This window comes from Oncorhynchus mykiss, chromosome 9, assembly GCF_057628025.1.
Source record: "Oncorhynchus mykiss isolate SJ-2025 chromosome 9, ASM5762802v1, whole genome shotgun sequence".
Classification (NCBI taxonomy): Eukaryota; Metazoa; Chordata; class Actinopteri; order Salmoniformes; family Salmonidae; genus Oncorhynchus; species Oncorhynchus mykiss.
In genome coordinates, this window is record NC_143030.1 from 68,087,348 (window position 1) to 68,159,436 (window position 72,089).

Consider the following 72,089-nt stretch of genomic DNA (forward strand, 5'->3'; position numbering starts at 1 on the left):
CATGGGGCACTATGAAGACCAAGGAGCTCTCCAAACAGGTCAGGGACAAAGTCGTGGAAAAGTACAGATCAAGGTTGGGTTATAAAAAAAGATTTTAAACTTTGAACATCCCACAGACCACCATTAAATCCATTATTAAAAAATGGAAAGAATATGGCAACACAACAAACCTGCCAATAGAGGGCTGCCCACCAAAACTCAAGGACCAGGCAAAGAGGGCATTAATCAGAGGCACCAAAGAGACCAAATATAGCTTTGGAGCTTTGCAGCTCCTTCAGGGTTGAGATAGGAGTTTCTGTCCATAGGATCACTTTAAGCTGTACACTCCACAGAGCTGGGCTTTACGGAAAAATGTCCAGAAAAAAAAGCAAATATGTTTGGTGTTTGCCAAAAGGCATGTGGGAGACTCCCCAAACATATGGAAGAATGTACTCTGGTCGGATAAGATTCAAATTGAACTTTTTGCCCATCAAGGAAAACATTATGTCTGGCGCAAACACAACACCTCTAATCACCCCGAGAACACCATCCCCACAGTGAAGCATGGTGGTGGCAGCATCATGCTGTGGGGATGGTTTTCATCGGCAGGGACTGGGAAACTGGTCAGAATTTAAAGAACGATGGATGGTGCTAAATACAGGGAAATTCTAGAGGGAAACCTGTTTTAGTCTTCCAGAGATTTGAGACTGGGACAGAGGTTCACCTTCCAGTGGGACAATGACCCTAAGCATACTGCTAAAGCAATACTCTAGTGGTTTAAGGGGAAAGATTTAAATGTCTTGGAATGGCCTAGTCAAAGCCCAGACCTCAATCCAATTGAGAATTTGTGGTATGACTTAAATATTGCGGTTCATCAGCGGAACCCATCCAACTTGAAGGAGCTGGAGCTGTTTTGCCTTGAAGAAGAGACATACCCCAAGAGACTTGCAGCTGTAATTGCTGCAAAAGGTGGCTCTACAAAGTATTGAGTTTGGGGGAGTTATGCATGCTCAAGTTTACTGTTTTTTTGTTTTATTTCTTGCTCGTTTCACAATAAAAAATATATTGCATCTTCAAAGTGGTAGACATGTTGTGAAAATCAAATGATACAACCCCCCCCAAAATAAATGTTAATTCCAGATTGTAAGGAAACAAAATAGGAAAAATGCCAAGGGGGGTGAATACTTTCGCAAGCCACTGTAAGTGTCGTAACATAGAATAGTGTTATTGTGGCCACAAGTTTTCATATTTTATTTCCTTACTTGTATTCTGCCACGAGTAATCTAAAATGCTAATGTATCCCCAAGCCATTAGAAATTGCAGTGTTCCTCATATTTTTCTAGCTCAAAAACACTGCATTACAGATCATTATAGTATTCGCTCATCTTTATATTATTCATGGTTGTGATGTGCTTTGGTTCCATCCTGCAGGATTATCTAACCCATTGTTGATTCTGAGATACTGTTATTATTAACCAGAAAAAAATAAGTTAATGTGTAGGTGCATGATTTTAGCTGGTAGCTCCTTTGTTATGTTTAAATATTAACATTAAACTATCAAAATAAAGTCATGTATAACCACCCAGCAATTTAATGGGTATTTACCAACATTTCGGCATCACTGTGCCTTCCTCAGGGTGACCCTGATGCCGAAACGTTGGCAAATAGCCATTAAATTGCTGGGAGTTTATACATGGAGTGTGCAAATTTCTTTATTTTTATAGTTTATTCGCTGTTAGTCAACACTCCCACACCTGTTCTTTTAAATATTAACATTGTCAGACACAGAGACATTGATCTGTTCGTCACACATGCTTAATTATTAGAGCTATGTAATACATTAGAGTTATACCAAAAGTGGCAGAGTAAATTTAGTAAAATAACTAAATAATTGCTCATTGATTTCATCAATCCAAAATCATGTATATTCTCTTACAATCAGCAGGATGCCTTTCTATTTTAATCCATTTTGAATCTAACAATCAATCAAAAATGTTTTACTAAATTCCCACACCTTGTTCAGCAGAATTGTAAGAACTTTCTTTATAGGATGTCCACACTGGCTAAATACATAAACAATCGAAAAACAAAAACAGACACACAAATAAACTTGGTTCTATTTAAGATGATCAGTGCACCAAAAAAACAACATTTTTTCAGTCCTGCTAGGTATTTTTGACCAAAAATTAAACTACACCTTTAAGATACACTTTGGGATATAAACACACACACATGTTTTGGTCTTAAATCAGTTGAATCTGAATACAATAGTATTCATTTCTGTTCCATAACCAAATCGTAAATGTACAAAAAAAAATCCACAAGGAATACGTTACCCTCTTTACTTTATAAAGACTGGTTTAAGTGGCTTTACTTGTTTAGTACTTGCACTGGGATTCAGTAATATAGGGCCGTGGACTGATTTTTCTCATTATGGTAAAAGGACATGTAGCGGTTCCTGTCAGCGGCGTACTTGCTCCCCTGAACTGTGACACTCCCTGCACCAGTGACATTGGCTGCCTCTGCTCACTTATTTTCTTTAACCACATTAAACTCCACATTTTCTCCATCTCCAAGCACTACAAAGGTAAATCCTTAGGTTGTTTTCTTTACGGTCATCTGGTGTATAAAGACATCTTCGGTGTCAGTCCATAGGTCCATATATTACTGAGACCCAGTGCAAGTACACAAAAACAAAAAACAAAACAAAAAATCAAGTGGTACATTCACCGACATTCATACAAAATAAGACTGAACAAAATAAAACCATAAATAAGGCCATGCACCATTGAAAAAAAGTGTGTTGATGCTGAGAAGAGGACAAACATGTTGGTTTGGCAAGCATCCTGTCAGCACTGTGTGGATCGGAAAATATGCGAGCTGCTTGAAAACTCCATATGTAAAGAGATAGTTGCCCACTTAGCCTGATCCCAGATCTGTTTGTGGCATCTTAACAACTATAATCATTGATTAATTGTCATACTAAACAGCACAAACAGATCTAGGACCGGGCTAAGCACTCAGCTTTCATCTGCTTCCAGGTTGATGTTGTTCCCAAACTTGGCATAGAGCTGGACCTTCAGATCACCCAACAAATGTTGTATCTTTGACACCTTCCCTTCTAGGTCTTTAATCTCCTGCTGCAGTAGTTCCTGTAGCCACAAACATTGCACGTTAATATAACTATTTATACTAAGGTTTGACATAGTAATAAATCAGAATTGTTCAAATGATTTAAGTTGCATTCTTAGTAATAGGGTCAACCATAATACCTTGACATCTCGGCCTTCGGCTTCATTATGAAACATTAATTAAAATGAGTTAAATAGCCCATCCATGTTTGCCTTAGGAACAGGCATCCCGGTTTCTGAGGTTGGCCCATACCCCTAACTTCTACATGAGTCATATCATAGCAACCAATACCTTTGCAGCTTCCAACATCTCTTGGGTCTCTTCCTGGGTGTGACTGATGAAGACGTCTCCAATCTGATACGGGACGAGCAGAGTGTCATCCTCAGCCATCATCAGGTCATCACTGGCATCCTGCAGATTCTGTAGAGATTTCTAAGAGAAGAAAGCAGATTGCTGGTAAGGGCTAGGCGATATGGCCTAAAACTCATATCTTGATTAGCTCAAACTTATGGCCGATTCACAATATATATTGTGATTTAAATTATTTTATCAAAATAGTTGCTTTTTGTTGTTGTTGCAATAATCACTGATCTGGCTTTCAGGTCTGTCTATAAAAATGCCCTTATTGATACAAATTTAACCAGAACCATGCATAATGCACATTCACTACTAATGTAGCAGGCGTTATAGAAAATGAACACCGGTCTCATAAACAATCTCTCAAGCACAAGCCAACATGCTAGTGAGTAGCGAGCTAATATTTATATTTCAAGTTTAGTCAACTTGGATCTAGGTGTAATTTCACAAGCTCTGAATTCAGCTAACAACACAAAACAGTTACATTGTTATGAACACAACCTTTTGTCTGTCTCAACTGTTTGAACAGCATGCTAGCCTGTCCACTTTGTTCAGATGTTGAACTCAAGTGGCCTACTTTATTTCTCAGAATGAGAACGAGTTGACAATTCATGATATAATTGTTTTATGCTTATTGCTCATTTATACAACACACTAAACAACTAGTATAGAAATCTTTATTTGACTAAAACGCTGCTAGGGATACGTGGTACAGTAATGCACCCGCGAAAAACTGAGCATAACATTTCCAGAATGAATGTTCATTGGTAACGTTACATCGGTTTTAGTAGTGTCTGCTCTGCTCGAAATTTGAGGAGTTATAACATGAACTGGGTATGGTTCGAAATGTTAACTTCTCTATTGCAGTTAAATAATGTCTCCATATGACCGATTGTTGGACCAAAATAGCGAGTCGATAGCGAGTTGAACCCGTTTGTCAGAGAGGAGGGGCTTTCAGAAAGAGGCGAAGCGATAGGTTTCACTCTCGCCAAAATATATCCAAAATAATCCCAATGCGTTTATAAACGCTTATTTTGAACGTACACTTGACGCCTGTCTTCCCACCTTTGGGACAACGATTCCCACCCATTGTTAGGGCGGAGACATGACCATCTCGTCATTATATACAGATCTCTGGTGTAAATGGGAAAGTGCACAGAACGTGCGAACGAGACCAAAGATACAGCATGACAAGTGGACATAAACGCTCATGAAAACGAAAAATACAACAAAAATTATTCTGCGATACAGGCCTTTGGAATATCGCGCAAAAACAAACGAAATACATAATATATATTGTTCAGACCTAATTTATGGTTATAGATAGACTACTGTATATAATATACCGGTAGTGACATAATGTACTAGAATAAGAAACAAGTCTAAAGAAAATCGAATTATTCTGAATTTCATGATCATTACACTAGATTGACCAATTACCTTTTTTCCTTCTATTTCATCTTTAAATTCTGTCATTCGATTTGTGTTTCTGGCAAATGTATTAATCTTCTTCTGGTCTTCAAATGTGACATTGACATCTTCAACTGCCTGTGAATGAGAAGAAAATACAGCTTGTAGACAATTAGCCTGGCTATATTGATATCTATAGGTAAAGAACAGAACACAATTAAACTTGTTAGATAGAAAATAGGGATAAGAAAAGTGAACAACTAGCAGGATACCTTATGGGAGGGGATGTAGGTAGCAAGCTAGGCAACATATAGCTGCATAGGATAACAAACTAGCTGAGTGTTTTTATCCAAATGGTACCATCATTAAACTAAAAACCATAGCTAAATAAATCAGTGAGTATCCTAAGAAATTGTAGATAGATTGGTCGTTTGTAGATCATCTTAGCATCTTAGCTAGCTAGTAAAGTAACCGAACGTAAACTGGCAACCGGACCGTTAACGTGACTACTGCTGCTAGCAGCTTGCTCACTAGCTGTGATCCCAACGCACGAGGAGAGCACGAATATCAATATAGTTTGACAATTATGTATTTTACCTTTATTTAACTAGGCAAATCAGTTAAGAACACATTTGTATTTACTATAACGGTCTAGGAACAGTGGGTTAACTGCCTTGTTCAGAGGCAGATCTAGCAACCTTTCAGTTACTGGCTCGACGCTCTAAACACTAGGCTACCTGAATTGATTTGTTTACAATCTAAATTGTTTTAGATAATTACTTAACAAATGATATGGGTGATTCATTCAAACAAGTTTTAGCTTACAACTGTCTTCTTCACGATAGCCGCCATCTTTCTTTTGCTTCAGGAAGAAGTCGACTTCTTTACATACGATACGGTTAGTGACGATCAGTACCAAAGATCCATACCGCCACCTAGTGGATATTCTTCTTTTATGGTATATTGGTGAACGCACAATTTAATGTCATTCCGCCACCTACTGTGTGGGATGGAAACATGATTCCCAAAAAAGGAACACGATACCAAAACAACTACCAAACTACCAAAAAATAAATAAAATAAACTAAATAAAATAACTTTTATGTAAAAAATAATATGAAACAGATCTCATTCCTACACAGGCTCAAGGGGAACCTGGGAGGGCGGGTCTTCCGGAGCCTGTACCCCTTTCAAGTCTTCAGATGTAAAATCCTTAAGTCCCAAAAACCTTTCTGCCGCAGCCAAAATAATGACCAGTTTCTTAAATGTCTTTGAGACTTGTGCCATACAGTTTATAACTGTGGTAATGAATGCCACAAAATCCACCTTTTTAACACCCAAAACTATCTTTTGCCTGGCAGCAAACATTTACTGCAGGCTGTGGTGCGTCCACTACCATCTCTTCAATAGCATCGCTAGTTTTATAAAATATTTTAATCACCTCCTCATAGGAGATTCAATTGACTGCTCTAACTTTTGCCACCTCAATCTCCTTCACCCTTACAGGGCACTCCAGGAACTCAGGATAATGATCCCGACAACAATTGCAATACCGTCGTCCTTCTACACACCGTTCTTCAATAAATCAAATTGTATTGGTCACATACACATGGTTAGCAGATGTTAATGTGAGTGTAGCGTAATGCTTGTGCTTCTAGTTCCGACCGTGCAGTAATATCTAACAAGTAATCTAACAATTTCACAACAACTACCTTATACACACAAGTGTAAAGGAATGAATAAGAATATGTACATATAGATACAAGGTTCAGTAGATAGTATAGAGTACAGTATATACATATGAGATGAGTAATGTAGGGTATGTAAACATTATATAAAGTGGCATTGTTTAAAGTGACTGGTGATACATTTATTACATCCGATTTGTAATTATTAAGTGGCTAGAGATTTGAGTCAGTATGTTGGCAGCAGCCACTCGATGTTAATGATGGCTGTTTAACAGTCTGAAGGCCTTGATAAAAAAAACAGTTTTTCATTCTCTCTGTCCCAGATTTGATGCACCTGTATGGACCTCGCCTTCTGGATGATAGCGGGGTGAACAGGCAGTGGCTCGGGTGGTTGTTGTCCTTGATGATCTTTTTGGCCTTCCTGTGACATCGGGTGGTCCTGGAGGGCAGGTATACTCTGTTCTCAATATACTCTGTCTGTCTGCACACACTTGAAACATGGCCTAATCCTTTACAATTCTTACACTGCAATGGTTTGGGGACAAAATCTCTTACAGCGTATCTTACATAACCAAGATTCACATGCGTAGGTATTTGCTCTTTATCAAAAAACAACAGGACTGACAAACTTTCTTATTTTTCTCCATTCACCCAGCGGGTCAGACGCCGGGCACCAATCACACTAGGAATTCTCTTCAGGGATTCAAATATCTGTCGTCACCCCTGAAATGACCCCTTTGACTGGTGCTCTACTTCGAAGTTAAAAACACAAAACTTCTGTTGTCCGGATTCTTTTGAGGCTCACTGCAATCTTCCTCTGTTCTTCAGAAATACAATGCATCAAAATAAGACAATTGCTGGTCACTCTGACAGACCACTTTTCCCAGCGCATACTTCACAATTTTTGACACCTCAAAGGGGTCTCCCACATATGCATCCTTACTCAACAAACACATCCCAACAAGAAGTGATTCATTATCATTCCTACAATCCTCCAGTCCAATTTTAGACAATTTCCTTTTTGTTCCGTTTTTTCGATACGACTTTTGTCCATTCAGAACATTCATCTTCACCAACTTTGCTCGACGCGCTGATTGATTCAAACTTTTCATCCACTTCCGCCATCTTTCCTCAATTGACACAGTCCCACCATTCTCATGTGCCCATCCACCTAGAAGATCTTGCATGAAATTAGTCATTAAATCTTTTTTACATGCCAAATTGATCATCTAATTTCATGGCCTCATTTTAAAACCACAAAATGTATTGATAACTGTATTGTCCTGCAAATGATTTCTGAAAGCCAATTGAACCAGATCTTCCAAGGGAACTACAAAGACTTATGGCACTAAAGCTCGAATATGGAATGTTTTGCTTATAAAAAATAGTTCCAAAAAGTGGGCTTAAGCATTTCTACATTTCCACTCATATGCCAACCAGAGTCACTGCATTCCAAAAGTACAACAACTCTACACGTGATTGGAGTAACCGGAACTTCTGCTCTGTAAATAATCAGAACAAACAGAACTGCTCCCAAGTTCAAATATTGGCAGAATGCATGAGTTGTCGTAAGGCAGCTACGGGCAACGTACTCAGATTTTATTATAACAAAGATGAACATGGCAAAAACAATTTAGAAAGTTCATTTAAAATACATATATGGTAGGGTTGGTTTAGATAACAAATAGCACAAGATCAATGTTCTATACTATAAACATCTCACTGATGGTAAATGCATAGTTCAAGTGGTGCTCCAGAGATTTTGTATAATTTCAGCCAGTAGTTTTGAAAGTAGTGCTCACGAGCCAAAACCGGTCCCCAATTCATAAATAGGTTACACATTTTTAAGTGCTTGGGATCCCAGACTGCATCTTTAAAGATTCCTTCTTTCATTTGAAATATCTTGGTTAGCTCTTACATAAAGTTTTTTAATAGGGGTTGCATGAAGTCTCCTGTGTGCTGTTCAAAGCATGCCTTGCGGGATGTCAAAAATCATGTTCACAGTGCGACCACAGAGGAATCCGTTATGCAAAATGCACAAAATAAGAAAGCATCAAGGACTAATACAGCATACTCTACATGGGGTAATGTGATTTTTTCAGACCATAATTATTGTGTTAATTCACAAAGGTCATTCTTGCATGCTTTGGCTACAGTAGTGGGAGTGATTTGGCATGTCTCCAAGTGTCACGACTTCCTCCGAAGTTGGCTCCCCTGCCTGTTCGGGCGGTGCTCCTCACCGTCCTACTAGCCGCCACCGATCCCTTTTTCATTTGTCTGTTTGTTTTGTCTTATTAATTTCCCCTGTGTTTCTGTTGTTTGGTTTAATGAGCTTCCCTATATTTAGTGGGTAGACCCGCCCTTGTTTTGTGCGGGATTGTCTTTATGTTACGTGTGTGCATTTTAGGTAGAGGTGGATTTATTTTCTTAACTTGGCACCTTGTGTTTTTTGGGTTGTCAACGTTGTATGTCCGCGCCCTGTATTGTTGGGCTTATCATTTTGTGTGCCGAAGTAAAGAGCACTTTTTCCCAGTGGAACTCTCTGCGTCTGATTCCTTCATCCACCTAGTCCCGCGTGACAGAATCCCGCACCTCATATGGAATCAGCAGGAGCAGCCGCACCTCCTCTCCCATCGATGGAGGAAAGGGTCCTCCATCATACCAGTGTTCTCCACAGGATTGGTTCTGCAATGGATCAAATGATGGAGAGGATGGATCAATGGGAGAGGAGTGGCCTTCCCACCTCATCTCCAGCACCCCCTCCTCCTGCTACCACATTCGGCTCCAGGGCTCTTCGGCTGGCGCTCCCACGGGAGTAGGCCGAATGTACCCCTGTCCCAGCGATTCAGCAACATGATGGAACGGCAGTGGGGTGTCAGGGTTTCCTCCTACAACTGGAACTTTACCTGGCGACCGTTCGTCCTACTCCCTCCGGAGAGGAGAGCGTGAGCGCCCTCGTCTCCTGTCTGACTGGACGAGCCCTAGAGTGGGCCAACGCAGTGTGGAATGGTCCAGACTCGGCAAGGGATCATAACCCCGAGTTCACCCGCCGATTCCGAGCTGTATTCGACCACCCACCAGAGGGTCGTGCGGCAGGTGAACGTCTGTCCCACCTGCGTCAGGAGACGAGGAGCATGCAGGACTTTACCCTGGAGTTCAGGACCTTAGCCGCAGGAGCGGGGTGGAACGACAGGGCCTTGATAGACCATTTCCGATGCAGCCTCAGGGAGGACGTCCGCAGGGAGCTAGCGTGTCGGGACACCACCCTCACGCTGGAAGAGCTCATTGACATGGCCATCCATCTCGACAACCTGCTGGCTGCCCGCGGGCGTTCGGGAACAGGTCCTGTCGTTTCCACCTCCCAGCCCTCCTGCTCCTATCCCTATGGAGTTAGGAGGGGCGGCTTTGAGGGGGACCGAAGGAGGAGTGTCCTCCTGCACCAGTTGTGGTCGGCGAGGACACACGGCCGACCGGTGCTGGAGGAACTCGTCTGGGAGACGGGAGGGCAGACGGAGCACTACTCGATCACCCCAGGTGAGTCAGCACCAAACTCACCCAGAGCTTCCTGTCGGTCATACGTATGTGTTAACCTCTTTCCCTGGGTTTTCTCCCTCTCTACAGCATAAGGCGCTAGTCGGTTCAGGCGCAGCTGGGAATTTCAAGGATCGGGGGCTCGCGTTAAGGCTAGGGATTCCCCTTGTGTTGTTAGACCTACCATTCCCCGTGCACTCCTTAGATAGCCGACCATTAGGGTCAGAAGTGGTCTGGGAGGCCACGGAGCCGCTGGACATGGTAACGCAGGGGAGTCATAAGGAGCAGATTAGTCTGTTCTTTATCGATTCACCTGCATTTCCAGTGGTGTTGGGAATTCCCTGGCTAGCTCAGCACAATCCAGTGATTTCCTGGCGACAGGGGGCTTTTAAGGGGTGGTCAGAGGAGTGTTCAGGCAGGTGTATAGGAGTTGCTGTTGGTGCGACTACGGTGGAGAGTCCAGACCAGGTTTCCACCGTGCGCATTCCCTCTGAATATGCCGATTTGGCTATCGCCTTCAGTAAAAAGAAGGTGACCCAATTACCACCCCATCGTCGAGGGGACTGCGCGATAGACCTCCTGGAGAACGCTGCACTTCCTAGGAGTCACGTGTATCCATTGTCCCAGGAGGAGACAGTAGCTATGGAGACATATGTTGCTGAATCGCTGGGACAGGGGTACATTCAGCCCTCCATATCACCCGTCTCCTCAAGCTTCTTTTTTGTGAAGAAGAAGGATGGATGTCTGCGTCCGTGCATTGATTATCGAGGTCTAAATTCCATCACAGTGGGGTTTAGTTACCCACTACCTCTCATCACTACGGCGGTGGAATCATTTCATGGGGCGCGCTTCTTCACAAAACTGGACCTGAGGAGTGCGTATAATCTGGTGCGTATCTGGGGAGGAGATGAGTGGAAAACCGCATTTAGTACTACATCTGGCCATTATGAGTAAGGCGTCATGCCATATGGGTTGAAATATGCTCCCACCGTCTTCCAATCCTTCGTAGATGAGATTCTCCGAGACCTGCTCGCATGTGTCTCTGGTGCGTAAGGTACTTGGGCGACTGCTGGAGCATGACCTGTATTGCAAGGCGGAGAAATGTGTGTTCTTCAAACAAGCCGTTTCCTTCCTGGGTTATTGTATTTCCACCTCCGGGGTGGTGATGGAGGGTGACCGCATTACAGCCGTGCGTAATTGGCCGACTCCGACCACGGTGAAAGAGGTGCAGCGGTTTTTAGGGTTTGCCAATTACTACCGGAGGTTTATCTGGTTTTGGTCAGGTGGTTGCTCCCATTACCTCACTGCTGAAGGGAGGACCAGTGCGCTTGCGTTGGTCAGCAGAGGCGGGCAGAGCTTTCAGTCATCTGAAGGAGCTGTTCACCAATGCGCCCGTGTTGGTGCATCCGGACCCCTCTTTAGCGTTCATAGTGGAGGTGGACGCGTCCGAGGCGGGGGTCGGGCCGTGCTGTCCCAGCGCTCGGGCATGCCACCCCAGCTCCGCCCTTGTGCCTTCTTTTCGAGGAAGCTCGGTCCGGCGGAGCGGAACTATGAAGTGGGGGACCGGGAGTTGTTAGCTGTAGTCAAGGCTCTGAAGGTGTGGAGACATTGGCTTGAGGGGGCGAAACACCCTTTTCTCATCTGGACTGACCATCGTAATCTCGAGTATATCCGGGCAGCGAGGAGACTAAATCCACGTCAAGCTAGATCGGCCATGTTTTTCACCCGGTTTCGGTTCACCATCTCGTACCGGCCAGGCTCCCAAAACACCAAAGCCGACGAGCTTTCCCGCCTCTATGATACCGAGGAGCGGTCCGTTGAGCCAACTCCGATCATTCCACCTTCATGTCTCGTGGCACCGGTAGTATGGGAGGTGGACGCGGAGATAGAGAGGGCCTCACAGTTAGAGCTGGCCCCCCCTAACTGTCCAGCGAGGGCTCAGTTCGTGCCGAGGGGGGTCCGGGATAAGCTAATCCATTGGGCTCATACTCTCCCCTCCTCGGGTCATCCTGGCATCGAGAGGACAGTGCGGAGTCTTAGAGGGAGATACTGTTGGCCCACGTTGGCTAAGGACTGCTCGGTGTGCACTCAGAGCAATGATCCTCGGTACTTGCCTATAGGGAAGTTACAGCCCCTCCCCGTTCCACAACGGCCGTGGACACACTTATCGGTGGACTTTCTTACCGACCTTCCCCCGTCCCAGGGAAGTACTACGATCCTGGTCGTTGTTGATCGGTTTTCTAAGTCCTGCCATCTCATCCCGTTGCCCGGTCTCCCTACGGCCCTGCAGACCGCTAAGGTTAGCGGGAGAACAGCAGAAGAGGAGCTCTGACCAGCACCACAGTGAGGCCCCCGTGTTTGCACCGGGGGACAGGGTCTGGCTCTCGACCCTAAACCTGCCCCTCCGCCTACCCTGTCGGAAGCTTGGGCCGCAGTGTGTGGGGCCATTTAAAGTCCTGAGGAGAATAAACGAGGTGTGTTACAGGTTACAACTTCCTAGGTATTACCGTATTAACCCCTCGTTTCATGTGTCTCTCCTCAGGCCGGTGGTGGCTGGTCCCCTGCAGGAAGGTGAGGTTCCTGAGGTCCCTCCGCCCCCTCTGGACATCGAGGGGTCCCCGGCGTACACAGTACGTGGCATTCTGGACTCGAAACGCCGGGTGAGGGGCCTACAGTACCTCGTGGACTGGGAGGGGTATGGTCCGGAGGAGAGATGCTGGGTTCCAGTGGGGGACATTTTGGATCCTTCTCTCCTGAGAGACTTCCACCGCCTCCACCCGGATCGCCCGGCACGTCAACCTCCGGGTCATCCTCGAGGCCGGTGGCGGCGCGCTGCGGGAGCCGCGCGTCGGGGGGGGGGGGGGGGGGGTACTGTCACGACTTTCGCCGAAGTTGGTTCCCCTGCCTGTTCGGGCGGTGCTCGGTGGTCGTCGTCGCCGTCCTACTAGCCGCCACCGATCCCTTTTTCATTTGTCTGTTTGTTTAGTTTCACCTGTGTTTCTGTTGTTTGGCTTAATGAGCTTCCCTATATTTAGCAGGTAGACCCGCCCTTGTTTTGTGCGGGATTGTCTTTATGTTAAGTGTGTGCATTTTAGGTAGAGGTGGATTTATTTTCTTAACTTGGCACCCTGTGTTTTTTGGGTTGTCAACGTTGTATGTCCTTTCCCTGTATTGTTGGGCTTATCATTTTGTGTGCCGAAGTAAAGAGCACTTTGCCCCAGTGGAACTCTCTGCGTCTGATTCCTTCACCCACCTAGTCCCGCATGACACCAAGGAATTTAATGGAGGAAAGTCTGTCAATTGTTCATGAGACTCACTCACAGCTGAAAGAAAGTTGCTCACAGGCTATTATTTCCTTAAAAATTGTACTATCAGCGTCTGAGGACAATATTAGTTATTTTTGTTTAGTTTCAGGATCCTTCTCCTACTTAATTCACAGTCCCGGACAGACAGAAAATTATTGGTTGCCTTACTCATTAGTTAGTCATTTTTAACTATAGCCTACAGCCAGCCGTTCCTAGGCAGCTGTCACGTTCTGACCTTTATTTCCTTTGTTTTGTCATTATTTAGTATGGTCAGGGCGTGAGTTGGGGTGGGCAGTCTATTTTTGTTTTTCTATGATTTGGGTATTTCTATGTTTCGGCCTAGTATGGTTCTCAATCAGAGGCAGGTGTCATTAGTTGTGTCTGATTGAGAATCATACGTAGGTAGCCTGGGTTTCACTGTGTGTTTGTGGGTGTTTGTTTCCGTGTCTGTGTTTTTCACCACACGGTACTGTTTTAGGTTTCGTTCATTCCACGTTTATTGTTTTTGTATTCAGTTGTTCATGTGTACATTTTCGTATTAAAAGAACCATGGACACTTACAACGCCGCATATTGGTCCTCTGATCCTTTTCGCCTCTCCTCTTCGGAAGAAGAGGAGGAAATCCCTTACAACAGCTTGGCATCGATAATGAGTATAAGCTGTTCAACTTCAACTTGATTGGGCCACTAAAACACAAACTAAACTAAACTGATACTGATATTAGTTTTGTCATAAATTTGTAGTATTTCACTCAGTCTGGATCAATTGCTATTCCCTGGAGAAGCATCTCTGTTTTGATTGCCTGTTATCAACTTTCGGTTTGCTCTATGAAAGCCAAACAATTGACTTATTGTGGCAGGTCCATGGATGATGATCCACATTGATTAGATTATAGAACCCTTTGTCTTGATTAACTCTTAGATGTTAAGTCCCTTTATGGGCGACTTTGAGCGGTTCAGGACCGGTTCTGACTAATATTTTGATCTACAAAGCGCTCTATGAACGGCATAGGGTACTGTGCCTTATAGTGCCAGAAAGTCCCATTGGTCTGCTCTCTGCTACCACTCTCTCATAGAGATGACTTGAAGTGTCAGGTTTCAGACCCCACATTTGCATAGGGAGTGACGTGTCAAATTATCTGGCCTATCCAGACAAATCATTTATTTGCTCTTCCTCTGAGTGACATAGCCCAGTCTGGGAGATGGCTTATTAACGGGGACACTCTATCAAATCCAATAGTTGTGGTTTCATCTCACTGTGACATTCAGCTGGATTTAGATCTCTCAACATGAAAATATACTAAATCGTGTCATAGAATTGAAAGAAGACCACCTTCTCCTGGTCACTGATGGACGAAATCACTTTCTGCTTAAAGCAGATGTTATAACAAGTCTGCACAATTTTGAATAGCGTCTCTGCATTGCTCAGTGGACATTTAGGAGAAAATTCTCAGTCTTCAGTTATATGACATAGTGCCAATATTGTACGGTTACTTAGTAGGATCGTATTCATTTTACAGTTATAAGGTGGAATCTTATAATAAGTTGCTTATAATTACATTTTTACTATATTTAGAAAGCATTTAAGTCATTTCAGGCCTTATTACTCAACTTTTGTTGTAATAGGAAAAACATCTTAAATGATTTCATAAAATTTGTACTATGTATTTGACCTTGTGTCCTCAAAGGTGAGTACACCTAAGAAATTAATAACTTTTCTTTGACCAGAAATGTGAGTTCCTGACCTTTCTTAAACTATGCATCATTACCAGTTATTGTTTATGGCCATCTCATGAAACATAAATATGTTTCGGTATGTCTATTTAGGCGGAAATCTATTCAAAAGGTTAACAGTGATCTTTTTTTTATTTAATTTTTTATTTTATTTCACCTTTATTTAACCAGGTAGGCCAGTTGAGAACAAGTTCTCATTTGCAACAGCGACCTGGCCAAGATAAAGCATAGCAGTGTGAACAGACAACACAGAGTTACACATGGAGTAAACAATTAACAAGTCAATAACACAGTAGAAAAAAGGAGAGTCTATATACATTGTGTGCAAAAGGCATGAGGAGGTAGGCGAATAATTACAATTTTGCAGATTAACACTGGAGTGATAAATGATCAGATGGTCATGTACAGGTAGAGATATTGGTGTGCAAAAGAGCAGAAAAGTAAATAAATAAAAACAGTATGGGGATGAGGTAGGTAAAAATGGGTGGGCTATTTACCGATAGACATATTCAAGGTCGGAACCATCATCCAGGGTGGTGATGCTAGTCAGGCGTGCTAGTCAGGCGTGCATTTGGTTTTACTAGCGTTTAAGAGCAGTTGGAGGCCACGGAAGGAGTGTTGTATGGCATTGAAGCTCGTTTGGAGGTTAGATAGCACAGTGTCCAACAGGATCTACTGTTAGGATCATTATACATAATAGTATGTGATGTCATTGATCTAAATTAATCCAGCTTTCAGGCCAAATAAAAAACTCTACATGACCATAGATTTATTTGGTGATATGCTGTCAATTACATTTTAGTTCATTTTAAACTTTTGTTCATGATCATATTGGCCATGAAGTATTTTTTTCTTCTGTCATATTAAGTCATTTAATCCTGTAGTATAAATAAAACACTGTAAAATAAAGCTGTTTTTAAGATGTATAACAACTTAATATCAAAGTATGTAGTCAGCATCATGTGTCAGGTATTTGGATTACTAGTAAACCACTAAGCAAATAAGCAATGCTTCCAATGGTTCCACATATCCTACATTCACATCCTGTTTCAATCCCAACCACACCTTAGGCATCATGAGTTTACCTCTCGCTGCAGTTTCTCATGGGCTCTTTGAGAAATACAGTATTGTCATCTAAATCTGTCTGATAAAGCAAAGCTTGTCATCATGTTCTTATTTTAAAATTTTCAGAGAGAATTCAAGAGATTAGCATGAGTACATCAGAGATGCTCTGACAGTTGACAGAGTATTTTTGCTGTGGTTGTGTGTTTGGTATTCAAATAGATCCCTTTTTGATGAGTAAGCGATAGCCCCACCCCTTTAAGAGCAGGGCTAAACTCCTATGTCCATATTCTTAGTTGAGCAGGTTGCAAAGCAGCAAGTTGATCTCTAACTTGCTCCCACTAATAGCTGGAATACTACAGACAGATTGTAAACACACAACTTTCACAGCAGGGGTGTGCTATTGCTGCTTTTACTCTGCCATAGGAGTTGGCACAAGGTAAGACATAGCCTCAAATACTTTTGTCTTCGAAATGCCACTGGTTTAGTGTAGTCCATTCCTTCTCTATAGCTTTTTTTTTTTTAAGTTGTATCTATTAGCTTTGCTTCAAATAATATTCATTTATATAAGATGAGTATCCTAATTTATTGATATTTATAATCATCGCATTTGAATTCATCTAACTTCGTTGTTGTATTTGGAGACTATAGTATTGTGATACAAGAATGAAGTATCTCATTCTCAGCATTGATGTTACGACATATGTTGCACACACACACACACACACACACACACACACACACACACACACACACACACACACACACACACACACACACACACACACACACAGATAAACAGTTTCTTCTGCAGGTTTCAACTGCGATCAAGATGGGCAATGAGCATTCTAAAAACAAGGTATGTTTGATAATAGCCTTCTTTGACAGCATGCATGTTTTACTTTGAATGTTGGAATACAGGGGAAAGAAGGCTGGTTGTGGCATTTTACACCCAATGGAAGTGTTTGCTGTCTAATAATAGTAGTTTCAAGTTTCAAATTACAGGCAGTAAAATATTAGAGATATTACGTGTGCACATGCATCTAATACTAATTGATGGTCCGTACAAAATGAAGTAACGATGAAAGTGATATGATGAAAACAATGATGACAAGAGAAGCTCATGCCAACCATCTTTCTTCTCATAGGCTGAGCAGGCTCCAGAAAAGCCCCTGCATGGAGGATTGAATGGCCATGCTGTAAGCATCTCATCCAATGGCCTGGAGAATGGTGTGTCTATGAGTGATTTGATAGCCATTTATCCTGTTGTCACCTGATTGTTACCCCATGATCAATAAGGCCCAAACTGTGGGCCCAACTGATTGCAACACCTCTGTCTATGATGTCTATCATGGTAACCAAGTTATTTATGTACTACTCCAATGGGATGACATGACACTAACACTATCCCTTGTAATCAATCTTGAATTGCTGGATTAGTCTGGATCAATTTCCAAGTCTCTCATAATTCTCTGTAAATACAGCCGTCTGTCAGTGCTATTGGGCGGTGTTCAATGTTAACTATAGGCGTAGCCTTCAACATAGAGGATGAACAGATGTTTGATCAGTCCTTGTGTATATTGTCTCACTGGATCAACAGTTTTGTACAAGGATTTGCAGGCCAAGTACATATGTATTTTCTTTAAGGGCGATAATATTGATATTGGTCATCTAATCACTAGCAAGTGAGCAGCTACAGCCACTATTTCCAGACTGTGTTTGTTTCACACGACTAGCCTGTGTGTCCCCAGTAGCACATAGTTTTACATACAGCACAAGGAAAGGTTTGGCTTGCATTTAGCTTAGGGTAATGAGCCTAGCACTGCATTGATTAGTCATAGAGGTAGTATCGTTAGGAAACTCCTTTGGTAAAGTTGCATGCCATTTCCTACACCCTCCCATGTTCTACTGAATTACATGTTGGGAACTAAGATTAATCATATTTATCCTCTTAGATAAAGGTCCTGTTTTGGGGACCTTCTTATTTTTTATTTTTTTTTAAATGTAAACTTAATTTAACTATGCAAGTCAGTTAATAAGAAAAAAATAGTATTTACAATGATGGCCTAACCTGGCTGAAACCTAACCCGGACGACGCTGGGCCAATTGTGCGCCGCCCTATGGGACTCCCAATCACAACCAGTGTGGTTCTGGTACCGGTTCCGATCGACATTTTTCCCTTATAAATCGATCCATGGACATAGTAGGTCGAAATGGCTTTCATTGAGCGATTGCCCTGGCTCCCACCGAAACAGTAGTATTTCTTTCCGTGCATATGTGACGTAGGATATGACATTTGAAACCCCGTGAAGCTGGGATATGCCTCCTACCATTTCATTCGCACTTCCGACTGTCCATTAACTCCTGGCTGAACCCTACATCAAAGCACATAAATATGCTCATTTTCTCTAACATTAAACATACAGATTTTTATTTTTCCAGTTAGTTATAAGGAATGTGAATGTTTATAGTTAGTTATTTTATCATTTGATTATGCTATATTTAGAAAGCATATAAGTAATTTCAAGCATTATTCATACAGTTTTGTTGATATAAATATTTCATATTTTTCATATTTTTATCATATTTGTACTGTGTACTTGAGCAATTTATTAAAATAAATACCAGAAAGCTGGGATGTTAACCTTTCTTTCAGTATGCAGCATTACTAGTTATTGTTTATGGCCCTCATGATAAATAATTACTTTTGGGGATTACATAGATTACGTTTTCAATTATGTTTAGGTACATTTAATTGGCTAATTTCCATTACCGGACATAAAAAAGATAATAGTCAGGTATTACATGATGCCTGTGTACAAAGGATGAATCATATCAAATAACTTTCTTTGTCACACCAACTAACTGACTTATATCTTGCAGTTATCAGTGAAGCAGCTGTGGAGCAGAACAGTATGCCTCCCTCACTGCCTCCCTCTGAAGAGTCAGGTATAGTGGAGGCAGATGGCAGTGGTCTTGGGCCTGTGGTGGTGGAACAGAAGTCTGCCATCAAGGAGGTTCCAGAAGTGGAACCAGAGACACAGAATGCTAAGACTCAAAACACACCGGAACCAGAACTGGAACCAGCCACCCAAGAGAAGGAGGAGCCCAAGAACAGCACGAAAGAAAAAGTGAACATCTTTGAAAATCTGTTCAAGAAGAAAGCTAAGCCTCAACCCACCCCCAACCCGGATCCAGCCCTGGAAAAGGAGGAGCCCATAAAGGACAAGATTGTGGAGGAGATTGAAAGTTCTGCAGAAGATCAGAAAGTCCCTGTGGCTGTGACCGATGGGATCCAAGCTGTAAGTATCTAATCAGTGATCCCTTCAAATTGGGTTGGCATTAGTTCCATTTCAGTTTCACTCAGTGTACTGATAATTAATTCATGATCATCAGCTCCTAACTTGAGATTGTTACATTTCAAAATCGAAATGATTTTGGTTATTCCAAAGTAGTTAACTACGCATATAGCCACTGTAATGTGAGGTGTACTGTGAATTGGCAACATTTATTTACAGTAATATTGCATCTGTTGCGAGAAAAATTCACAGATCATTCTTCACTTTCCAGTGTATAACAAAGCCTATTACAGATCTAACAAACATCCCTGTTTATTATTATTATAAAGGAGACAAACGAAGGCGTAATTTCCTTGCAATCATCCATTGAACTGGATTGGAAAATATTGATGGCTGCACATTTGTTTCCAATGCAACTTCCATTACTGTCTGATTTTCGCCACTGAAACCACTGAAGAGCAGCCAGAAACCACTGAAGCTCACCCAGAAACCACCGACGAGCAACCTACAGACAAGAGTGTCAGCCCACCTGAAGAAGAGCCTATGGAGGATAGTGTCAGCCCACATGAAAAAGAGACAACAGAACTGGCCATTGGTGAAGAAGTCACAGAGGATAAAACTTTAGAGGAGTGCAATGCACCTGAAGAAGAGCTGGAAGACATTGCAAGTGTTAACGAAGATACAGCTGCTGTAGAGTCAGCAATGGCTGAAAAACTTGCATCTAGCCCCATAAGAACTGTACAGTCTAAAGTGAAGAGTGTCAGCCAACCTTAACAAGAGCCTGAGAGTGTAAGCCCACCTGAAATGGCTGAAGAACTAGAAGAGATGAAAGAACTTCTTGAAGATGTAGCTTCTATAGAGTCAGAGGAACCTAAATCCAGCCCACCCAAAGAAGAAAGATGCCACTATCCTTTCTTGGTGTTGCAGAATGATATTACTCTAAGTCATATTACCTTAAGGAATATTCAAATAAAATTAAATATCGTGAGATAAGAATGGGGGATTTTCTTACAAAATCAACACAACCCAAAACAAAACAAGAAATTTGAGTTTGCTGACATTTTTCAGAGCAAAAGAGACAGAAGTCTCCAACATTGCTGAATATCAATGAGTGTGGGTGGAAACAAGCATTAATAAAAGGATGATTGTTGATGGTGCCCCGAGTAGGCAGAGGCATGGTTGGAATTGTGCTTCAATCTCAATGCTGCGTCTAACAGACTCCTTGCTAAGCGTTTCAGCTTCACTGATAAAACACTCACATTTCTGAGGGCTCATTCTTTGCCGTTGTCTATAGGAGCCACTTGCTGAGGTAAAGGAGGATACAGAGACTTCAAAGGAGCGTCCCAACCCTAGTCCAGAGGCAGAGGAGGTCAAAAGCCCCAAAATTGCAGAGGAAAGCAGTCATATTCAGGAAAACCAAGAGGGAGAGAGTCAAACAGAAGAGAATCCAGTTATGAACTTCTTCAAAACACTAGTAAGTTGAATTTTTCTTTGGATTTAATTTGTATTGTTTAAAGAGTTGTTTTAACAGTAAGATCCATAAGTGAATAGATATGCACACAATATTTGATCTATTTGCCTAAAGTTTGTAAACTTATTTTGAGAAAAAATGATTTCAAGCCTTTGTAAAAGTCCAACTGTGAAACCACTACAAACACTATTGAAGAACCATCATTTATTTGGTATGGAAAAGAACGTTTGCCATGCTGTCCTAATTCCAAATATGCCTCTGAATAGCAAAACATTTAGCCTAATGCTTGATTATGGTATGGTAATCCTAACCTTCTGTTGTGAAGTAAGGGACCACAGATAATTAAATGAGAAAACAGTGTTCCATCAGTGATGTCATTGTATTTTAAGACTGTATAGTGCTGTCAGTGATCATTGTGTGTGGAAATATGTGTAGAGGCGTCTCTGAGAAAGAGTGACCACGTCTTGAAGGAATGATTACACAGGCAGCTATTGTCATTTCTCTTCATCATGCCTTCTTTTGGAATCATGCCTCCATAAAGAGTTAACATAACCCCAGCCCCATGTTAATCAAATCCTTTGAACATGCGGGAATGTGGTGGTCTTTTGTTCAGCCTATAGTGTGAGCTCACAAGGGAGGCCTGTGCCATTGGAAGTTGAGATGCATGAAAATATAGTGAGGGAAGGCCTACGCCATCCCCAGAGCACAATGGCCACCCCAGTGAGAGAGCATGTACTGTATGTGCTTTGCCAAGGACCTCTTTGTGTGCCATCAGTTAGACAACCGTAGATGTCAATGGCTACAGTGCCTTCTAAAAGTATTCATACCCCTTGTCTGATTCCACATTTTGTTATTACAGCCTGAATTCAAAATGGATTAAATAGATTTTTGTGTTTCTTCTCACCCATCTACACACAATAGCCTATATTGACAAAGTGAAAACATGTTTTTAGAAATGTTTGCAAATGTATTGCAAATGAAATACAGAAATATCTTATTTACATAAGTATTCGCAACCCTGGGTCAATACATGTTAGAATCACCTTTGCTAGTGATTAAAGCTGTTAGTCTTTCTGGGTAAGTCTCTAAGAGCTTTGCACACCTGGATTGTACAATATTTGCCCATTATTCTTTGCAAAATTCTTCAAGCTCTGTCAAATTGGTTGTTAATCATTGCTAGACAACCATTTTCAAGTCTTGACATAGATTTTCAAGCAGATTTAAGTCAAAACTGTCCACTCAGGAACATTCCCTTTCTTCTTGCTAAGCAACTCCAGTGTAGATTTGGCCTTGTGTTTTAGGTTATTGTCCTGCTGAAAGGAGAATTAATCTCCCTGTGTCTGGTGGAAAGCTGACTGAACCAGGATTTCGTCTAGGATTTTGCCTGTGCTTAGCTCCATTCCATTTTTTATCCTGAAAAACTCCCCAGTCCTTAACGATTACACGCACACCCATAACATGGTGCATCCATCATTGCTTGAAAATATGGAGTGTGGTACTCAGTAATGTGTTGTATTGGATTTTCCCTAAACTTAACACTTTGTATTCAGGACAAAAAGTGTATTTCTTTGCCACATTTTTTGCAGTATTACTTTAGTGCCTTGTAGAAAACAGGATGCGTGTTTTGGAATATTTTTCTTCTGTACAGGCTTCCTTCTTTTCACTCTGTCAGTTAGGTTAGTATTGTGGAGTAACTACAATGTTGCTGTTCCATCCTCAGTTTTTTCCAGTCACAGCCATTAAACTCTGTAACTGTTTTAAAGTTACCATTGGCCTCATGGTGAAATCCCTGAGTGGTTTCCTTCTTCTCTGGTAACCAGGTTAGGAAAGACGCCTGTATCTTTGTTGTGACTGGGTGTATGGATACACCATCCGAAGTGTAATTAATAACTTCACCATGCTCAATGTCTGTTTTTTACCCATCTCTCAATAGATGCCCTTCTTTGCTAGGCATTGGAAAACCTCCCTGGTCTTTGTGGTTGAATCTGTGTTTGAAATTCACTGCTCAACTGAGGGACCTTACAGATAATTGTATGTGTGGGGTACAAAGATGAGGTGTTAAACACTAAATCATGCTAAACACTAGTATTGCACAAAGAGTTAGTCCATGCAACTTATGTGACTTATGTGAAGTACATTTTTACTCCTTAAATAATTTAGGCTTGCCATAACAAAGGGGCTGAATACTTATTGACTCAAGACATTTCATCTTTTCATTTTTAATTAATCAAGATGTGTAAAAACATAATTTCACTTAGACATTATGGGGTATTGTGTATAAGCCAGTGACAAAGAAATCTCAATGTAATCCATTTTAAATTCAGGCTCTAACACAACAAAATGTGGAAAAAGGCCAGGGGTGTGAATACCATTTGAAGGCATTGCATATGACTAACTGAAAGACATCTGTCCTATGAAAATAGTAATTCCACTGTTCCCTGTGACTGTAACTCTCTTAAAATACTTTGATATGGCTGATATCTACTGTAGGTATCACATTTCATTTGAAATATTTTTATGAAACATCACGATACACTTAAATGCTAGATTTGTTTTATAGAAAACAAAAAGTAGCGAACAATTTTGCCTGCCATCCAAGATTGTACACAGACACTCAATAAACACTGAGTATACGAAACATTAAGAACTTCTCTTTCCATGACACAGACTGACCAGGTGAATCCAGGTGAAAGCTATGATCCCTTATTGATGTCACTTGTTAAATCCACTTCAATTAGTGTAGGTAAAGGGAAGGAGACAAGTTAAATAAGGATTTCTACGCCTTTAGACAATTGAGACATGGATTGTGTATGTGTGCTATACAGAGGGTGAATGGGCAATATTTAAGGACCTTTGAACTCGATATGGTAGGAGGTACCAGGAGCACTGGTTTGTGTCAAGAGCTGCAACGCTGCTGGGTTTTTCATGCTCAACAGTTTCCTGTGTGTATCAAGAATGGTCCACCACCCAAAGGACATCCAACCAACTTGGCGCAACTGTGGGAGAGGAGGTATTTGGTATTTGTTATCTTATTAGGATCCCCATTAGCTGTTGCAAAAGCAGCAGCTACTCTAAGGAGGGGGCAGGGGGGGGGGGGGGGGGGGGGTTCAACTCAATATTAGGAAGCTGTTCCTAATGTTTGATATACTCAGTATATATCTGTGTGTTACCTAGGTGACTCCCACACAAAAAAACAAGCAAGAAACAGCCACCCCTGCTGTTGCAAAAGACCAGGTAAGCATGTATTTTTATTTGAAACATAATGCATTAAGCAAAAACACCAAATTAAATTATTCAATACAGAAACAGTTATGCACAGAGTTTATTTAGTATACTTTATAGTCTACATGTAATGCTATGCAACCATGTGCCTTTGTTAAAGTCATCTAAAAAAATAATGAAAGCTTTTCATGACGCAGCCTTACTTTACCTTTACCTTACTGCTTACACCAACAAAGGTGAAAAAGTAACAAGTGAAAGACATCTCACTCTTACCGCTTATCACCTTCATCCCATTGGTAACATAAGGCCTCATTCAACATTGCGGCTGTTAGCATTTACACTTGAATTCTATTCTGTTCCAGTAGCAACATATTAATCTACATTGAGAGACTTTTGGATGACTGTGATTGTGACTGTTATTGAATTCCTCAGGGAAAAAAATTACGAATTCAATCATTTAAAATAAATACATTTAATCCCAATTAAGTTAATCAAGTCAATGATTCTTGAACCTAAAACAAGTAGTTAGTAGTGTCAGTAGTCGTAATTGGCATCCATCTTCTGCTGAAGACCAAACACAGCTGAGAAGACCTGTGCAGGTCAAGGGGCACCTTCCTCAGCTGTGAAGCCTGTTGCAAAAGATGCCACTGCAGGTCCTCTAAGCAAGCTATTTAGAAAGAAGATATATGATCTCTTCACGGAACCAGAATGGTGATCTCCTTTTTACCAGCACTAACTATTGTTTGTTGTTACCAAACATTCACAGAAAGAGGCCCAACCAACAACAACAACTACTGTGAGTACTAACTAAATACATAAACATAAATAAATCATGTTTTGTGAGCTATTAACTAGATGTCGGTGATCAATTATTCCTATTTTCCATTGTGTGTCTCTCTCGAATAGGCTGCACAACTAGTGGATGCTCCAGTAACAGCCAAAGGAGGAATGTCAATCTCACCATCCCCAGCCCCAGCCCCAGGCCTAGGCCCAGGCCCAGCCCTAGCCCTAGCCCCAGCCCCAGCCCCAGCCCCAGCCCCAGCCCCAGCCCCAGCCCCAGCCCCAGACTCATGTAAGATGGAGGTTAAAGCTGAACTAGCTGCCCAATCTGTGACCAACACACCAAAAGAAGAACCAAAGGGTGCTGCCAAAGAACCAGAGGCCGCCAAGCCGAAATCTGACCGCCCGTTCAGCAGACTTTTCAGCAGAAAGGTAAGCCAACTCCTGTAGAACAAGGCACTTAGAGGCATTCTTTGGCAGCAGATAATATTTTGTAAAAGAGAACATAAAACATAAATGTGTGTCAGATTGTAACAGTTTGATGTGAATTTGAGGCACTGATAGGCCTCAAGTCTAAAATCAAGGTTAAGTCAACAAGTGGAGCCAGAGCCCCTGCCAAGCCTGCTGCAGCGGTATGACAATACAACATTCAGCCATTTTGAAACTAACAGAGTTAAGCTCACTGTGACATCCTTCATTTCATTTAACTGTATTCAAATCATTGCATCTTGTGGGTACAAGATCTACTAGCTATATCATACAGACTGCTGCCCTTTCTCTTGAGCAAAGCATCAATACAGATATCAAACAAAACAGTCTCTCAGAGCAGTCCCTCAGAGCATTCCTGTAAATGTAAATCTATCCCGATACTTCCAGTGACATATTGTGACATTCCCTAGAGTTTTATTGCTTATGTTTTTCTCAATGTGGAATCAACACACTTTAGATAGTGCTGCATGTAGCTGGACTGATGGCATGACTTGTGGAGAATGGGCTGAGGTCTGCATCTATTCATTCATCATCTGTGAACATAAATAGCATAACAGCATCCCAAACAACATCAGAAATCCAACTAAATCTAATTCAGTCATTTTAACCCAAAGAAACAGCAGACCAAGTATTAATTTCATACAGAAACTGAATTACATTTTCATTCTGACTGTATGTGTTCATACAGAAACTGAATTACATTTTCATTCTGACTATGTGTTTATACAGAAACTGAATTACATTTTCATTCTGACTGTATGTGTTCATACAGAAACTGAATTACATTTTCATTCTGACTATGTGTTCATACAGAAACTGAATTACAATTTCATTTTGACTGTATGTGTTCATACAGAAACTGAATTAGATTTGCATTCTGACTGTATGTGTGCATGTGCGACTTTGTGTCTTTATTTGTGTGGTGAACTGTGCTTCTACACACCTATGGGTGCTTTGCCATGCAGACCATACAGTAGAAGGTCTAGTTATATGGCACATGTTCAGATTAACATCGTTCTGCTCTCCTGTAGACAGTGGAACCAGTGGAGCCACAGCCGGTTGTGGAAGTACAGGTAAAAGGAGAGAACTCTTGGCATACTCCATCCTCACGTGCCATCTTTGTCTCTTTCTGTTGGGTTGCATGGTGAAAATGGGTGTTCACGCTATCAGTTACAGAGGAGGCTGGTGGGAGGAGCTATAAGAGGACAGGCTTATTGTAATACCTGGAATGGAATGAATGGAATGGAGTAAAATACATTCTCCATGTGTTTGTGTTTGGTACCATTCCAGTGACTCCATTCCATCCATTACAATGAGCACATCCTCCTATAGCTCCTCTCACCAGCTTGAATTTGAGGCACTGATAGGCCTCAAGTCTAAAATCAAGGTTAAGTCAACAAGTGGAGCCAGAGCCCCTGCCAAGCCTGCTGCAGCGGTATGACAATACAACATTCAGCCATTTTGAAACTAACAGAGTTAAGCTCACTGTGACATCCTTCATTTCATTTAACTGTATTCAAATCATTGCATCTTGTGGGTACAAGATCTACTAGCTATATCATACAGACTGCTGCCCTTTCTCTTGAGCAAAGCATCAATACAGATATCAAACAAAACAGTCTCTCAGAGCAGTCCCTCAGAGCATTCCTGTAAATGTAAATCTATCCCGATACTTCCAGTGACATATTGTGACTTTTCATTGAGTTTTATTGCTTATGTTTTTCTCAATGTGGAATCAACACACTTTAGATAGTGCTGCATTTAGCTGGACTGATGGCATGACTTGTGGAGAATGGGCTGAGGTCTGCATCTATTCATTCATCATCTGTGAACATAAATAGCATAACAGCATCCCAAACAACATCAGAAATCCAACAAAATCAAATTCAGTCATTTTAACCCATTATCATTCTGACTGTATGTATTCATACAGAAACTGAATTAGATTTTCATTCTGACTGTATATGTGCGACTTTGTGTCTTTATTTGTGTGGTGAACTGTGCTTCTACACACCTATGGGTGCTTTGCCATGCAGACCATACAGTAGAAGGTCTAGTTATATGGCACATGTTCAGATTAACATCGTTCTGCTCTCCTGTAGACAGTGGAACCAATGGAGCCACAGCCGGTTGTGGAAGTACAGGTAAAAGGAGAAAACTCTTGGCATACTCCATCCTCACGTGCCATCTTTGTCTGTTTCTGTTGGGTTGCATGGTGAAAATGGGTGTTCAAGCTATCAGCTACAGAGGAGGCTGGTGGGAGGAGCTATAAGAGGACAGGCTTATTGTAATGCCTGGAATGGAATGAATGGAATGGAGTAAAATATGTTGTTTGCATGTGTTTGTGTTTGGTACCATTCCAGGGACTCCATTCCATCAATTACAATGAGCACATCCTCCTATAGCTCCTCTCACCAGCTTCCTCTGATCAGTTACAAGTTGTTTCATTCATCTCAGCAATAAAGTGGCCCTAAGGGGCAAACCACATAATATCTATTTTACAGTACCAGTTTTGGTACCTGAGTAGAGATTTTTATCACCCTCTTATCTCTTTCTTATCTGTTTTAGTGGGTTATTTTCTGGTTCTTCCAGGTGGTGGACTCTTGTGGGCTCTTACACCTTCCTTAATCCTGACAATCGTTTATAATTAAGTTTTCTCTTTTGCTTTTTCGGTAAAGAATGTAGACTTCTCAAAGACGGACACTCTGGAGGCCTCTGCCACACTAGAACCACCACCACCTGCACCGGAGGAAGAGAAGACACCTGCTGCCTCCAAAGCCTCTCCTTTCACTTCCTTTTCTCTTTTCAAGACAAAGGTAAGGCAGACATTTACTCACATCTCACTTTGGTTCTCAACGGGAACTACTCATGAAATGTAATTTTGGAAATACAAGAAAATGTGTACATGTGATAAACAATAACAGAATGGTGTGATAATTTGAGGACCTGCTAAACCAAATGGCCTCAAAAGCCCAGACAGCTTCAACAAGTGGAGTCCGACAACTCAAGAAACCTTTCAAAGGGCTAAATGACAATACTTGCCAGCCAGTGTGAAATTACCAAGAGTGATCTCACTGTGTTCAGCTTATGCTATGCTGGTACTACCATGTTGAAGTATCCTGCACAAATAATGAAATATCCTCCATAAATAATGAACATTATTTGGTACAGCAATTGATATGTTGCATACACATGATAGCGAAAACAGCTGGTAGTGATACTTTCTAATTTCTCATCATGTTATGATGTTTACCAGCCAGAGCAATGCTCCCATTTATGTAGTCATTCCATTATACAGCCACTATTTAATTGCATCAGTTGTGCTCTTGTATTGTGCTAGTCAGTGTGATAATGTGTGTGCTCAGCTTTTTTAACTGGTGAGAGCAAGGAGGCAACATCATATTGGAAGCCCAATGGCTTTAAGAGGAACATTAAATGACCCAAATTACACTTTGAAATTGATCTCTTGATTATTTGTCATAATTCAATTAGGCAGCTGTGCCGAAAAAGGAAGTCCCTGCCCCAGCTGCAGAAGCGGTAGCTGAACCAAGTGTAGCCAAGGATGAACCAAAGGCCCCAGAGGACCCTGCTGTGGACAGCAAGCCCGTGTCAGGGCCCTCCGAGGTTATGGAGAATTCCCCCGTCCTACCTAAAAGACTGGAGAAGAGGAACTCCATCCACTTGTTCTTCAAAAACCTGGTAGGCTGAATTTGCAACCACTAGATGGCCTCGGCAACTCCCTATGACTATGAACTATACTTCACTATGAAATGTCATTGAAAGATATTGCTTTGGGCAAAGTAATGTGAGGGAAGCAAATGTAGGTTCTTACATGCAGTTGGAGCTATATTGATAAGCGAAATGACCCTTCCCTTCCCTTGCAGGGCAAAGGCCAGTCAGATGCAGGAGTACAAACAGAACCAGAGAAGACCAAATAAAACGGAAACACCCTTTCAAACTTCACATGCCATATCTGGAAATTAACTTTTGATTTGTTAGATACATTATGTTTCTGATCACACTATTGAAAGGATGATGGTAAGAGCAAGTGGTTTGAGGGAGAGAGGTGGACTGTGGACTGGTTTGTTCTAGTCTAATCTGTGTGGACGATTTCAGAGAATTGTTCTTTGTGGAGGAGGTAAATATATTTTCTGGTTTAAAGGCTTGATAGGTAGAGAAAAGTGCTTTTGTAACATGTACTGAGAGCAAAATCAATTTTCTATACAGTATGTACCCTTCTTTTAACATACATGTCAAACTCATTCCACGGAGGGCTGAGTGTCTGCGGGTTTTTGTTCCTCCCTTGATTGATTTGATTAATAAGGTCACTAATTAGTAAAGAACTCCCCTCACCTGGTTGTCTAAGGTCTTAAAAACTAAACACCCGCAGACACTAAGCCCTTCATGGAATGAGTTTGACACCCCTGCTTTAACATATTAATATGTGTAAGGATCTAATGCAAATATTACGTTTAGCATATTTGTTCCCCTCTTCACATACACATTTTACTAGTCTGAGAAGAACTTGTGGAGTGCATACAATGGTTTCAGATACATTCATAGGACTTCTTGGAGAAGAGATGCATAAAGCTTAGCTTGGGATAGAGAGATAGTAATGGAATAAACTCAAAATGTAATGGAGGAGTTGGTGAAATGGTGGATATTCCTGCCAAGATGTTTTTATTTAGGCTAGACACATGCAATTTACAATGTAGGCTTTAAACTTTGCAGGAACTGTACACGGATGCAAATATATGCCAAACACTAAATTACAATTTATGATTATAATCATACACAGGGGGACCTCACAATCATTACTTTTTTTGGGAACTACACAGATCATCTGGTAGTCTATATAGCTAACTGCACAGTCATGAATCATATTTGATTAACGTTTCACTGAAGTATAAAGGTTTGTTCTAATTTGAGTGCACTGCTTTACATGTGTGTGCCTGTTTGAATGCAGATGTTATAATCTTGGGTATCTTGTCTCTTAATTTCTGCACCTATAATTTGATAAACTGGAACTGGAAGTAGAATATTTATTGTGACAGCAATTTCCGGGGGGGGGGTTCTACTGAGCTAACATGGATTTCTTTTAAAGATCATACCATGGATCCTTTAGCTATTTAATTTTTCATTTAGGTAAAATATTGAATTTGACCTTTAATGCTACAACCTATAGAAATGCATTGAATAACACACTCATAAATGGCAAAACAGAGTACAAAAATAAATAATAAGGAATATGTTTTTGAATTGTCTGTCCTACATCTAGGAGATGCAATAACGTTCAGGATTTACACATATCTAACCCATTTTTTGGGGTGTCACAAAACTACTTCTATATTTGTTTTTATTATGTTAATTAGATTGACGCACGGGTGCGTTGATCAACTCTAGGGGGTATTTAAAGCTATTTTTTTCTGTAACTGTTAAGAGAATAAATGTATACAATTATTTGTTTTCTTGTTTTCTATCTCACAATTTAGGCCAAAAGCTATCAGTATAGGGAAATATGAAAACATATTTAGAGTGAAATTAAATGTCCCTGTAATATATTGATTTAATGTTATCAAGCAGGACTATCAAGTGCTGCAATACCTGAAAAAGACATGACCCAACAAGTTTATCAACACATCTTGTATTCCCGAAGTAGGGAGCCAAGCTGTCTCAGCTATGTTAGAGGACCACACCTTGTTAAATACAAACACCAAACAGCACCCTTGCTAATTACCCAAGCAACTTGGTCAGGCATTCATGTTAGATGAGAAGAAAGGAGAGCCTTACATAGTATGAAACATCCACACAAGCAAATCATTTTACCAGCTGATCTGAGGGATTGTAAGCTTGCCTGTGAAAAAGGAGTGACTCTAATATTTTTATAGTATCCTAATATTAATTTGTGTGGGGATTCATAGCAGAGTTTGCATCATGGAGTCCTCTGTCTGTGGAGGAATGTGTTTTAGATGGCTGCGTCTGAGATCATACACCTTTAAGTGATGAGTCAATGTTCCTGAAGTAGTAACTCATACTGCTCCTTTGTTAACTGAAGCACTGTTATACTTGCATTGCCCCCTGTAATCACTGTGATCAGTTCAAATTGTGCATCAAAGTCATTTCCCAAGAAGTGTCCGGGAAAAAGACAGGAAGGAAGGGAGCGATGCTACGGGTATGGTAGTAACAGAGGGTTATTTGGTCCATTGTCTGTCCTTTTCCCCATGCGGATCATTTCAATTTAAGATGCAATATCACATTTTGTTCTGACAGTAACCATATAACACTAATGTGTCTGAGAGAAGTGAGTTAAATTGTATTATCTTCAGAAGAGCTGAAGTAAATGGTAGCACATGATGGACCAGGAGTAAAACAGCAGCTGGGTTGTTCCACCACTTCTGTCTTTTGAGAAGTGTAACTTGGTAAAAAAAACTAAAAAACATTTGATTTCACCTAATGTTTACATTTTCATAAAGAGCACATGTTCAATGCAATTAAAACACAGTCTCCCATCTCAAGAGGTTTAATAAAACAATTACTACAGTAATTGTCAAATAAAGTAACAAGGTTGACTGTAACAGGGTTGACAATGACAGGGTTGATGATTAAGTGAGAATTCTCGACCTGCTCAGTTTTCCACCACAAAACACCAGCAAATGGTCAAAAAGAGTACACCAGCTCACCTGATTCTACACTATGATTTGACTTTTAGATGTTCAATGTTTCTTTTGGAAAAACAACTTCTGAAACCAGAGTTCAGTTCACGTAACAAGGTTGACCGTAAAATGAGGGACAGACATAAATTAATCTCTAATTACATTAAATAAATAAGCATTTGTTAAAGCAACAAAATAACTAGGTCTTTACAATGATGGTCAAAACTTGGAGAAATGTAGGGGTTAAGTAGATTAAAATCTTCCTAGAAGTCATAGAGGGTGCATGGAGGGACATGTCAAAATGTGGATATTTTGGCACTTTTGCAAGCCTTTATTCATATACAAAATCTGAATGATTGAATTATCCATGTGGTCTATATTAAAGGGTACTTCAAATAATATAATATGCTTTTAAACTTCTATATTGGCCCACAATTTCTACTTAAGATATCAAAGGGGATGCAAAAGACCCTCGTTTTGTGGAGGGCCTTTTTCAAAAAATTTGCTTTGACTAATGAGTTCAAATCAGACAGACAGCTATGAAGAGTGATAGACTTTATGATAATGCATTCACTGACTGATACATCTGAACTTACTTTGACTTCACTTTTGTGGCAGTATAAACACTCTGGAATATGTCTAATGCCAGATGTTTCATAGTCATATTCATAGTGAATCACTATGCCACTACAACAGGTAGAATGTTCCTACACTCCATAATTGTTGAGGTGCTTCTGCAGAAGACAAGAAGGGTGCAGCATAGCAACATGGCTAGAAACCAGTTTGAACGTTGTGCAATAAGAAGATTTAACCATAATATCTCCTAGTTAAGAAACTGACATCCTCCCCCAGAGGCGATAATCTATGACCATGCTGGTTCAGTTGATCACAGGACAGTAAGTGTGAGTGTGTGAATGAATGCAAACCACACAGCGCCGAGTACCAAGAGGGGGTATGGGAGCCAAGGGACCAGTGGGCTGCTTGGGAGGCCTATGGGGACTGGGGAGGGCTGCTGTCAGCACTAATGTTTGTCAAGGCTATGCAGCGCTGTGCTGCTCTGCTCTCCAGCACCATGCACACAGGGAGGCATGGGGGATCACATTACAAGGACCAATGAAGACACAACATATTCCCAGGCCTTGCAATAAGTTTAATGGCAATATCCAATCACCAGATGATGTTAAACTAACTGATATACTACATTGTCAAGTCTTTATCAGCAGGCAATTGAGCATTATGTGGATGTATAGTATTCAGTATTCAGATGTATTCAGACGAACAGAGGCACTCTTTAGAGGTGTTGCACCGGAGGGTGTTTTTGTCATGTATTTTGTGAAATTCTTTTGAGTTGAGTTGCTGATCTTGTTGGTTTGAGGGGCTGGGTAGACATGGCTAACAACCTTGTTTAGATTGTTGTTGACCTTAAAGCTCATGAAGTGTAATAACTTTCCCAGTTCTTAGCAGTGTAAATCTATGGGACGCATCCTCTTATAATATCAAGTTCTTTCTGGCTTTGCAGATTAAAGTGATCAATCGAAGGTCCATATTCCAATGAATATAACATAAATACATGACATTCATAAGGAAATGTGTTTTGGGTGTATACTGCAATACAGGAAAGAATAACTGTATTTCCGAGCAGCGAATGCGTTAGAAGACGACTGTCAACACAAAATAAAAATGTCTCTATGAAGCAGATGTAGAATATAACAAATCTTGATCTTGACCAGATTAGAATATTACAACTATAAGAAATATTGTACCTTAGGTTGCAAGAATGTTTATCCTTCTTAAATGCCTACAATTGATGATGAAAACGTCTTTCAGACGGAGCAGCAGTATGGTTATAAAGTTGATCCATGAATCTGGAAGGGAACAATGCAGTCAGCTGTTGCTGACACATTCAGACAAGATCAAGTCTACTTGCATAATAGTCTGTGAGGACGACCTGACTCATGCATCCATCCCTCCATCACATACCAGAGCTGCGGGTTGAATACAAAATAATGATTTGTTTTGCTAATATGTTAAAAATTATATGCACACTTTTCTCACCTACTCTATAATACAAATTGTTTTGTTTTCTTATTTTGTAGAATAGAGGCTGATATTTGCTTTAATAATATACCAATGACCTGAAATATAACAATTAATTTAAGTTCACTTTTGGGAAAAATGTTAGTTATTCTTTTTTATTTGATTCTATTCTATTCTAAATGTCTGTTATTAATACAAACAATAGTGTATTGTACTTATTTTGTGTTGCCAATACGATATATTCTTGGCATATGTTCTTTTGTGTCTTCTTGCAACTCAAATCAGAGGCAGACGTGTGCTTTATTGCTCCATGAACTATTGACTGAACAGAGCAACTTCTTTGCTCTGTTAGGATCATCGGACAATACAAGCTGTAAGCAACAAGTTATGCACCAGGACTAGCTATGGAATTTCATGTTTAGATCGCTCATCAGTATCAGACATTATACTGCCATTCCAGATTGCTAGCTTTTCACGAAGCCTTTGTGGCCAGGGAACAATGAGAAATGAGCGGGAGGCCACCGTGTGTGTCACATGTGGTGCCTTTGATTAACATTCTAGACTTGTTTGTATGACAGGAACTCAGGATAAAGCAAGGACATAAAAAAGGCTACAAATAACCAAATGTTGTTTTATACACTTAAAGTAAAATAGGTACAGTATTGCTTCTTTATTCAACAATAAGCAATATGTTGGTGAAGAATAGAATCCCCTCCTTGGCCATATGTTCAGTTCAAGACATTTACATAGGCCAAATAAATGAAGCAATGATCACATGAAATTATGATCAAAACTTAATTTGAATATAAACATGACACTGGAAATCTATTTGGCTGTCAACACAATATTAATGTATCTATGGTGCCAGAAAGATATGACTGCTCTGTGAGTTTGTTTCTCCCATAACAGGTTTTATTTCTGACATTGATGTATTATGTAGCCTAAATTCATGTTTCTGACACAAGCCTGGTGGGTTATTGAGACATCAAAATCATGTCACTCAGAGACCAGAATACCTCCTGGGGACATTTTCTTGGTGTTTGCTATAACCTGCTCTGTAGACAACAGAGGGAGTTGGACATGTCCCAAATGGCTGTGGTGGTGCTCCACACAATTGCCTGTGTGTTCTGGGTTCTTTCTGGGTTCAACATGCAGGCTGGGTGGAGCTACTGTACATGCCAACGTTTCAGCCAGTTGCTGGAGATGTTTTGGCAAATGCCTGCAGACAGCAGTCCGTGTGGATTTGTTCACTGTTCTTCACCCTCAACAGTTGGGGATGGGTTTCATTGAGAACATTAATTTTGTAAAAGAATGGTTCAGTCTGGTGTGATGAATGCCTTCTTCATTGGACATCAAATCAAATCAACATTTTATTTGTCACATACACATGGTTAGCAGATGTTAATGCGAGTGTTGCGAAATGCTTGTGCTTCTAGTTCTGACAATGCAGTAATAATCAACAAGTAATCTAACCGAACAATTTCACAAGAACTACCTTATACACACAAGTGTAAAGGGATGAAGGATATGTACATAAAAATATATGAATGAGAGATGGTACAGAACGGCATAGGCAAGATGCAGTAGATGGTATAGAGAACAGTATATACATATGAGATGAGTAATGTAGGGTATGTAAACATATAAAAGTGGCATTGTTTAAAGTGGCTAGTGATACATGTATTACATAAAGATGGCAAGATGCAGTAGATGGTATAGAGTACAGTATATACATATGATATGAGTAATGTAGGGTATGTAAACATTATATTAAGTGGCATTGTTTAAAGTGGCTAGTGATACATTTTTACATTCATTTTTTTATTATTAAAATGGCTGGAGTTGAGTCAGTATGTTGGCAGCAGCCACTCAATGTTAGTGGTGGCTGTTCAACAGTCTGATGGCCTTGAGGTAGTAGCTGTTTTTCAGTCTCTCATATTCATCTCAATGTCTATTTTGTTGACTATCATGCCAATGAAAAACAAGGAGATCTTATAATTCTTATGTGTTTTCTTCTATATAATTCTGTGATGTAATAATTGTTTTAAGTCTAACCAGCAATGCAAGTAAAACTATCTAGAGCTCGTTGTTCATTAATCATCAAGTCTCTAAATGAACTAAAACTAACAAAGCTGTAACATGGAACCTTTATCACTTAAGAGTTGTTTACCTAAGCTAGTAGAAAGAGGAGGATTAGGGTGGGGTTAACATCCAACATCCAGAGACAGTGTGATTGTGTTTGGGTTTCCTGACTATCTTGAGCCATCACAAAATCAAAAAGGGTGAGTATTCATGAGGTAAAGTAGTACTAATACATACTTTCTGTGAAAAAGCACATTGTGAATAGAGTAGTCAATGGCATAATAATTGAAAGTGGAACCACAATGAGATCCATGCTATTGCCAGCTGTCAGAGGAGCTGGGGTGGGGGAGGGGTGAAGCAGTTGCTTTGACATGCATGTACTCTGATGAAAAGAGGAGGAAATGTGATCAATTGTACTAAGAAAGAATAAAGTATTGGTCTTAACTTTACATTGGTTATTAATAAATACATGTAGAAATCAAGTTTTGCCTAGCTCACCTTGAATAGAATGTATGTTAGTTCACTTCATAGATTTTTCATTTTCCATTCAGTAGATCCCTGTATTTCATGGTTGCATTGTAGGCTATGGTACGCTATGGATTGAATTATGATGGTTATTTCTGAACATTTTGGTGTCTTACAATAGGACAAGTATTCATACTTTTTGAGTTTCCATAGTCTACATCTGACCAAAACTAAAATATAACCTGATTTCCAAAAAACATTCAAATGTGTATCTCAAATAAGAAAAAAGGGTTGAATAGCCTAATTACTTTTGCAGTGATAATTTGATATAAATACAAAGCTATAAGGCTATCATTCAATGCTGGAAACACACAGTGACCTGTTGCTGCATAGCACATCATCCCACATGTAGCTGTGAGTTGCAGGTCCCCATCCCCCCTCTCCACACGGTGCTCTGTTCTGTTGCAATGGGAAGTGGAGTGAGAGACATGTAAAAGTCAACTCTTTGTCTGAACAACATGGCGTTGAGACTTTTGCTTAGAACAAAGTTCATATAACATTGCTATTTTATTTAGGCCTATTTGCTAACTAACTGTGACTGTCTCAAATGGGAAATGATGTAGGATACAACCAAATGTGTACCATCCCATATACAGAATAGAATCACACTGTTATCTTTCAACAAATAGCCAATAATCTTATCTAGGCCTGTCCTCTAACTTTCAGACCAACTCAATAGGTGACTAACCATCCGCATGACACAACCGCCATTACAATGAGGGCAGTCCACCTTGTTATTGTTCTTGTGTTTTGTAATAGATCTACAGACGTTCTGTTACCTTGCTTTCATAAGAGATAAATATGTGTGTGCAATAGATACATATGTGTGTGCCCCACTATTGTTTATTATGTAATTATGTTACATTGTATTATACATTTTACTTTATATAATTATTTACTTTGTCAAAAATTGCGACCACGTGACTGTTGTCCCTGTTTCGCTTTTGGGGCTGTAGTGCACGCTCTACTTCTGTCCCCGATTCGTTGAGCGCGCGCCTCACAATTCAACAGCTCCACATAGCGACTTGCAAACATTGAGTAAGAACAATATGACCGAAAATTGTAGCAAGGTGAACACATTTGTCTAGCTGCTATTATTCATGAATTGGCTAGTTTAGCGACAGGATGTAACACGCAGTTTATTTCACTTAGATATATAATTTCGATTAATTGAACGTTTACCTGGAAAGCCTGAATTGGTAGGTATTGGTGAGTTATCTGCAGTTTATATAAAACGAGCGTATTGATTGATTGCTAGCTAACTAAATTAGCTAACGTTATTCAACTATTTCGTAAAATGAACTGAAATGATGGTTAATTAGGATATGTTTCATTTCCTATCTTTCACCCATTAACTATGTCTTTGTGCATGTTAAATTAGGAATTTCCGCGCTTGGCTAGCTAGAAAGCTAATTTGCTGAATTTCGCAATGTTTGATAGGAAGTTGCTGTCCCCGTGTCTATCAGTGGTTAACTGGCTAACGTTAGTAGGATGTAGCAGAATGAGTTACAGAAGTGACTGTATTGAGTTCTAACTATATTGAAAATAATCCAATAGAAAAGCACGATTTATTTTTATGTGGGACATTAATAACTAGCTAGCTATGTACTTTAAGCCTTCACATATTAGCCTTCTAATTTGGCTTGCATTACAGATTCATAACCTTTGGATTAACTCGACGAGTGGCTCATTTGTCTTTTATCACGTTGCATGTGTTGGATAACAAATTGGAGACCTGTTTGCAAAGCTGATTAAACATCAGTCAAATAACGTGCTACTTTACTATCTTATATAAAATAGGTGGCTGACTGGGATGGGTCACAGAGAATCCTAATATTTTAAGACTATATTATTTTCTCATCATGTTTGATGACACTTCCTTAGTCGACAACTTCCACTGATTGCCAACACAGGTCATCTTGTCTTGGCTTGTTGAACAAAGAATGAACACATTCTGCTATTTCAGTATGGAAGTGGAAACCAAAATAGTTAAACAAATATTTAATGATTTCATTTAAATTACAAGCTGTTTGTAGAGACTATCAAACTGTTTATGCAATGCCATACTTTTAATTAGGATGTATTCATGTATCTAGTTTGTCCATTTATTCCACATTTTATCCAACTGCTAAAAATATAACCACAAGCCAAGGCTTTGCATTAATGGCAAACTGTCAAATGATGTGTTAAATATGTAGCCATGTGCAATAAAATTATGCATTCTTCACAGTACTATATGCTAAGAGGAAATCTCATATTCAGTTTCAATTTGAGAACTCAATTTCCTTGTTATTTGAGGTAGCTTGGTGCCTTTTAGCATTCATAGGCCTCACCTTGCCATAATGATAGGTCTGTGCTCTCTGGGATCCTTGGGATGTCCCTACCCCATTGAAGTTGAAATGTAAAATGGTTAAGGGTAGGGGTTAAGGTTAGGATTTAGGGTAGGGATGTCCCAAGGATCCCCGGATAGCACTGTTCCATGATGATACTACATTAGCCTAACCTTTTCCTTGTTATTTTGTGTTTTACAGGAATCTACCTACGAAGACCTAACTCCCCTGGATGAATCACTGACAATCTTCCACATTGATATTCAGAAACGTCATCCAGTAACTCCTTACTTATAGAATACTTAAGTATATAGATCAATTGCACAACTTTTTAGGAAATGCCAACTCACCTGTTGCCATATGTGGAAAGTCCAGATGGACTTGGACAAGACATTCTAAATATTAGTAGTGGTGCTAGCATGCCAGGGTCTGGCTCCAGCATGACTCCTCACAGTGCCACCATCACTAACAAAGCCGAGGCTCAGCCCGAGGGAAGTCTGCTGGAAGTCCTGGACTGTGTGTTTTGTGACCAGACCTTCACACACCAAGATGACCTGGGCCCACACGTCCTGACCCAGCACCCCACAACACTGTTCGAAACGACAGTTCTGCGTGTGGAGGCAGAGTTCTTGATCCCAGGTGAGAGGGCCCGGTCCAAACCCAGGTTGCCATCTGTGAAGGAGGTGGTATTTAGCTGCGTTGTGTGTGATCAGGCCACAGAGGGTGCCAGTGAGCTGGAGAGCCACATGAGGACACACAAGGACTGTTTCACATTTCACTGTAACTTTTGTGGCCGGCGGTTCAAAGAACCCTGGTTTCTCAGGAACCATATGAGGTTCCATAAGGCTAAGGCCCAGCAGAACCTGGATGGTCCAGTTATTATCAATGAAGTCATCCAAGACCAAGTCCCAGAGCCCGTAATCACCCCTTACAAAATGTGCTTTACCTGTGGCTTCTTTTTTCCCGATAAACACCATTTGGTGGAACACAGCAAAGTACATAGTAAAGAATTAGAGGCTGATGAAAACAGAGAGAAGGATAGACAGGAAGATCCCCTCAGTCAACAAGGTTTTTTACAGGTACTCAACCTTCGCCCCCTCTCTGAGGAAAGTAGTATACCAGAGAGATCTTCTAGGGGGATTGCCCAACTAGACCCTTTCAACACCTATCAGGCCTGGCAACTTGCCACCAAGGGAAAGATAGCAGTTTGTCCAAGTATGGCTAAAGATCTAGGCCTAATCCAAGACCACAGCTCTAACAACGAGGACTCTGGCTCAGATAAAGAACTGACAAACATCTGGTCAGAAGGCCAAGAAGGTGACAAGTGTGTTAAAGACAACTTGGGTAGAGAACTGAGATCCAGACAGACTGCTGGAGAGACCCCATCACCAGAACCTGATCAGAAGTCAAGTCGAAATGACAAGCCGACGCACTGTGAGGACTGTGGGAGGACATTCAGGACGTACCACCAGCTTGTTCTCCACTCCAGGGTGCACAAGAGGGAGAGGGGTGAGGAGGAGAGCCCCACCGCCTTCATTGATGGCAAGCTCTCCAGAGCAGGGTCCCCCAAAGAAGAGGGGTCTGAAGAAGGGTCAGATGACGGAGCACCGGGAGATGCCTTATTTTCAGGTAAATACAGCAACTTAATGTTTAAGAAACAAACATTTGTTTTCTAATGAGGAAAGGTGGATTTACAGTTTTTCCCAATTGTTAACACACGTTTGCTGAAACTACATCTCTGGTACTCAAAACTCTGAACACAAAACAGTTAGCCAATTTCCCCAAACCCCACAGACATCTTCCAAAATGAAACACAGAAATCAACATCATGTACTCCCTGCTCAAAATGAAACTGCATACAAATGAGAAAAAAATCATCAAATGAATCTAACTTAGTGACAACCAAGATCACACTGTGACATATTCAACACACTGTCTAGGGATGCACGATATATCGGTGAACATTTCTGAATCAGCCAATATTAGCTAAAAATGCCATCATCGGTATCGGTTCGATGTTTAGTTGTAGGTAGGTACATTACGTAATAACGCCTCGTAAATTTTGCGCGACACGTGTAACACAGCATTCCAAACCTAGCCCACACAATGTCTGCTGTATGGATCGAGCAGTCAACAAGTCGAGCAGTCATTTTAAAGAGTAAGGAAAATTCAGCGAGACAACTCAAAGGCGAAATCCATTAACTCCAAGATAATGGAATTCATTGCCCTTGACAATCAACCGTGGGTGATGTTTGCTTTCGCCAACTGGTCAAGCACCGGTGCACACTAGCATGTGTACTATTTTTCAGATGTTGCCGTACCGGAGTTACACAGTAATAGTGTCACTGCTATTAGCGTCACGATATACATACTATGGAATGCCGTTTGGGTCTTTGCTTGTCACAAAAGATAAGAGTAGCACTGTCAAAGCTGTACAAAACTCTGCAAACACCGGCTACGAATGATGTTTACAATACCGCGTTGGTAATAAAGCATTATTTGTTCGACTGCAACTTCTGGGGTAGCTAGCTTTAGCTTGGTACCTAGCTAGCACCAATATAACCAGCCTGAAAACAATGACCGGTCAAAACTGCAGTCATTTTCATTATTCTTAGCAATGATTTAGGAATCCTTGTAAGTATTAGCAAGGTTGCCACTTGTTGTTTGCCTATTGAATTTTTACTTAAATAGCTAGCCAGCTACTTAACCCTGTTGCCCAAAGCTAACGTTATAAGCAGTCAACTAGCTTCATCTGGCTAGTGAGGCACGACCAGACCGGGTTATGTGTTGTGAAGCTAGCCACAATAAGGATTAGGCACAATAGTGGAATTTACAGTTTGCCTTTAAAATAAGTGTGTCATTGACAGTGATGCAGATGAATACATATAGTACAATTATGCCACACTTCACTTTTGAAGGCTAACCGCAAATCCACTATTGTGGCTAATCCTTATTGTGGCTAGCTTCACATAGATGGGTCCGGCCACCATTAATCAAATAAGAACTTATAAATTAGGGTTATTTTAGATGACACCTAGCTATATAGTTAGCTCGCTAACTATAGCTACTAAAATGGATTATGTCGTGTTATTTGACGTGTATCTTTTTTGACACGCAAAGACACAAACAGTTTTCCATAGAAATCCTGATTTGAAAATGAAACAACTGAACAACGAAACAGCACAGCAAGTAAGTGAAAGAAATCGGTTTTGATTACGTTTTACTGGTAATGGGTACATACGTAAATGCCAACAAAAATAGTTTTTGATCAGTGTAGTGTGTGTAACCTTGATTTAACTAGGCAAGTCAGTTAAGAACAAATTCTTATTTACAATGACGCCCCGGACGACGCTGGGCCAATTGTGTGCCGCCCTATGGGACTCCCAATCACGGCCGGATGTGAGAGAGCCCGGATTCGAATCAGGGACTGTAGTGATGCCTCTTGAGCTGAGATGCAGTGCCTTAGACCTCTGCGTGTGTGTGTGTGTGTGTGTGTGTGTTAACTATTTAACTGTACTAGAATGCTTAAGGCTGCTAAAATCTTAAATATTGGTTCAGTATTGTTTTTTTGGCAAGGAAAATATCGGATATCGGTTTCGGCCAAAAATGTAATATCGGTGCATCACTACTACTATCAGAACATATTTCAGTGTAAAGACTAATAATTTGTTAGTGGGGCAAAAAAGTATTTAGTCAGCCACCAATTGTGCAAGTTCTCCCACTTAAAAAGATGAGAGGCCTGTAATTTTCATCATAGGTGCACTTCAGCTATGACAGACAAAAGGAGAACAAAAAAAATCCAGAAAATCACATTGTAGGATTTTTTTATGAATTTATTTGCAAATTATGGTGGAATAACGTCGTCGATATAAAAGGTTAACAAGAAAGGCACTCTCTCGGTCACGCGCATGAAAAAGCTCTGTGACACTGCAGGGTCCACTCATTCAGACTTCTCTCACTCCCTCATTTTTCAGAATACAAGCCTGAAATTTTTCTAAAGACTGTTGACATCTAGTGGAAGGCATAGGAACTGCAATTTGAGTCCTAAGTCAATGGATACTGTAATGGTATTGAATAGAAAACTACAAAACAAAAAATAATCCTACTTCCTGGATGGATTTTTCTCAGGTTTTCGCCTGCCAAATCAGTTCTGTTTTACTCACAGACACTATTTTAACAGTTTTGGGAACTTTAGAGTGTTTTCTATCCAAATCTACCAATTATATGCATATATCTTCTGGGCCTGAGTAGCAAGCAGTTTAGTTTGGGCATGCTTTTCATCCAAAATTCCAAATGCTGCCCCCTAGCCTAGAGAAGTTAAACACGGTTTCCATGCTTGTTCAATGAACCATAAACAATTAATGAACATGCACCTGTGGAACGGTCGTTAAGACACTAACAACTTACAGATGGTAGGCAATTAAGGTCACAGTTATGAAAACTTAAGAGGACTTTCTACTGAAAAACGCCAAAAGAAAGATGCCCAGGGTCTCCTTAGGCATGCTGCAAGGAGGCAAGAGGACTGCAGATGTGGCCAGGGCATTAAATGGCAATGTCCGTACTGTGAGACGCCTAAGACAGCGCTACAGGGAGACAGGACGGACAGCTGATCGTCCTTGCAGTGGCAGACCACGTGTAACAACACCTGCACAGGATCGGTACATCCGAACATCACTCCATCAGGGCTCAGACGGTCCGCTATAGGCTGAGAGAGGCTGGACTGAGGGCTTGTAGGCCTGTTGTAAGGCAGGTTCTCACCAGACATCACCGGCAGCAACGTCTCCTATGGGCACACACCCCCTGTCGCTGGACCAGACAGGACTGGCAAAAAGTGCTCTTTACTGACGAGTAGCGGTTTTGTCTCACATGGGTTGATGGTCAGATTCGCGTTTATCGTTGAAGGAATGAGCGTTACACCGAGACCTGTACTCTGGAGCGGCATCAATTTGGAGCTGGAGGGTGTGTCATGGTCTGGGGCGGTGTGTCATAGCATCATTGGACTGAGCTTGTTGTCATTGCAGGCAATCTCAACTCTGTGCGTTACAGGGAAGACGACATCCTCCCTCATGATTTCCTGCAAGACAGGAATGTCAGTGTTCTGCCATGGCCAGCAACGAGCCCGAATCGAAATCCCATTGAGCACGTCTGGGACCTGTTGGATCGGAGGGTGATGGCTAGGGCCATTCCCCCCAGAAATGCCCGGGAACTTGCAGGTGCCTGGTGGAATAGTGAGGTAACATCTCAAAGCAAGAACTTAATGCAGCTGGTGGCCACATTCTAGTAACAGATACTGACTGTTACTTTTGACTTTGACCCTCCTTTGTTCAGGGACACATTATTCCATTTATTTTGGTCACGTCTGTGAAACTTGTTCAGTTTGTCTGTTGTTGAGTCTTATGTTCATACAAATATTTGCACATGTTAAGTTGGCTGAAAATTAACGCTGTTGACAGTAAGAGGACGTTTCTTTTTTTGCTGAGTTTATGTACTGGAGACATTGGACCTATTCTCATTTTGGAACGTCCAGATAATAGATGCTACGGTGAAGCGGCTCAGATTGGCCTGCGCACTCTGCCCAGTCTCTCCCAAGGTCAAACCACATTTGCCTAAATTTTGTCAGATTACTCTCCTTGTTCCTGATTTTCCTACACCTCTACACCTACTTCCACCTCTACCTGTGAAGTGTAAAAGTGATCAATTGGTAATTGAGCTTAGCTTGTTGAACAGTGTTGCTTTTCACTTGCACACAATATTTTAGTTGTGAAGGTCGTGCCAAAGATAATTGTGTTGTTTTGCCAAATGGTTGTAAAATTGCAATCTCAGTGTAAGACAAAACATGTGCCAGTACTATTCCAATTTGGTGTATGCTTCTGGTAAAAGAGTTACAGGTTTGGGTTGTTGTCCCTCATGGGCAAGTTTTAGTGTGTAAAAATTGGGAAAAACCTGTAAATGGCCATTTATTTTCAACGGTTCCCTCTACTGGTCATTTACAGGTTATGCAAATCCACTTGCTTCACACAAGTTTTTGAAAGTAGACTATTTGATTTCTTCACATGACCCAATCTCCTGTTTTTGTTTTCTCTACAGATAAAAGTGAAGATGGATTTGATCAAATGAAGGTGAAACATCTTGTGTCCTCCAGGGAGTGTAGTTACTGTGGCAAGACATTCCGTTCCAGCTATTACCTCAACATTCACCTCAGGACCCATACAGGTAAACATTATATAATGCTGGGAAGCCTGATTTGTTATTTTTAGTGCTACATGGATATTGATTACTGCATTGTTGGGTTTAGAGCTTGCAAGAAAGGCATTTCACTGTACTTGTGCATGTGACATTGGAACTTGAAATAGGCTGCACAATTGGGAAATGTAAGTTGAGATTTATAGCTGTTATTTGGGTCTAAGGTTTAACATGAAGTTGGATGGGCTTACTCTGAGTGCTAGAGGTGTAACTGTACTGAACCGTTCGGTAATGAGACCTCGATTTGGTCCGCACTGTGAATCCGAATGAATACATACAAAATTAAGTAAACACTAGGCTTATAGGCTATTCCGAAGCTGCGTTGTATGCCTCTTGTGTAAATCGCTTTGTAATAAAAATTACAATCTTAATTGCTGTATTTCAGGCTGTCCTTTTGAGGCGCAACCAGGAACTAGTTCTGTTCTTTTGTAAGAAAACAGCATAGGCCTATACAATTTTTACATATTGATTTCATACACATGTTGCACTTTATTTTAGTGTTGTTGATGAGTAATCATTTAAGAAAATGCAAAGTGAAATGTTGGTATTCCTGATTGTGCTCTCATCAGGCATTACATGAACAAAGATGGAATCAGGAATAAACAGAAATGAACTACAGTAACTGTTGGGGGTTTAATTTTCCCGTTAACTGTACCGTGACCCCAAAACCGCAATACGCACCAAACCGTTACACCCCTGTTTTCTGTATATAGTACTTTCAGCATTTAATTCATCTGAAGACTGTATTTGCTGTTAGGATCATATTATGCTTATGCAATTATTTTGTCTTTCAGGTGAAAAACCATACAAATGTATATACTGTGACTATGCTGCAGCCCAGAAAACCTCACTGAGATATCACTTAGATAGACGTCACAAGGACAAACCTTACACTGACATCCCCAATAAGCCTGTGATATCTGTGCCATCTCCCAGTGAGAGAGAATTTGCCAGAAACGGAGACGACAAACGGGTCCCCAACCGATCCAAACTGTGGCCAACTCCCAATGTCAGGCCTACAACCAAACCTTGTGCCATTATAAAACCAGAGGATAGATTTAATAGCATCGGTGTCAAGATTGCCAGCCCACTTGCTCAAGTGAATGCTGAGTATGGGAAATTGATTTCTACGGCTGCTCACTCTTCTTCTGCACACATAAAATGCCCCGTACCTGTTAACCTGAAGATGGAAGGACAGGAGACAAAACACCCCGTACCTGTTAACCTGAAGATGGAAGGACAGGAGACAAAACACCCCGTACCTGTTAACCTGAAGATGGAAGGAAAGGAAATAAATGATGAGGGCTTCAGCGCACCCTTAAATTTGTCCTTAAAAGTTTCACTTTCCATCTCCGCCACCCTAATACCAAGGAATGTGTTGATTTCCAATGCCTGTTCGTCCTGTGCCTTCAGCACTATGTATCCAGAGGTCCTGCTCATACACAAGAAGCTGCTTCACAAGGAGAAGTCTGACATAACTAAGAAGAACAGAAGTCTAAAACTGAAGCGTTATACTGGCTGCCCCCCTGCCCTTGAGGGCAAAGATGTCACCCTGCTGCCTCTTGTAGATTGGAGACACCCTCGCCGGACCAAATCCCCAACCCCTCAGTCTCCTGGAAAACGTACAGGAAAGACTCACCCCTCCAACCCTCATGGGCCTAAACAGTCTCTCATCAATGAACCCCGGAAGGCGATGGGAGCCCTGGGCCTGGACAATCAGCGGTACAGGATGATGATGATGCCGCCTACCACCAGCCAGGGCCAATCCAGGTTTACAGAGCCAGCAGAACAATCCAACACCAATGGTAGAAAATATAGCAAACCTGTAATGGAGAGACAGAGGCAGAGCCCATCGGACAGCAGAGTGGCAAGCGGCTTAAGAAGCGGTCCTGTGAGGAGCGGTAGTGTTGTAATCTGGCCCTCAGATGCTGCCAGGCTATGCCTCTCCAGCCGGTTTGGTAGTCTTCCCCCAATGGACTTTGGTGGTGAACCTTCCAGTAAGAGGCAGAGATTCTCTGTGCTCCCCGGAAGGGAAACAGACACTGTTGATACTGGCTTTAGGATGGAGGACAGGTACAACAGACTGCTTCCCTCAGGAAGAGATGTAGCCTCTCCCTCTCACAGGCTGCAAGCCTATGCCCCAGTCAAAGCATCCAACCCTCCAGCCTCTGCAAGCAGCAGCAGCATGGAGACTGACTGGAATATGATCAACATCCTCCGTTCCTACACCCCCAGTGACCTGGCCTCCCTCTACCATCCCACTGTGGCTAACCCCAGTCATGGAGTGCAGACAAACCCAAGAGGTATGAGCTAAAAGCTTTATCTTATGTATTTTCTACACGTTTGAAATGAATTCATCCCATTTTCATGATGTTAGTGTAGTTGTAAATGTCGTGGGGTTCCATATTAGAGTTGGACAGCTATATCATATTGCCATTATTACGCTTTGTATCAAACTTACTTTAGGGTTACTCCTAATATTGTCCTTCTCTTCCTAGGGAGTAGGCCATTACTCTACCCAGCTAGTATGCTACAGAGGAGAGCCTATTCCAGACCCATCAGTAATGAATGTAGTGGACCCACTGACGAAAGGGCTTAACTGTTCTAATGGTAGGCTATTGTTCTGGTTGACTTCACCAGCCATGTTGTAAGTAACTTTGTCTTAAGTTTTGTGTTGAGATAAATAGAATACATTTGATAGCCTTCCGTAGGTTTCAAATACACTGAGAAGTTCATGCTACAATCGTCTTTTGAGAGTTTACCTGGAGGAAAGGCCTGACCCATAAATGACCTACCCCCACTGATCTATACACATCCATCTAATATAACAGTTGAGGTAGTTGACAAATGACTGTTTGAATATCATATTGTTATTGTTGCACTAGATAAAACATGTATAAATGAGAAGTGTTAAGAGGAAGTTACCTTTTGTTTATTAATACGCTGGTCTGTCTAATATGACATACAGTCAGCAATCAAAGGACCATGTTTTTGTCAAAGCACTGATGTTGGGTAGGGTTTTATCTGACCTACAGCTTGAGTTCTTAGTTTACAAAACAAAAGCTGTATGTTGACGTATCTTGCCTCAAACTCAATTTATAGACTGTTGACGCTCATAGTAGGCAGTTATTTTTGTGATGATATGAAGCTGCAGTAGCTATCATGTCTACTATTGAGCCAGTGCATATTTGAGTTGGGAGCAACATGTCTGTGCTTATAAGTAGTAGTTATTCACTGGATAAACATGATCAGAGCCTGAAGCCAGGGATTCCTGCTACTGGGTATTATGTGAAATGTACATAGAAAAGGCTGCTTGTTCTGTTCTGCCTATGGATTCCTCACAACCGACTATGCTGTAACAGTGGTAAAACATGGACCGAATATCTGAGGGATTCCAGTTTTTGTGCGCACAAATACTGTTCAGATGTTTATTTTTTTAGATCGACTGTTTTTCCAAACGGTATTCAGGACTCTGTTCATGTTATGCAGGATCTTAAGATAGTCTTTTGCCTTAGGTTGGATTGTGTTAACTTGTCTGCCTGCTTTGAAGCTGTGGTCTACTACTTGTTGATTCTGTATATAAGTCAGGGAGAGCAGAGTGAAAGCCTTACTGCAGGAATAGCTCAACTGAAAAAACAATTGTCTCAGGTTTCAGAACTCAATTTGGGCTCTATGATTCTACTTCATTTATGCATTAACTGTTACAAATTAATGCACATGGTGTAGGAAGCGTTCTGAATTTTTCAAGCAATTTGGGCACACCAGACCTCTGTTATTTCATATTTTGCTATTATAATTTTTAAGGTGTTATTTATTTCTGTAAATTTTTTGTTTTCTCTGTGTGTGTGTGTGTGTGTGTGTGTGTGTGTGTGTAATGTAAAAATATATCGCTCAAGAGTTGTATGACTATCACCATGAGTCAATGACATTTGGGGCATAGACGAGTAGTGTTATAATATTTGTTTGTGCTGTTTGAAAATGTCTACAGGTATCTTTCCAAGTCTTACTATAGGCCTACCACCTTCCTGTTTATGTAACCTTGAAACAACTTTTAGGACTTTTTTTTTTTCGTCACTGGAAATGGACTGTTTCAGACTTCTCCTTTCCTGCTTTCATAAGCAAATGGTTATTAAGTTATCATTTAAATCTAAGTTTGGTTTATGTATTAGCCTAGGTAATTATTGTGACGGATACTGGACTTAACCTGGTTAGTTGAATTTACTCCGATTTGTCTGCCTATGCTGCTCTACAGTACTTTATACAGTGATTTCACCCAGTGTGGTTTACGTTTGCCTAATAAATGATAGCCATGTCAATACATGCATTCATTTTTTTCTTCAGTGTTCACTTTTCTATGTTGTGATCTCATTGTTTGGTCTTTTGACTTAGATCAAGTGTAATTGTTGTCTTGAGTAGAGGGATCGAATAAACATTCACACTCAGACCTTCAGTCTGCAGAAATGAAAAATGTTGGTTAAATGTCACTGCAATTGATGTACAAATGATTTGACATTTTTGAAAATGTGTATAATTTTTGTAATTGTTTACATGAGCATAGTGTTTTAATTTGTCATACATTTTATACATTGTGTACAGTGTTGAGAAATTGCCATATCTTCTGTTACATCTTAGTCCATGTACAGGTAACTGCCAAAACAATGGAAACACTTGAGTAAACGAGGGAAACAAAGTATATTGAAAGTGAGTGCTTCCACATAGGTGTTACTTCTGAGTTAAGTATGCAATTAACATACTATGATTAATGTAATTATTTTTGCTACCATGCCTATGCCTTCATAGGATGACAATGCTCCCATCCACAGGGGAAGAGTGGTCACTAAATGGTTTGATGAGCATAACTATCTCATCTGGACAAGAGGAATATCTATGTAAGAATGCTGTGCATTGACTACAGCTCAGCATTCAACACCATAGGACACTCCAAGCTCATCAAGCTGGAGACCCTGGGTCTCAACCCCACCCTGTGCAATTGGGTCCTGGACTTCCTGACGGGCCGCCCCCAGGTAGTGAAGGTAGAAAACAACCTCTTCTCTGACCCTCAACACTGGGGCCCCACAAGGGTGCATGCTCAGCCCCCTCCTGTACTCCCTGTTCACCCACGACTGCGTGGCTATGCACGCCTCCAACTTAATCAAGTTTGCAGACGACACTACAGTGGGCTTGATTACCAACAACGACGAGACAACCTACAGGGAGAAGGTGAGGGCACTCGTGAGTGTGGTGTCAGGAAAACAACCTCCCACTCAACATTAACAAAACTAAGGAGATGATTGTGGACTTCAGGAAACAGCAGAGGGAGCACCCCCCTATCCACAACGAATGGACAGCAGTGGAGAAGGTGGAAAGTTTTAAGTTCCTCGGCGTACACATCACAGACAAACGGAAATTGTCCACTCACACATAGTGTGGTAAAGAAGGCACAACAGCGCCTCTTCAACCTCAGGAGGCAGAAGAAATTTGGTTTGTCACCCAAAACCTGACAAACTTTTACAGATGCACAATTGAGAGCATCCTCTCGTGCTTAATCACAACCTGGTACGGCAATTACACCGCCATCAACTGCAAGGCTCTCCAGAGGGTGGTGCGGTCTGCACAATGCCTCATCAGGGGCAAACTACCTGCCCTCCATGACACCTACATCACTCGATGTCACAGGAAGGCCATCAGACTGCTAAACAGTAATCACTAACTCAGAGTCTGCTGCCTACACAGAGACCCAACACTGGCCACTTTTAATAAATGGATCACTAGTCACTTTAAACAATGCCACTTTAAATAATGCCACTTTAATGTTTATCTTGCATTACTAATATATGTATGTACTGTATTTTATACCATCTTTTGCACCTTGCCTATGCCGCTTGGCCATCGCTCATCCATATATTTAAATGTACATATTCTCATTCACCCCTTTAGATTTGTGTGTATTAGGTAGTTGTGGCGGAATTGTTAGATTACTTGTTAGATATTACTGCACTGTCAGGACTAGAATCACAAACATTTTACTGCACTCGCATTAACATCTGCTACCCATGTGTATATGACCAATAAAATTGGATTTGATTGTATGTTGGTGTTTCCTTTATTTTGGCAGTTACCTGTACTTTGGTTCGTTCATTGTCTGGATAATGTCTTAACTGCAAGTAAACGCCAGAGGGCAGTGTATACAAACTCGAGTGCAGCAACACAGAGGTGTTTCTGTGCTGTGTGGATGCTGTACATACTCATCTTTATACAATCAATGATTCTGATAGACTGGTGCAGGAATGCTTACCTGCACATCTTTGATTTGTGTCTGTTATCAGGGATGTGTTGATGCAGGGTGACATATTTTGGGTAATAAAGGGGTTGAAGTATTTTGGCCATCCAGTAAATGTAAACAGTGTATACAATTGTGTAGATTGGTGGTGTATTCCTATGTTAAGATGGTTGTACATTGTATACCGTCAATGGGTTGTGTACTTTAGATTGAGAAACCATACAATAGCACACCATTGACTGTCCCTGGCCTAGCATCAGAATCATGAGAAAAGGAAGAGAGACTGACAAAGCGTATCAAAATTGTGCATTCTGTCAACACTAAATTACAAGGGACAGTCTCCACCACATTGAATACTTTAAACAGTTTTTTCCCCTTATTTTTGAGTACACCACATCTGTTTGCTGTTTGTTCCCCAGAGCCAGTGCTCTGTAATCTATTGCATTAGTTCACATTAGTGCATAATATCGCCCATGGGCCTTGGTAATCATGAACGCAAAATGAGCATTTCACTAAGCATCACCCTCAGATCCTTCACACTGTGGAGAACCAAGTGCAGAGAGAGGACGGAAAAAGACTTCATCTGATGACACACTTCCTGTTCCAAACACTCCAACTCCACACTGATACTCTTGTAAATATGTTTCACTTTTCAAAACTCGCTTAAGGGTTTCATGTTTAAAAAAAGTCACAGTAACAAGCAAATATATAGGACCACTTAGAAAAATACAATCTGTTTGCAGCCATTATATTGTTTCCGCATAGTTCAAGGGAGTTCAAGAATCATGTTAATGTTGTTGATTTAAAATATATTTATATATTTTTTTACATAGACGGTTACACAGTTAACATTCAACAAAACTACCACATCACCTTGTTTGAGCTTGTTTATGTAGCCAGAAAGCAGGTGACCCTCCTGAACTTTTGACATATCATCAGATCATTGTCATTCAATTTATGACATTGCTACATCATTCTGATCTCTAAAAGCCATTGCCTGTTCTATGATGGATTTTAGATATACTCCTTTTCCTAACAAGGTCTGATAACTGTGAGACTGGAGACTACTGTGTGCCAGGGCTGGCTCCCCTGAGATTGTTAGACCCATATCCACTGGGGCTGTCATATTCACAAGAGCCCTTTCTTTTGCTGATACAGGGATCTGGTGCAGAGCTTCCTATGTAACCTACCACATAATGGATGGAATACCAAGTACTATAGTGAAAACGATAACACTAGCCATCTGTATGTTCAACAACATTTAGTTTACAAACTATTGTTAGAAAGCTGCATTGCTCTAAAATAGCTACATTTATTGTACAATTGAGTGTTGTTTAACCACCTCAATCTAATATCCATTTTATGATTATATTCATCCATATAGAAAGCATTTCGGATTCAATATCCATGAGTTGGCTACTGCATCAAGTAAGCCCGTTTTGAAAGTTTAGATGCCTCTTTTGTGTCAACTTCTATTTGTTTTTCATGATGATTTCATCATGTTTGCTTTACTTACATGGAGTTTCAGTCAGCAGCCAGTTTAGTGCACAATTCAATACCCAATGTTCTTTCTCGCTGACGTTAACTGTCATTCATCTTTACATTGAGTTTTGGAAGAAACATATTATTGGTGGAATTTCTCTTGTTTCATGTTCAGGCCAAATTCTTCTCAACCAAAGAAGAACAGCAGACAGGCAGACAGACAGATACAGTAACGCAAATGGTGCTTAGTACAGTAGCCTATGCATTACAGTAATAGTGGTATCATCATCTTCTTTGTGCTGCAATGGATTTCTTCTACTCACTCAAAATGTAAACCTCACATTAGTCTCTCTGTGTAAGTGCTCTTTCCTCTTTATTGTCACTATCGTCGTCACTCATAATTGTCCTCTCCAGATTGTCAACTTGCATGAATTAGCAATTGGGCCAGCCGAGCAGACGCACACTGTCAATTGTTGCCTATCCTGTCAGAGTTTGAGGCAGAGAGTCTGCAGTTGTGTCTGTGATTGCTTAACATCGTCATTACATCCCTCTGAGGAAGAGGAACAATGTAATGGTTCCCACACCAAAAGCCCCTGGCCTCAGGAAAGGGATTTGGGTGTCTGGAGAGAACGGGGGCCATATGGAGTAAACGGGAGCAATATGGAGAGAATGGGAGCCTTATGGAGAGAACGGGGGCCATATGGAGCGGGTGTAGATAATGGATGACGTGTCATGTTTCAAGTTTATTTGATGTTGGTTTGATTTAGTCATTGTGGATTAAAAAAATTAGGATGAGTTTACTAAGTCATTTAGCAACACACAGAAAATGTTTATCTTGCACTCATAGTAAAGTTGTATGCAGTGCCTTCTATTTTAATTCACTGTGTATATTTAAGCAATAAGGCCAGAGGAGGTGTGGTACATGGCCAATATACCATGGCTAAGGACTGTTCTTAAGCACGACGCAATGCGGAGTGCCTGGACACAGCCCTTAGCCATGGTAATGTATATTGGCCATATATCACAAACACCGAGGTGCCTTTATTGCTATTATAAACTGGTTGGAAACATAATTAGAGCAGTACAAATAAATGTTTTGTCATACCCGTGGTATACGATCTGATATACCACGGCTGTCAGCCAATCAGTACTCGACCCACCCAGTTTATAAAGACAATTTAACCCTAGGTACAGTAAGGTTGTATATATACAGTATATAGCAAAACAGGACAGGAAAACACGGGTGGACCTGGACAAGAATTCGGCCCTGGCATTTTATCCACACCAGCCCACATCAATGCATGCACCGCCAATCCCCCAGTTACTGGCGAGACATGGTTCTCCTCTTTTTTAACCAGCTCCTGTTCAAAACAAATACAATATGAAGAAACACCACTGGAGATACAACTCACCACTATAACTGTTCCTCTGTCTGAAGATACAACTCACCACTATAACTGTTCCTCTGTCTGGAGATACAACTCACCACTATAACTGTTCCTCTGTCTGGAGATACAACTCACCACTATAACTGTTCCTCTGTCTGGAGATACAACTCACCACTATAACTGTTCCTCTGTCTGGAGATACAACTCACCACTATAACTGTTCCTCTGTCTGGAGATACAACTCACCACTATAACTGTTCCTCTGTCTGGAGATACAACTCACCACTATAACTGTTCCTCTGTCAGATGAACAGATACAACACCACTATAATTGTGTCTCTGTCTGGAGATATAACTCACCACTATAACTGTTCCTCTGTCTGGAGATACAACTCACCACTATAACTGTTCCTCTGTCAGATGAACAGATACCACACCACTATAATTGTGTCTCTGTCTGGAGATATAACTCACCACTATAACTGTTCCTCTGTCTGGAGATACAACTCACCACTATAACTGTTCCTCTGTCAGATGAACAGATACAACACCACTATAATTGTGTCTCTGTCTGGAGATATAACTCACCACTATAACTGTTCCTCTGTCTAGAGATGCAACTCACCACTATAACTGTTCCTTTGCTCGAGCCATTTTGTTTGCCCTCCCTGTTGAGCTGTATATCTGTCTCAGCATCTTCTCTGCTGTCAGTCTGTGCTTCTACAGTGCCTTGCGAAAGTATTCGGCCCCCTTGAACTTTGCGACCTTTTGCCACATTTCAGGCTTCAAACATAAAGATATAAAACTGTATTTTTTTGTGAAGAATCAACAACAAGTGGGACACAATCATGAAGTGGAACGACATTTATTGGATATTTCAAACTTTTTTAACAAATCAAAAACTGAAAAATTGGGCGTGCTAAATTATTCAGCCCCCTTAAGTTAATACTTTGTAGCGCCACCTTTTGCTGCGATTACAGCTGTAAGTCGCTTGGGGTATGTCTCTATCAGTTTTGCACATCGAGAGACTGAAATTTTTTCCCATTCCTCCTTGCAAAACAGCTCGAGCTCAGTGAGGTTGGATGGAGAGCATTTGTGAACAGCAGTTTTCAGTTCTTTCCACAGATTCTCGATTGGATTCAGGTCTGGACTTTGACTTGGCCATTCTAACACCTGGATATGTTTATTTTTGAACCATTCCATTGTAGATTTTGCTTTATGTTTTGGATCATTGTCTTGTTGGAAGACAAATCTCCGTCCCAGTCTTGGTCTTTTCTTCCAGAATGGTCCTGTATTTGGCTCCATCCATCTTCCCATCAATTTTAACCATCTTCCCTGTCCCTGCTGAAGAAAAGCAGGCCCAAACCATGATGCTGCCACCACCATGTTTGACAGTGGGGATGGTGTGTTCAGCTGTGTTGCTTTTACGCCAAACATAACGTTTTGCATTGTTGCCAAAAAGTTCAATTTTGGTTTCATCTGACCAGAGCACCTTCTTCCACATGTTTGGTGTGTCTCCCAGGTGGCTTGTGGCAAACTTTAAATGACACTTTTTATGGATATCTTTAAGAAATGGCTTTCTTCTTGCCACTCTTCCATAAAGGCCAGATTTGTGCAATATACTGATAGACTATAGACTGATTGTTGTCCTATGGACAGAGTCTCCCACCTCAGCTGTAGATCTCTGCAGTTCATCCAGAGTGATCATGGGCCTCTTGGCTGCATCTCTGATCAGTCTTCTCCTTGTATGAGCTGAAAGTTTAGAGGGACGGCCAGGTCTTGGTAGATTTGCAGTGGTCTGATACTCCTTCCATTTCAATATTATCGCTTGCACAGTGCTCCTTGGGATGTTTAAAGCTTGGGAAATCTTTTTGTATCCAAATCCGGCTTTAAACTTCTTCACAACAGTATCTCGGACCTGCCTGGTGTGTTCCTTGTTCTTCATGATGCTCTCTGCGCTTTTAACGGACCTCTGAGACTATCACAGTGCAGGTGCATTTATACGGAGACTTGATTACACACAGGTGGATTGTATTTATCATCATTAGTCATTTAGGTCAACATTGGATCATTCAGCGATCCTCACTGAACTTCTGGAGAGAGTTTGCTGCACTGAAAGTAAAGGGGCTGAATAATTTTGCACGCCCAATTTTTCAGTTTTTGATTTGTTAAAAAAGTTTGAAATATCCAATAAATGTCGTTCCACTTCATGATTGTGTCCCACTTGTTGTTGATTCTTCACAAAAAAATACAGTTTTATATCTTTATGTTTGAAGCCTGAAATGTGGCAAAAGTTCGCAAAGTTCAAGGGGGCCGAATACTTTCGCAAGGCACTGAATGCCCTTGTCTGCCTGTCTGCTTAAGCCTTATCGTTGTCAAAGCCAAACTAACGACTAAGGCTATATTGCAAATTAGTGCCTGTCATATGTGTTCCCCCTAAATCAACACTTACCCTAAGTGTTAATTACTATTCCAGACTAACATTTTCCCTGGTGTTACTTGTGCCACGAACTTCTACAGTTGGTGGCACCAGCCCATGATTTGGTCGGACCCAAATCATGAGTAATCGTCTTATAAATTAATTCATAGTGCTTTATTAAAAAGTCTAATAAAAAAATCTAATAAATAGTACCTACTGAGGTACTCAGGAAATGTGTTGTTTCATCTAACGTCCAAGCAGGAATTCATCATTCAAGATATTTTGATGTACAACCTAATCCAGTGATTGTCATGAATTATGAGATAACAATTAGACGACAGTTGCTATTTTAGTGTCAAAATAGGAATTTCAAGATGTTTTTTTTTGTTCAATGGATTTTAATTACATACATCTTAATGTGCAATAATTAATATCATAGACTAATTAATTTGTGGTTCACACCTGAGGAAGTGGAAACTCAAAATACAAGCAGATCGTTAACTCTAAATATAACACCCACTGTTAGTAGCCATGTAGTCAGTAAATGTAATATAATTTTTTTTGTTGCAATTGTAGGATACTATCCATTAAACCTATAGGCCTATGCTCTCGAAATGGCCGGTGCGCATTTGGCCTGCGTGCAGCTCTGTATCTCAAAGTTATGTCAAATACCTTCGTTTAGTGCTGGGCGATATGGCCAAAATATCATATCACAATATTTTTCAAATTTTGAAGGTACTTGACAGTATTTTATGTTTTCTTAATGATAAAAGTTCTAAATATGCTTCATGAGTAGTTCATGACCATAGGTTGGCAACACATACATTATAACTGCTTTCAATGGGGCTTTCTCCATTCTGATTGTTTTATACTGTTCAAAATCATTTTCAGCATTTTCAAACATTTCTGCATTTCCTCCACCTTTTTTTGTTATCATTTCCACACTTTGCCACGCAGGGCTGTTTGATATTGGAAAACATCTAGGCCTAGTTAATTGGTGAACTGTTGGAATCATGGAAAAATAATGATTATTCTAATTCTACAGTTGGAATAACATGGGCAGCACCTTCACTACATTGTTGTTTGAAATGACATCGAATGAATAAGCCAGGGAGGAATTATTGACAGGACAGGAACCAAAGTGTCGGTCAGTGTTTCCAGGTGGCACTAATGAGACGTTTCATTACATGTTTTCTTACCTCATGTACACTATATATACAGAAGTATGTGGACACCCCTTCAAATGAGTGGATTTGGCTATTTTAGCAACGGGTGTATAAAATTGAGCACAGAAAACATTTGCAGTAGAATGGCCTTACTGGAGAGCTCAGCGACCTTCAATGTGGCACCGTCATAGGATGCCACCTTTCCAACAAGTCAGTTTGTCAAATTTCTGCCCTGCTAGAGCTACCCCGGCCAACTGCAAGTGCTGTTAGGCTCAGCCGCGAAGTGGTAGGTTATACAAGCTCACAGAACAGGACTGCCGAGTGCTGAAGAGCATAGCGCGTAAAAATCGTCTGTCCTCGGTTGCAACACTCACTACCGAGTTCCAAACTGCCTCTGGATGCAGTGTCAGCACAAGAGCTGTTTGTCGAGAGCTTCATGAAATCTATGGCCGATCAGCAACACACAAGCCTAAGATCACCATTCACAACGCCAAGCGTCAGCTGGAGTGGTGTAAAGCTCTCCACCATTCGACTCTGGAGAAGTGGAAATGCGTTCTCTGGAGTGATGAATCACGCTTCACCATCCAGGTAGAACCAGGTAGAACATTTCTAGGCTCCATGTAGAATCCTTTCCACAGAAGGTTCTATATGGAACCAAAAATGGTTCTCCCTGGAACCAAAAAGGGTTATCCTATGGGGACAACCGAAGAACCCTTTTGGAACTATTTTTTTCTAAGGTTGTAGATAGCTACGTTTGTTCTGACTCTTAGTACATTTAGCAAGCTAGCTAGCCAGCTAACTAGTGATTAACATTAGCAACTAACAATATTAATTTTAACCACAACTTGCTAAGAAAAGACAAACTAGCAGACAGTATTTTGCAGACAGTAAGAGTTGTGTGTCACATTAACCCCTCTAGAGTCTAAGCCCTGTCTAAGCCAGGGAATTTAAAAAATAAGGTATCAAAAAATATATTACACAATTATTGGATGAAACATTGAGTTTGGCGTTACTGCTATTAGCCAATAGAAATGCATTGATTAACAGATTCACTACATGGAACTGTCTGTCCTGTATCTGAGAGATCAAACATTTGTTTTTGTTTTTTACATGTATTCATTCCCTTATTTTAGGCACTAAACTATCTCCATATATTTCCATAATTTTTTAAAACTGGTACCAGGACCTTCAGACGAGCCTTGTGAGGCTTGTGGGTGTCCTAAAGCAAAACAAACAAACCAAACATTGAAAAACCCAAACCGGTCTGTGCATCAATACCGGTATATAGTAAAATAGTGTATACCCTCCAGCTTTATTTTGGTTGTAAAATAGATGCTATTGAGCAGAAAGCTAAGACCCTCCTCTATTTGACTGGGTCAAGGAAACAAAGCTTCCAAATTTGTAATGTTATACTATTTGAATGCATTTTTACTCTTGAGCGAATGGGGGGAGAGGAGTGTGGCTCATCACAGCAGCAAGCCCCTGTGAGGACACTTACATTACAGGAATCATGAGGATAATGCACAAATCATGGTTTTAGCCGCTCCCCAAAAATAGGACTTTTTGAGTGAGGTGACAATGTACAATGTGCTATTTCTACATTTATAGGCACCCTTTCCATTTTTTATAATCAATGATCTTGGCTGTCTTACTGATGACAGAGTCGGAGCAGGTCTCTTTGCTGATGCCACGTTCGACTTTGAAACCAGGCCGGCCCATCTTGGTAGGACCAGGGCTGGCCGTTGCCCACTGATCAACCGAAGTCTCACTATAGATTATTAGCTGCCGGCCATGTCACCTTTTTAATTGTTTTATTTCTCTCTCTCTCTCTCTCTCTCTCTCTCTCTCTCTGTCTCTCTCTAACTCTCTCTCTCTCTCTCTCTCTCTCTCTCTCTCTCTCTCTCTCACACATACATATATATATATATATATATATATATATATATAAATATAAAAAATATGTGTCAATTTCGACTTGCCCACCCAGCAAAAAAAAAATGGTCCAGCCCAATTGCCAGATGGCCAACCTGCCACTGGGCAAAGAGTACAATATTTCTCTACGTTCCAAAGCTTTCTTTTTGTCAGGGGGGCACTGACTGTCTATTTACTCCCCCCACCCACCACTATTTTCCTTATGTACTCTACCTGCATGTGAAATAAGCCTGGCACCTCACCTCTGTTATTCTCTCTCCCTGCCTGTGTCAGAACTACACTTAAGTGCTGTTTCTGATACCCATGAGTAAACCCCATAAAAGCCGCCCCATCGCCGCAGCATTATTGTTTCTTGATTGATGGATGAGGGCTGACACTTCAATGAAGCCATTTCCACTGGCATCTGTATCGGATGATGTGCAGCGTATATTTTCCATCCACGCCTCATTTCTCGCCTGTGTCATTCTTGGAACTTCATTTACACCCTGCTCCCTGAAGGACCTTTTTTTTCCATCTCCCTTTTCTCTCTCTCTCGTTCTGTTTTCCCCCCTCAGTGCTATAAAATAATGCTATTTCTTGTCGGCTCCAAAGGGGCCTGGGGTAATTTGCAGAGCCATGATGAAACAAAAGACATGGAGGGGTTATTTACAGGAAGTGTACTGCTGACAGGGTCCCACTGTTGTGTTTTTTCCCCCACTTTTTTTCTCTCACTTTTTTCACACTTCAGATGCCAGATCCATAGGCACAATGTCTGGCCAATATGTCGATCATTATCTCTCATGTTTTGAGTCAAAAAAAGGTCTTTCTATACTGCAGAATCCAATGTATTGACCTAATTATGCTGAATACATCTTATATCCGTGCAATGATTGAGGTGGCTTTTCTGAGAAATGTTTGCTCATATGGAGAACAGATGGCTAGGAAGCATCATTGTGGCTTTCTGGGATGACAGCCATGAGATTCCCCCTCAGGTGCCGTTGGAGCCCCTTTAGAAGGGGAGGGTGATTGGTGGGACATGGCACTTCCTAAATAACTCTTATCTGTTATCTGCCTGAGTTTGCCACCTCGAAGCACTCACTAACAGGACACACACGAGCTGCTATACAATGTGTGGCCTAAATATCATACAGTTGCTCAGGTTGCTCTTACAGTGTTGTATATAGCTTGACATTGGGGTTTCCTGATGTGGCTGTATTATTCTATAAACAGGTATTTATGTATATCTTTTTTAAGTTATGCATTTCCCACCCAACAAGAGATACAATATATAATTTTACATACAAGATATGTCAAAGTAATAGATCCTGCCTAATGTCTCAACACCTTTGGATTCATAGGGATTGATACACGGTCTTTGGTCACAAGGGGAAAAGTGTAATGGAACCACATTCTCGTTTCCATTATGTATTCATCATCGTAGCACTGCATTTGGCCTTAATGAACTTGACCTTGCCAGTCATCTGACATTTTAATGCAGCAGCAAACGATGATTGTTTCCCTTCAATGATATTAGGGAGCTGTTTGTTTACTATTACGACAGAGGCATTTTCTCTTCACAAACCGACATGGCCTCCTGCATTCCTGATGGTTCCTCCCTCTTCTATTTTCTTCACAGGACTCCAGTCCAAAAATCAAATCAAATTCATTTATAAAGCCCTTCTTACATCAGCTACATCAGAAACCCAGCCTAAAACCTAGCCTAGAACCTAGGAAGAAACCTAGAGAGGAACCAATGCTATTTCCTCTTCTGGCTGTGCCGGGTGGAGATTATAACAGAACATGGCCAAGATGTTCAAATGTTCATAGAGGACCAGCAGGGTCAAAAAAATAATAATCACAGTGGTGTAGAGGGTGCAACAGGTCAGCACCTCAGGAGTAAATGTCAGTTGGCTTTTCATAGCCGATCATTCTACTGCTCCTAATGTCTCTAGAGAGTTGAAAACAGCAGGTCTGGGACAGGTAGCACGTCCGGTGAACAGGTCAGGGTTCCATAGCTGCAGGCAGAACAGTTGAAACTGGAGCAGCAGCATGACCAGGTGGACTGGGGACAGCAAGGAGTCATCAGAGAGAGAGAGAGAGAAAAAAAAAGAGAATTAGAGAGCAAACTTAAATTCACACAGGACACCGGATAAGACAGGAGAAATACTTCAGATATAACAGACTGACACATAAACTATTGCAGCATAGGGAGAGAGTAGTGGTCCCCTCCTTTATGTGTACATTAGACTGGTTTCCACCCTGAGAAGGCAGCAGAAAAGGAGAAGTGATTGGCCCCCAGAGTGTATTTCCCCTGTGTCCGCATTGCCGTGCCATTCTTTATCAATAATCACCCTGAAGGGGAGCGCTGCTCTTGTTTGTTTGGGATTGACCTCTCTGGTGATGGGGCTACACGGACTGGGGTCATCTGTTACAAAAGGTCTTCCATATAGACCTACAAAGGTCCTGCTGCATAATGTAGAGAGAGAGAGAGAGAGAGAGAGAGAGAGAGAAATGGCACCTCAACTGTGTCCATCCTGGGAGGAGAGTGTAACCACATAAGAGCCCTTCCAGCCCTGTCACCACTCCATCGGCCTCATCTCAAATCTGTCACTGCCAGTGCATGATGGGCATGTTGGGAAAGGCAGAAAACAATGTTTTTATCCCAGTGCTAGAAGTGGGATGTGTTGTGCTCATGATTATTGTGGATAGAGCTGAAAGAGAGCTAGTTGCACGTATTTCACAAAGCAGTACCCTCTCTCCTCTAATGCGATGTGACACTGAATACTACACACAGAGAAACTAGTAACCTCAAATTGGGTTATGTTTCCTACCTGCCAGTAATCCAGTTGATAAACACTATACATGGAGATTTCTTGGGAGCAGGAGAAATCAGATTACTGTGGGCTGATCTGGGAGTTTCAGGGTCTAAATTGGCTTCTACACTGAACAAAAATATAAATGCAACATGTATAGTGTTCGTCCCATGTTTCATGAGCTGAAATAAAAGATCCCAGAAGTGGTCCATACGCACAAAAAGCTTATTTCTCTAAAATTGTGTGCACACGTTTGTTTACATACCTGTTAGTGAGCATTTCTGCTTTGCCAAAATAATTCATCCACCTGACAGGTGTGGCATATCAAGAAGCTGATTAAACAGCATTACACAGGTGCACCTTGTGCTGGGGGGCAATAAAAGGCCACTAAAATGTGCAGTTTTTCCACACAACACAATGCCACAGATGTCTCAAGTTTTCAGGGAGCGTGCAATTCGTATGCTGACTGCAGGAATGTCCACCAGAGCTGTTGCCAGAGAATTTAATGCTATTTACTCTACCATAAGCCGCCTCCAATGTCGTTTTCGAGAATTTGGCAGTACGTCCAAATGGCTTCACAACCACAGACTACATGTATGGCGTTATGTGGGCGAGCTTTTTGCTGATGTCAACGTTGTGCCCCATGGTGGTGTTTGGATTATGGTATGAGCAGGTATAAGCTACCTACATTGAACACAATTGCATTTTATCGATGGCAATTTGAATGCACAGAGATACCCTGACGAGATCCTGAGGCCCATTATCGTGCCATTCATCCGCCGCCATCATCTCATGTTTCAGCATTGTTACGTTCCCCAGTTTATGTGTTGTAGTTTGTGTATTTGCTTTAGTTTGTGTATTTACTTTCTTTGCTTTGGTTCCGTCCAGCCCCTTTTCCGCATATTACCGTGTAAAGGAATAAAGTCCTTGTAAACGGTACCACATTCTGCCTGTTGTCATCCTTACTCGCACCTACAGTCCATACCTCTTTCACTTCACGGAGAGTTTAGTTGTAGCAGGGTGTTGCGTTCCCTCTTCATAGAGGCGTGCGTAACATAATGGGGGCTCATCCGGGATTTTTCCATTAAACCCACCGGACCCTGCTGCTCTGAGCTCTCTGTGGTTAGTGATTGAGGTGTGATGGTAGGTTGTGAGTTTGGATGACTTGTTTAGTTAGTGTGTTCAGGAGACTGCGTTGTATAAGATGGCTGCCTCAGCCATCTCCAAGTTTTTTGAAGCGCCCTCTATTGATTGTTAGGTGAGGTTTCGTAAAGTAGACCTAATAGCTGTAGCTGACCATTATGGATTTGTTTTCCCTGAGAAAACCCTAAAGGCTGAGCTTTTGGTGCTAGTCAGGGAGGGTTTAGTGAGAGAACGGATTCTCTCATTGCAAGGAGAGGAGACGGGTAGACCTTCTGATGCCAAGTCGGAGGACAGGGCGGAGGAAGGGGTCCTTTACATTGCCCCGATTCGATCCTTTATCTTCTGCTTCGGGTCGTTCAGATGGGACTGCTAGGCTGAAGGTGAGGCTGGCTCGGTTAGAAATGGAGCAAAAAGATAAAGAGACAAATTAATTTTGAACTTGAAATTAGGAAAATAGAAGCTGACAAGGAGGTGAGGATCCGACAACTGGAGCTAGACGCTGGCTCCAGTGCGACTCCACAAGCTGCTCATCATCAAACCCACTTCGACGTGAGTAAAAACATAGCTTTAGTCCCTCCATTCCGAGAGTCGGAAGTGGATTCTTATTTCTCTGCGTTTGAGCGTGTGGCCACTGCGCTGCATTGGCCACTCAAGGTTTGGTCGCTCCTGTTACAATGTAAATTGTCTGGGAAAGCCCAGGAAGTAGTAGCTGCTCTCTCCCTGGAAGACAGTTTACACTACAATACAGTTAAAACTACTGTGTTGCGGGCTTATGAGTTGTTGCCTGAAGCTTATAGACAGCGCTTCAGGAACCACAAGAAACCCTATCACCGTACATTTGTTGAATTTGCTAGGGACAAAGAGTCTCTGTTTAGTCGCTGGTGTTCAGCCAGCAAAGGTAACACCTTTGCTGATATTCAGGAGTTGATGCTGTTGGAGGACTTTAAAAGCAACCTCCCAGATAGAATTGTAGTTCATTTAAATGAACAGAAAGTAGTGACATTGGCCCAAGCAGCAGTGTTGGCAGATGAGTACGCTTTGACACACAAGACTGTCTTTGGTGCACCACGTTTTGAAGGCCGGACGATTACGTCATCAGTTCCTCGTTCAGGTCGCTTTTCCTCTGACAACCCTAAGCCTTTTCATGAAATCCGTGAATGTTTTTACTGTCACCAAAAGGGTCACGTGATTGCGGACTGCCCAGTTTTGAAAAATAAACCGCAACAGTCCCAGTCACCGTCCCCAAAAATGAAAAGTTTGGGTTTAGACAAGTCTTTGGCTCGTCCATTGGATCGAGTTATTAATTCAGCATTTGAGAAACCGGATCCTTTCTATGCTCCGTTTATCTCTGCCGGTTGTTTCCTTAACAGGAGAACCAGCTGATCAAAAGCCTATCCAAATCCTACGAGACACCGGGGCGGCGCAGTCAGTAATCGTTACTGATGCTTTACCCTGGTCTCCTGAAACGTATTGTGGCTCGCATGTCATATTACAGGGGATAGAGTCAAAAACTGTACCTGTACCATTACACTGGGTCCACTTAGTGTCAGACTTGGTATCAGGACATTTCCGTGTTGGTGTAGTGTCTACACTGCCAGTAAAAGGAGTCACATTGCTACTAGGGAATGATATTGCTGGTGATAATGTCACTCCTGTGTTAGAGGTAGTAGACAACCCAGAAATTAGAACTACAGATGAGAAATTGGTTCAAGCATTTCCACGTTTTTCCTGCTTGTGTGTTAACGAGGGCACAATCTCGCAAGCTAGGAGATGTGGTGGATTTGGCTAGTTCCATTTTTGAGAATGTTATTAAGGTCGAAGACAATGCACCGAGTATGCCTTCTGCAATGCCGACAGTTTTTACCCCCGTAAAAACTAAGGCAGGGGAAAACGAAATTGTGCCCCAATTACATGACCTTATTTTGTCTGTCACCCCAGAGAAGGTGATTGAATGTCAAAAAGAAGACACCAGTCTTCGCAAGTGTTTTGCTTCGGTAATTTCCATTGAGGAAGCTAAAACTAGAGAGACCGCCTACTTTATGGAAGCAGGAGTTTTGATGCGGAAATGGGCATCTCATGACACCATTAATGACTGGAGTGAAGTGTCAAGTGGTTGTTCCTACACCGTTCCGACAGCAGGTGCTGTCACTCGCCCATGACCAGGCGTGGTCCGGACACTTGGGGATCACAAAGACTTATAACCGGGTCCTTCGTCATTTCTTCTGGCCAGGTTTGAAGTCTGACGTGGTCCAATTTTGTAAAACCTGTCACATGTCAACTCAGTGGGAAAGTTAATCAAACAGTTCCTCGAGCGCCGCTCTGCCCGATTCCTGTGGTGGGGGAACCGTTTGAAAGAGTGATAATTGATTGTGTAGGTCCATTGCCGAAAACCAGGTCAGGTAACCAGTTCCTACTAACAATAATGTGCAGTGCTACTCGATACCCAGAGGCTATTCCTCTCCGTACTATAACGGCTAAGACTGTGGTGAAGGCACTAGTGAAGTTCTTCTCTACGTTTGGACTCCCTAAAATAATCCAAACTGATCAGGGATCCAACTTCATGTCAAAACTGTTTTCAAATGTGTTAAAGACATTGTGTATTTCTCATCAGGTCTCCAGTCCATATCATCCAGAGAGTCAAGGGGCTCTAGAACGCTGGCATCAGACGCTGAAGGCAATGCTACGCAAGTATTGTATGGATCCCAATACTGACTGGGATGAGGGGGTGCCCTTTGTCCTATTTGCTATAAGGGAAACGATACAAGAGTCCTTATGGTTCAGCCCTGCTGACCTTGTGTTTGGACACACCCCACGGGGTCCGCTTAAAGTTTTGAAGGAGCATATCTTATCTCCTACACCCAGTAGCGCCCCTAAAAATGTTTTGGAATATGTCAGTAAGATGCGGGAGAGACTGCACGCCGCATGTGCGTTAGCCCAAAAGTCTCTCTCCTCGTCTCAAAAACGCATGAAGTTGCATTATGACAAAAAGGCTGTTGGCCGTTCATTTGCACCAGGGGATCAAGTTTTAGTTTTGTTGCCAATCCCTGGCTCATCTGTCAGCACGTTTTTCTGGACCATATCTGGTGGAAAAGGAACTCAATGACACCAATTATGTGATAAAGACACCAGATCGAAGGCGATCTTCCCGTGTGTGTCATGTTAACCTTTCTGATCTCCCCATCCCGGATCCGGGATCGTGAATACAGACTCAAGCTCATTACCATAACGCAACGTTAACTATTCATGAAAATCGCAAATGAAATGAAATAAATATGCTAGCTCTCAAGCTTAGCCTTTTGTTAACAACACTGTCATCTCAGATTTTCAAAATATGCTTCTCAACCATTGCAAAACAAGCATTTGTGTAACAGTATTGATGGCTAACGTAGCATTTAGCATTAGCATTCAGCTGGCAACATTTACACAAAAAAACAGAAAAGCATTCAAATAAAATCCTTTACCTTTGAAGAACTTCAGATGTTTTCAATGAGGAGACTCTCAGATAGCAAATGTTCAGTTTTTCCTGAAAGATTATTTGTTTAGGACAAATCGCTCCGTTTTCTGCGTCACGTTTAGCTATGAAAAAACCCCTGTATCCAGGATTGTGTAAATCTATCAGCAAGCTCATTAGCATAACACAACTTTAACTATTCATGAAAATCGCAAATGAAATGAAATAAATATGCCATCTCTCAAGCTTAGCCTTTTGTAAACAACACTGTCATCTCATCTCTTCAAAATATGCTTCTCAACCATAGGAAAACAATCATTTGTGTAAAAGTAGCTAGCTAGCATTAGCATTTAGCGTTAGCATTTAGCGTTAGCATTTAGCGTTAGCATTTAGCGTTAGCATTAGCGTTAGCATCCAGCATGCAACATTTCAACAAAAACATAAAAGCCTTCAAATAAAATCATTTACCTTTGAAGAACTTCTGATGTTTTCAATGAGGATACTCTCAGTTAGATAGCAGATGCTCAGTTTTTCCAAAAAGATTCTTTGTGTATTAGAAATAGCTCCGTTTTATACATCACATTTGGCTACCAAAAAAAATCCGAAAATTCAGTCCTCAAAACGCGAACTTTTTTCCAAATTAACTCCATAATATCGACTGAAAACATGGCAAACGTTGTTTAGAATCAATCATCAAGGTGTTTTTCACATATCTCTTCATTGATACATCGTTCTTGGACACATGGTTTCTCCCCTATATCAAATGGAAAAGTACGAGCAGCTGGCAATTGCGCACCGAATTCCACGCAGGACACCAGGCGGACACTTGGAAAATGTAGTCTCTTATGGTCAATCTTCCAATGATATGCCTACAAATACGTCACAATGCTGCTAAGACCTTGGGCGAACGACAGAAAGTGTAGGCTCATTCCTTGCGCAATCACAGCCATATAAGGAGACAATGGAAAACAGAGCTTCAGAAATTCTGTAGAATGAGTTCTGGGGCACTTACAGACAAAATCTTTGCAGATTCTGAAACGCGCTTAAAACGGGAACGTTTTTTATCCAAAAATGAAATAGCGCCCCTAGAGATCTAACAGGTTAACATGCTGAAAACATATTATGTGCGTGATTCTCCAGACAGCTCCTCAAGTAAGCCGGTCCAGCCCGTCGTCTCCAGTGTGGCTGCGGTGGTGCTGAAGCCTGGCTGGGACCTAGATGAGGATAAGGAGGACGGGTTGGAGTTACGCCATACGTTACAGCAAGGTGAACGCCTATGTAATTCAGAGATGCTGAAGAAGTTACCCTCTCAAATGGAACATTTGGATAACGATCAAACTAAGGATCTTATCCTATTGATAAACAGTTTTCTCAGTGTGTTTCAGGACATTCCAAGTCGCACATCCATCTTGGAACATGACGTGGATGTGGGGAACGCTGTTCCTATACGTCAGCATCCGTATCGGGTTAATGCTAAGAAAAGGGAGGTAATGAAAAGTGAGGTAGCTTATTTATTACAGAATGACATGGCAAAACCCAGTAACAGCTCCTAGAGTTCCCCATGTATTCTTGTTCCTAAGCCTGATGGTACGTCCCGCTTATGTACGGACTAAGTAAATGCAGTTACAAAGTCTGATTATTTTCCTCTACCTCGCTTAGATGACTGTATTGATAGAATGTGAAGGGCTCGGTGAATGTGGTTGCTGACGCTCTATCACGGGTTTACTAACTGGGCTGGCTTTTGTTATTGCAAAACTAGGTTTTCAATTTTTGTGGTGGGTGTGTTACGTTCCCCAGTTTATGTGTTGAAGTTTGTGTATTTGCATGTGTTTATTTCAGGAAATGGCTTCCTGAAATCCCTCAAGCAGCTGATTTGTCAGCTGTAAGACCTGGGCGGCCACCCCCCCTGTATTTTGGTTAGGGCACCAGGTGGTGCTAAATTAGGTAAGTAGTGGGTAGGCAGGTAAGATAGGAGAGGGGGGGGCTTTCAGATTTACTTTCTTTGCTTTGGTTCCGTCCAGCCCCTTTTCCCCATATTACCGTGTAAAGGAATAAAGTCCTTGTAAACGGTACCACATTCTGCCTGTTGTCATCCTTACTCGCACCTACAGTCCATACCGCTTTCACTTCACAGAGAGTTTAGTTGTAGCAGGGTGTTGCGTTCCCTCTTCATGTCGCAAGGATCTGTACACAATTCCTGGAAGCTGAAAATGACCCAGTTCTTCCTTGGCCTGCATATTCATCAGACATGTCACCCATTGAGCATTTTTGGGATGCTTTAGATCGATGTGTATGGCAGCGTTTTCCAGTTCCCGCCAAAATCCAGCAACTTTGAAGAGGAGTGGGACAACATTCCAAATCAAATTGTCTTTGTCACATACACATGGTTAGCAGATGTTAATTTGAGTGTAGCGAAATACTTGTGCTTCTAGTTCCGACAGTGAAGTAATATCTAACAAGTAATCTAACAATTCCCCAACCACTATCTAATACACACATCTAAAGGGGTGAATGAGAATATGTACATGTAAGTATATGGATGTGCGATGGCCGACCGGCATAGGAAAGGTGCAATAGATGGTATGAAGTGTGTGTATATATAGATATGTAAACATTATTAAAGTGCCATTATTTAGAGTGCATTGTATAAAGTGACTAGTGATTAATTTATTAGTGGCCAGTGACTGGGTCTCAGTGTAGGCAGCAGTCCCTTTGCGTTAGTGATTACTGTTTAGCAGTCTGATGGCCTTGAGATATAAGCTGTTTTTCAGTCTCTCGGTCCCAGTTTTGGACCTGTACTGACCTAGCCTTCTGGATGGTAGCGGTGTGAACAGGCAGTGGCTCGGGTGATTGATGTCCTTGATCTTTTTGGCCTTCCTGTGACATCAGTTGCTATTGGTGTCATGGAGAGCCTTGCGGTTGAGGGCGGCGCAGTTGCCGTACCAGGCTGTGATACAGCCCGACGGGATGCTCTCGATTGTGCGTCTAAAAGTTTGTCAGGGTTTTGGGTGACATGCCAAATTTCTACAGCCTCCTGAGGTTGAAGAGGCGCTGTTGCTCCTTCTTCACCACACTGCCTGTGTGAGTGGACCATTTCAGTTTGTCTGATGTGTACGCCGAGGAACTTAACTTTCCACCTTCTCCACTGCTGTCCCTTCGATGTGGATAGGGGGCTGCTCCCTCTGCTGTTTCCTGAAGTCCACAATCATCCTTTGTTTTGTTGATGTTGAGAGGTTGTTTTCCTGACACCACACTCATGAGTGCCCTCACCTCCCTGTAGGTTGTCTCGTCTTTGTTGGTAATCAAGCCCACTGTAGTGTCGTCTGCAAACTTGATGATTGAGTTGGAGGCGTGCATGGCCGCGCAGTCGTGGGTGAACATGGAGTCCAATGCACAGGGCGGGGTTGAGACCCAGTGCCTCCACAGGCCACAATCAAAATCCTGATTAACTCTATGCGAAGGTGTGTCGTACTGCATGAGGCAAATGTGGGTCCCCACCCCTGTTTTCTTAAAAAGCTGAGGGATAGGGCTGGAGAAATGTAACCACTCTCAAATTCATAGACAGAGCTATGGATGCAAGGACTGACCATCCATGATATCAATGTTATAGTTTTAACTATGTTTTGAGGCTATATAGTGTATATAGTGTATGTTTACATTTATATATATATATATATATATATATATATATATATATATATATATATATATATATATATATATATATATATATATATATATATATATAGTGTACATTTACTTTGAACTAAGCTCATGAGGCATTCATACATTATATTTTTCAAGAATCACTGGGTGCATATCATTAATTTAAAAGTCCAAAAATGGATGTAGCAAGTGCTGATTGCCCCTTTTTAGTTAAAAGATGCAATAAACAGTGATGTTGACAATAGAAGGAGAATCTAGCTAATAATGTTGGATGGTGCAACTGAAAATATTGCCTTGGTTCTGAGGGAGATATGACCAATCTGTAGCTAGCACAGAGAGGCCATTTACATTTTTTTTTTAATTATGTAAATTATATCTTTATCCAGACTAAAGTCAGTCGTCTGCATTGTGAAATCCTGATTTGCAGAGTATTGTACAGTTAGAGAAAGAGCGAAGACTTAAGAAACGTATGTTTTCAATCAGGTGTGTAGAATGTAAACAAGCACTATTATGGCAACACATAATGGGCTGGTTTAACAGGGGACATCTTCGATAAATGTTTTTTTGGTACAATAATGATGGTCTGGTATGATAGCATCCTATAGCTTTGATATGAGAGCATAAAAACACTGGAATCCCTAGTCCACATAGCCCTCACGTGGGACTGGCATGTAACATCCCCTACTTGATTGAAGACCAATGTCTCGGCCTCTTTGTTTTTCTATTTCTTGACATGACACATTAATCTCCGGTGCACCGGAAATCAGACAACCCAGGTACAACACTAATATCCTAGCATTATCCAAACATTTCCTTTAAAAGTAACTGGTACACGGGGGCCCATAAATTAATAGCTGAACGCTAGCTCAAGATGTCTGCTGGGTTCCAATAAGGACCGTTCATAACCTGAGCAATACACTTAGTCACACTTTATTTGGCTAGTCAGGATAGTCCATCTGTAGAGATGCGCTTAAAGATGGTCACACTCTGTTGGTAAGTTTGCTACGGTTAGGGTTAGGTTTAGAATAAGGGTTAGGGTTAG

General features: G+C 41.3%; 3 protein-coding genes across 11 annotated transcripts; 2 read left to right on the top strand and 1 right to left on the bottom strand.

The window, feature by feature from the left end:
- Positions 1-1,881: 1,881 nt before the first annotated feature.
- On the bottom strand, positions 1,882-5,826 carry LOC110532610 (prefoldin subunit 4). Its single transcript, XM_021616657.3, has 4 exons — positions 5,704-5,826; positions 4,909-5,016; positions 3,403-3,543; positions 1,882-3,131 (listed from the first exon to the last, which is right to left on the bottom strand). Exons 1-4 carry the CDS (start codon positions 5,728-5,730, stop codon positions 3,000-3,002), a joined length of 408 nt encoding a protein of 135 aa, XP_021472332.2. The 5' UTR covers positions 5,731-5,826; the 3' UTR covers positions 1,882-2,999.
- A 10,402-nt stretch (positions 5,827-16,228) lies between these two features.
- LOC110532611 (uncharacterized) lies at positions 16,229-30,918 on the top strand. Of its 7 annotated transcripts, none has more exons than XM_021616658.3 (14): positions 16,229-16,636; positions 16,992-17,056; positions 17,346-17,427; positions 19,081-19,499; positions 20,791-20,970; positions 24,142-24,201; positions 24,956-24,985; positions 25,096-25,401; positions 25,524-25,601; positions 26,490-26,531; positions 27,561-27,602; positions 28,137-28,274; positions 28,951-29,157; positions 29,343-30,918. In XM_021616658.3, exons 2-14 carry the CDS (start codon positions 17,030-17,032, stop codon positions 29,394-29,396), a joined length of 1,665 nt encoding a protein of 554 aa, XP_021472333.3. In that variant the 5' UTR covers positions 16,229-16,636; positions 16,992-17,029; the 3' UTR covers positions 29,397-30,918. The 7 variants fall into 7 exon arrangements, with proteins under 7 accessions (XP_021472333.3, XP_021472337.3, XP_021472338.3 ...); XM_021616659.3 differs by having other exon boundaries at positions 16,478-16,636; positions 17,012-17,056; XM_021616662.3 differs by lacking the exon at positions 25,524-25,601.
- A 6,766-nt stretch (positions 30,919-37,684) lies between these two features.
- LOC110532612 (zinc finger protein 217) lies at positions 37,685-49,644 on the top strand. Of its 3 annotated transcripts, none has more exons than XM_021616666.3 (5): positions 37,685-37,954; positions 39,287-40,714; positions 45,173-45,298; positions 46,123-47,631; positions 47,827-49,644. In XM_021616666.3, exons 2-5 carry the CDS (start codon positions 39,424-39,426, stop codon positions 47,925-47,927), a joined length of 3,027 nt encoding a protein of 1,008 aa, XP_021472341.3. In that variant the 5' UTR covers positions 37,685-37,954; positions 39,287-39,423; the 3' UTR covers positions 47,928-49,644. The 3 variants fall into 3 exon arrangements, with proteins under 3 accessions (XP_021472341.3, XP_090041269.1, XP_090041268.1); XM_090185143.1 differs by having other exon boundaries at positions 37,702-37,793; XM_090185142.1 differs by having other exon boundaries at positions 37,722-37,825.
- Positions 49,645-72,089: the final 22,445 nt, after the last annotated feature.

Excerpts from the sequence above, each read along its gene's own strand:
- LOC110532610 (XM_021616657.3), bottom strand. The coding sequence starts at position 5,730 with ATGGCGGCTATCGTGAAGAAGACAGTT. Across the intron at positions 5,017-5,703 it reads CTATCGTGAAGAAGACAGTT|GCAGTTGAAGATGTCAATGT; the intron begins GTAAGCTAAAAC and ends TCTCATTCACAG. Across the intron at positions 3,544-4,908 it reads ATGAAATAGAAGGAAAAAAG|AAATCTCTACAGAATCTGCA; the intron begins GTAATTGGTCAA and ends TTCTTCTCTTAG.
- LOC110532611 (XM_021616658.3), top strand. The coding sequence starts at position 17,030 with ATGGGCAATGAGCATTCTAAAAACAAG. Across the intron at positions 27,603-28,136 it reads AGCCGGTTGTGGAAGTACAG|AATGTAGACTTCTCAAAGAC; the intron begins GTAAAAGGAGAA and ends TTTTCGGTAAAG. Across the intron at positions 29,158-29,342 it reads ACTTGTTCTTCAAAAACCTG|GGCAAAGGCCAGTCAGATGC; the intron begins GTAGGCTGAATT and ends CTTCCCTTGCAG.
- LOC110532612 (XM_021616666.3), top strand. The coding sequence starts at position 39,424 with ATGCCAACTCACCTGTTGCCATATGTGGAAAGTCCAGATGGACTTGGA. Across the intron at positions 40,715-45,172 it reads GGGAGATGCCTTATTTTCAG|ATAAAAGTGAAGATGGATTT; the intron begins GTAAATACAGCA and ends TTTTCTCTACAG. Across the intron at positions 47,632-47,826 it reads AGTGCAGACAAACCCAAGAG|GGAGTAGGCCATTACTCTAC; the intron begins GTATGAGCTAAA and ends TTCTCTTCCTAG.